We start from the raw sequence: 71,129 nt of genomic DNA, 5'->3' as shown, positions 1-71,129 counted from the left end.
CCATATTGTTACCGGCTGCTGGAGGAACGTACATGGGAGTACCACCGTTCGCGATGTGCTGGTTCTCAGTGATCCGAGCTGTTGCGCCTCCGATGTCCTGACACTGAGGTTTCTGAATGATGGAATGGCTGAACAATCACGTGCGGAGCCTGTTAGAGAGCGGTGCGCTCCTGCGCTGTCTCCTCCTGCGTACAGTGACGCGCTGTGTAAATCCATTTGCGCTGCCGTGTAGAGTGCCGCTGACTGCAGGAATGTTCCGTACTCTGTGACCTGTTAGCGCTACTCACCCCATTACCTGCGTCACCACCGCTGTTACCAATAAACCCCCCATCCCGGGTAGGGACTAACCTCCATATCCCATTCTGTGACCAAACAGGTTTTACCAATACCCTCATACATCCAGCACCTGCGTCGTTACCACTTTGCCCTGGATCGCCCCTGGTTACGTTATAGAATGGGTACTGGGTAACCTGACCGTAGGCGGTGCGGGAATCACGGCATTGGGGAAGCCTGCGCAGTACTAGTGAGGCGCGGAATGACCTATTCATTATCCGGGACAGAAACTGTTCATTTAGGGGGATTCGACCATTATTAGCTCCCTGGGAAAGCTCCAGGCGTTAGACCAGTAAGACCAGTCCAGCACTCAGAGAAGCCTATTGTCAGCTTATAGACCGAGGTCACCAGCGCAGCCCTGACTGGAGTCTCCCATGTTACTAATAACAGGGTCAGAGGAGCAGGATAAACATTAACTGGACCCCATATCCTGTCTTATATGTAATTAGGGGGCGCTGCTTCACTGAGCCAGTGGATATTGGAGACCCTGTGCATACATTGGTGAGCAGTGCCCACTGAGCCAGTGGATATTGAAGACCCTGTGCATACATTGGTGAGCAGTGCCCACTGAGCCAGTGGATATTGGAGACACTGCATACATTGGTGAGCAGTGCCCACTGAGCCAGTGGATATTGTCGACTGCATATTTTGGGGAGCAGTGCCCACTGAGCCAGTTGATATTGGAGACCCTGTACATACTTTAGGGAGCAGTGCCCATTGAGCCAGTGGATATTGGAGACACTGTGCATACATTGGTGAGCAGTGCCCACTGAGCCAGTGGATATTGGCGACTGCATACTTTGGGGAGCAGTGCCCACTGAGCCAGTTGATATTGGAGACCCTGTACATACTTTGGTGAGCAGTGCCCACTGAGCCAGTGGATATAGGTACTAAAGAATACATGAGGAAACATTTCTTCACTGATCCAGACAATATGGGCGATCCCTGGGCATTGTCTGGATAGGGAGATCTCTCGGGTACAGTCCTGGGTGCCAGGCGTGCCCCTTACACCATTACTGGGTATGTAGGGACACTCGGCGATGCCAGCGTTCTCACCTCCCCTAACTTTATTTCAACCTGATTTGAGACTCATATTAAAGTAAACACAAGTGGAATTGGGGTGCAGGGCTGGGAATGGATGTGGGTATTGGGGATACAGAAGGGCTGGGAATTGGGGTGCAGGACTGGGAATGGATGTGGGTATTGGGGATACAGAAGGGCTGGGAATTGGGGTGCAGGGCTGGGAATGGATGTGGGTATTGGGGATACAGAAGGGCTGGGAATTGGGGTGCAGGGCTGGGAATGGATGTGGGTATTGGGGATACAGAAGGGCTGTGAATTGGGGTGCAGGGCTGGGAATGGATGTGGGTATTGGGGATACAGAAGGGCTGGGAATTGGGGTGCAGGACTGGGAATGGATGTGGGTATTGGGGATACAGAAGGGCTGGGAATTGGGGTGCAGGGCTGGGAATGGATGTGGGTATTGGGGATACAGAAGGGCTGGGAATTGGGGTGCAGGGCTGGGAATGGATGTGGGTATTGGGGATACAGAAGGGCTGGGAATTGGGGTGCAGGACTGGGAATGGATGTGGGTATTGGGGATACAGAAGGGCTGGGAATTGGGGTGCAGGGCTGGGAATGGATGTGGGTATTGGGGATACAGAAGGGCTGGGAATTGGGGTGCAGGGCTGGGAATGGATGTGGGTATTGGGGATACAGAAGGGCTGGGAATTGGGGTGCAGGACTGGGAATGGATGTGGGTATTGGGATACAGAAGGGCTGAGAATTTGGGTGCAGGACTGGGAATGGATGTGGGTATTGGGGATACAGAAGGGCTGGGAATTGGGGTGCAGGGCTGGGAATGGATGTGGGTATTGGGGATACAGAAGGGCTGGGAATTGGGGTGCAGGGCTGGGAATGGATGTGGGTATTGGGGATACAGAAGGGCTGGGAACTGGGGTGGAGGACTGGGAATGGATGTGGGTATTGGGATACAGAAGGGCTGAGAATTTGGGTGCAGGACTGGGAATGGATGTGGGTATTGGGGATACAGAAGGGCTGGGAATTGGGGTGCAGGACTGGGAATGGATGTGGGTATTGGGGGTACAGAAGGGCTGGGAATTGGGGTGCAGGACTGGGAATGGATGTGGGTATTGGGGATACAGAAGGGCTGGGAATTGGGGTGCAGGGCTGGGAATGGATGTGGGTATTGGGCATACAGAAGGGCTGGGAATTGGGGTGCAGGGCTGGGAATGGATGTGGGTATTGGGGATACAGAAGGGCTGGGAATTGGGGTGCAGGACTGGGAATGGATGTGGGTATTGGGGATACAGAAGGGCTGGGAATTGGGGTGCAGGACTGGGAATGGATGTGGGTATTGGGGATACAGAAGGGCTGGGAATTGGGGTGCAGGACTGGGAATGGATGTGGGTATTGGGGATACAGAAGGGCTGGGAATTGGGGTGCAGGGCTGGGAATGGATGTGGGTATTGGGGATACAGAAGGGCTGGGAATTGGGGTGCAGGGCTGGGAATGGATGTGGGTATTGGGGATACAGAAGGGCTGAGAATTGGGGTGCAGGGCTGGGAATGGATGTGGGTATTGGGGATACAGAAGGGCTGGGAATTGGGGTGCAGGACTGGGAATGGATGTGGGTATTGGGGATACAGAAGGGCTGGGAATTGGGATGCAGGGCTGGGAATGGATGTGGGTATTGGGGATACAGAAGGGCTGGGAATTGGGGTGCAGGGCTGGGAATGGATGTGGGTATTGGGGATACAGAAGGGCTGGGAATTGGGGTGCAGGACTGGGAATGGATGTGGGTATTGGGATACAGAAGGGCTGAGAATTGGGGTGCAGGACTGGGAATGGATGTGGGTATTGGGGATACAGAAGGGCTGGGAATTGGGGTGCAGGACTGGGAATGGATGTGGGTATTGGGGATACAGAAGGGCTGGGAATTGGGGTGCAGGACTGGGAATGGATGTGGGTATTGGGGATACAGAAGGGCTGGGAATTGGGGTGCAGGACTGGGAATGGATGTGGGTATTGGGGATACAGAAGGGCTGGGTATTGGGGTGCAGGGCTGGGAATGGATGTGGGTATTGGGCATACAGAAGGGCTGGGAATTGGGGTGCAGGGCTGGGAATGGATGTGGGTATTGGGGATACAGAAGGGCTGGGAATTGGGGTGCAGGACTGGGAATGGATGTGGGTATTGGGGATACAGAAGGGCTGGGAATTGGGGTGCAGGACTGGGAATGGATGTGGTATTGGGGATACAGAAGGGCTGGGAATTGGGGTGCAGGACTGGGAATGGATGTGGGTATTGGGGATACAGAAGGGCTGGGAATTGGGGTGCAGGGCTGGGAATGGATGTGGGTATTGGGGATACAGAAGGGCTGGGAATTGGGGTGCAGGGCTGGGAATGGATGTGGGTATTGGGGATACAGAAGGGCTGGGAATTGGGGTGCAGGACTGGGAATGGATGTGGGTATTGGGGATACAGAAGCTGTAGCTGTGTCTCAGAGAGGGGCACTGTTCGCAGACGAGCCCACCATGATGTCCTGTACTGCGGCTGCCGTATAATGATCGGGGGCACATCGGCGGATATACCGGGGTGGTGTCTCTGTAGTAAAAGTCTTGTTATACCATTAGCCAATCACAGTGCAGACCCAAGCACCTGAGGCCTCTTGTATACGTACCTCCCCCATTCTGTATAGCACACCTGTGCCCCACTCTCTGTATAACACACGTACACCCCACTCCCTGTATAACACACGTACACCCCACCCTCTGTATAGCACACCTATGCCCCACCCTCTGTATAGCACACCTATGCCCCACTCTCTGTATAGCACACCTGTGCTCCACTCTCTGTATAACACACCTACGCCCCACTCTCTGTATAACACATGTACAACCTACTCTCTGTATAACACACCTACGCCTAACGCTCTGTATAACACACCTACACCCCACTCTCTATATAACACCCCACCACCCCAATCTCTGTATAACACACGTACAACCCACTCTCTATATAACACACCTATGCCCCACTCTCTGTATAACACGTACAACCCACTCTCTATATAACACATGTACACCCCACTCTGTATAACACACCTACGCCCCACTCTTTGTATAACACATGTACACCCCACTTTCTGTATAACACACCTACGCCCCACTCTCTGTATAACCAATGTACAACCCACTCTCTGTATAACACACCTATGCCCCACTCTCTGTATAACACACCTATACCCCACTCTCTGTATAAGACACCTATGCCCCACTCTTTGTATAATACTAACACTCCTCTCTGTATAATGCACATAGGGGGTCATTCAGACCCGCTCGCAAGCAGGTCGATGTTGCTCCACTGCGCATGACGGAGGGAGCTCCATCGTGCGCATGCGCGAGACCCGTATAGCGACGGGCCTCGCACCAATGGGGGCGTGCTGTCGATGTTGATTGACAGCACGCCCCCTTTGGTGGGCGTGCCGGGGCGTGGCTGCCAGACGGAGGCGTTCCCATGGGAACGCCTACCGTCTCAAGCCGGCCCCACTGACATCACTAGTGATGTCAGTGGGAGTGATTTTGGCTCCCAAAAGCACTCCAGGGCTTGCGGCAGCGAGACCCTACCGCAGGGTCTCGTCGTAAGCCCGATGGTCGCGATGGTCTTGACCATCGCGACCATCTTTTTGGCTGCTCGCATATGCTGTGGGTGGTCACCCACAGCTATGCGAGCGGCCAGGAGGCCGCACCATTTTCAGGGAGGAGGGCCCTGATTCAGAGCGAGCGCTCTGGTCAGAGCGTTCGGCTCTGAATCACTCCCATAAACCCCACTCTCTGTATAACGCACATAAACCCCACTATCTGTATAACGTACATAGGGCATGATTAAGTATGGATCGCAACTGAGATTGCTATAGCGTTTACGCACACAAGACCATCGGTAACAACGAGTACCATCACAGCCTCACGCACACTTACACAGGCTCTGACCAAGATACAGCCAAAATGGCAAATACACAAACACCTCTCTCTGTACAATACACGTACACCCCTCACTCTCTGTACAGTACACATACACCTCCTGCTCTCTGTACAATACACATACACCTCTCTCTCTACAATACATGTACACTCCCTCACTCTCTGTACAGTACACATACACCTCCTGCTCTCTGTACAATATACATACACCTCCTGCTATGTGTACAATACACATACACCTCTCTCTTTACAATACACGTACACCCCCTCACTCTCTGTACAGTACACATACACCTCCTGCTCTCTGTACAATATACATACACCTCCTGCTCTCTGTACAATACACATACACCTCTCTCTGTACAATACACGTACAACCCCTCTCTGTACAGTACACATACACCTCCTGCTCTCTGTACAATATACATACACCTCTCTCTCTACAATACATGTACACTCCCTCACTCTCTGTACAGTACACATACACCTCCTGCTCTCTGTACAATATACATACACCTCCTGCTCTCTGTACAATACACGTACACCCTGTCACTCTCTGTACAATACACATACACCTCCTGCTCTCTGTACAATACACATACCTCTCTCTGTACAATACACATACACTACCTGCTCTCTGTATAATACACGTACACCTCCCTCTGTACAATACATGTACACCTCTCTCTCTGCAATACACGTACACCTCTCTGTGCAATACACGTACACCTCCCTCAATACAATACGCATACACCTCCCTCTGTACAATACATATACACCTTCTGCTCTCTGTACAATACACGTACACCTCCCTCTGTACAGTACATGTACAGCCCCTCACTCTGTACAATACACATACACCTCCCTCTGTACAATACATGTATACCCCCTCACTCTCTGTACAATACACGTACACCTTCCTTGCTGTCTGCGCAATTCATGTAGGTTCTCAGAGTCATACTGAATAAGCTCACAGTGAGTTGCTTACAGGAAGCAGCTTATTGAAGCCGATGATTGATGTAACCATACGCTCAGGCCTTTAGGTCATCTTTCAGCATATAACGCAGCACTGCGCAGAAGTGACAGGAGGCCTCATTTCATGGAGGAAGAGCACACGCAATGACTAATCTCAGTACCATGTATGTGTGGTATCACTATGGCCATGTCCTCCGACAGAAACATGTTCACAAGAGGCCGTCTGGAGGTAAACACTGGGAGTGTGCCACGCTCTCCTCTATACACCCTACAATGCACTGCATGGGTCATGGGGGCTACTGACAGAGCGCATGAGGCGGTGATTCAGGCCGTTTCAGTAAGGACGCTGAATCATAAACGGTATCATTCCCTCTTTATATATATTCTTATATACGTTATATGATGTGGAAGCATACTATTACATACTATTTTCCTGGCTTCTACAAGAGTCAGAGAGGGAGGTGTACGTGTATTGTACAGAGAGCGGGGGTGTACGTGTATTGTACAGAGAGCAGGAGGTGTATGTATATACATTATATGATGTGGAAGCATACTATTACATACTATTTTCCTGGCTTCTACAGTAGTCAGAGAGGGAGGTGTACGTGTATTGTACAGAGAGCGGGGGTGTACGTGTATCGTACAGAGAGCAGAAGGTGTATGTATGTACATTATATGATGTGGAAGCATACTATTACATACTATTTTCCTGGCTTCTACAAGAGTCAGAGAGGGAGGTGTACGTGTATTGTACAGAAAGCGGGGGTGTACGTGTATTGTACAGAAAGCAGGAGGTGTATGTATATACATTATATGATGTGGAAGCATACTATTACATACTATTTTCCTGGCTTCTACAGTAGTCAGAGAGGGAGGTGTACGTGTATTGTACAGAGAGCGGGGGTGTACGTGTATTGTACAGAGAGCAGGAGGTGTATGTATATACATTATATGATGTGGAAGCATACTATTACATACTATTTTCCTGGCTTCTACAGTAGTCAGAGAGGGAGGTGTACGTGTATTGTACAGAGAGCGGGGGTGTACGTGTATCGTACAGAGAGCAGGAGGTGTATGTATGTACGTTATATGATGTGGAAGCATACTATTACATACTATTTTCCTGGCTTCTACAAGAGTCAGAGAGGGAGGTGTACGTGTATTGTACAGAAAGCGGGGGTGTACGTGTATTGTACAGAGAGCAGGAGGTGTATGTATATACATTATATGATGTGGAAGCATACTATTACATACTATTTTCCTGGCTTCTACAGTAGTCAGAGAGGGAGGTGTACGTGTATTGTACAGAGAGCGGGGGTGTACGTGTATTGTACAGAGAGCAGGAGGTGTATGTATATACATTATATGATGTGGAAGCATACTATTACATACTATTTTCCTGGCTTCTACAGTAGTCAGAGAGGGAGGTGTACGTGTATTGTACAGAGAGCGGGGGTGTACGTGTATCGTACAGAGAGCAGGAGGTGTATGTATGTACGTTATATGATGTGGAAGCATACTATTACATACTATTTTCCTGGCTTCTACAAGAGTCAGAGAGGGAGGTGTACGTGTATTGTACAGAGAGCGGGGGTGTACGTGTATTGTACAGAGAGCAGGAGGTGTATGTATATACATTATATGATGTGGAAGCATACTATTACATACTATTTTCCTGGCTTCTACAGTAGTCAGAGAGGGAGGTGTACGTGTATTGTACAGAGAGCAGGAGGTGTATGTATATACATTATATAATGTGGAAGCATACTATTACATACTATTTTCCTGGCTTCTACAAGAGTCAGAGAGGGAGGTGTACGTGCATTGTACAGAGAGCGGGGGTGTACGTGTATTGTACAGAGAGCAGGAGGTGTATGTATGTACGTTATATGATGTGGAAGCATACTATTACATACTATTTTCCTGGCTTCTACAAGAGTCAGAGAGGGAGGTGTACGTGTATTGTACAGAGAGCGGGGGTGTACGTGTATTGTACAGAGAGCAGGAGGTGTATGTATGTACGTTATATGATGTGGAAGCATACTATTACATACTATTTTCCTGGCTTCTACAGTAGTCAGAGAGGGAGGTGTACGTGTATTGTACAGAGAGCAGGAGGTGTATGTATGTACGTTATATGATGTGGAAGCATACTATTACATACTATTTTCCTGGCTTCTACAAGAGTCAGAGAGGGAGGTGTACGTGCATTGTACAGAGAGCGGGGGTGTACGTGTATTGTACAGAGAGCAGGAGGTGTATGTATGTACGTTATATGATGTGGAAGCATACTATTACATACTATTTTCCTGGCTTCTACAAGAGTCAGAGAGGGAGGTGTACGTGTATTGTACAGAGAGCGGGGGTGTACGTGTATTGTACAGAGAGCAGGAGGTGTATGTATGTACGTTATATGATGTGGAAGCATACTATTACATACTATTTTCCTGGCTTCTACAGTAGTCAGAGAGGGAGGTGTACGTGTATTGTACAGAGAGCAGGAGGTGTATGTATGTACGTTATATGATGTGGAAGCATACTATTACATACTATTTTCCTGGCTTCTACAGTAGTCAGAGAGGGAGGTGTACGTGTATTGTACAGAGAGCAGGAGGTGTATGTATGTACGTTATATGATGTGGAAGCATACTATTACATACTATTTTCCTGGCTTCTACAGTAGTCAGAACCAGACGAGGATTGCTGCTTTGCTCAATGTGCCTGTGACTGATGTCCTTATACATTAAGTCGTCCCCGGCCATCTAGCCTGGTGATGGCACCAAGGGCTCGTTCTCTGTGCCAGCGCTGAGGGAGTAAGCGGTAAAGCTGTGACATTATTTAATGAGGAATCTCGTTAGAGAAGAGGCTTTATATTTTCTATTAGTGACAGGTCTTGTTATACAGAGAGCGGATTTACTCAGCTTCCATGAAAGCACCAGCCCGTACTAATGAGGCTCGCTGTGAGGAGAGGATGGAATATGTGCATATTATATAGAGAGACGGAGGGTGGGGGGATGAAGTGGGTACAGAGAGAGGGTAGGGGGGCAGAGGAGATGATGTGGGTACAGAGAGAAGGTAGAGGGGTGTAGCTGGTAGTAAGGAGGTAGAGGAGATGAAGTGGGTACAGAGAGGGTAGAGGGGTGTAGCTGGTAGTAAGGGGGTACAGAGAGGAAGTGGTACAGAGAGGGTAGAGGGGTGTAGCTGGTAGTAATGGGGTACAGAGAGGAAGTGGGTACAGAGAGGGTAGAGGGATGTAGCTGGTAGTAAGGGGTAGAGGAGATGATGTGGGTACAGAGAGAGGGTAGAGGGGTGTAGCTGGTAGTAATGGGGTAGAGGAGATGATGTGGGTACAGAGAGAGGGTAGAGGGGTATAGCTGGTAGTAAGGGAGTAGAGGAGATGATGTGGGTACAGAGAGGGTAGAGGGGTGTAGCTGGTAGTAATGGGGTAGAGGAGATGTGGGTACAGAGAGAGGGTAGGGGGTAGAGGAGATTATGTGGGTACAGAGAGAAGGTAGAGGGGTGTAGCTGGTAGTAATGGGGTACAGAGAGGAAGTGGTACAGAGAGGGTAGAGGGGTGTAGCTGGTAGTAATGGGGTACAGAGAGGAAGTGGGTACAGAGAGGGTAGAGGGATGTAGCTGGTAGTAAGGGGGTAGAGGAGATGACGTCGGTACAGAGAGAGGGTAGAGGGGTGTAGCTGGTAGTAAGGGGGTAGAGGAGATGATGTGGGTACAGAGAGAGGGTAGAGGGGTGTAGCTGGTAGTAATGGGGTAGAGGAGATGATGTGGGTACAGAGAGAGGGTAGAGGGGTATAGCTGGTAGTAAGGGGGTAGAGGAGATGATGTGGGTACAGAGAGGGTAGAGGGGTGTAGCTGGTAGTAAGGGGGTAGAGGAGATGATGTGGGTACAGAGAGGGTAGAGGTGGGTAGCTGGTAGTAAGGGTGTAGAGGAGATTATGTGGGTACAGAGAGAGGGTAGAGGGGTGTAGCTGGTAGTAAGGAGGTAGAGTAGATGATGTGGGTACAGAGAGGGTAGAGGAGATGTGGGTACAGAGATGGTAGAGGAGATGATGTTTGTACAGAGAGGGTAGAGGGGTGTAGCTGGTAGTAAGGGGGTAGAGGAGATGATGTGGGTACAGAGAGGGTAGAGGGGTGTAGCTGGTAGTAAAGAGGTAGAAGAGATGATGTGGGTACAGAGAGGGTAGAGGGGTGTAGCTGGTAGTAAGGGGGTAGAGGAGATGATGTGGGTACAGAGAGAGGGTAGAGGGATGTAGCTGGTAGTAAGGGGGTAGAAGAGATGATGTGGGTACAGAGAGGGTAGATGGGTGTAGCTGGTAGTAAGGGGGTAGAGGAGATGAAGGGGGTACAGAGACAGGGTAGAGGGGTGTAGCTGGTAGTAAAGAGGTAGAAGAGATGATGTGGGTACAGAGAGGGTAGAGGGGTGTAGCTGGTAGTAAGGGGGTAGAGGAGATAATGTGGGTACAGAGAGAGGGTAGAGGAGATGATGTGGGTACAGAGAGGGTAGAGGGGTGTAGCTGGTAGTAAAGAGGTAGAAGAGATGATGTGGGTACAGAGAGGGTAGAGGGGTGTAGCTGGTAGTAAGGGGGTAGAGGAGATGATGTGGGTACAGAGAGAGGGTAGAGGGGTGTAGCTGGTAGTAAGGGGGTAGAGGAGATGATGTGGGTACAGAGAGAGGGTAGATGGGTGTAGCTGGTAGTAAAGGGGTAGAGGAGATGATGTGGGTACAGAGACAGGGTAGAGGGGTGTAGCTGGTAGTAAAGAGGTAGAAGAGATGATGTGGGTACAGAGAGGGTAGAGGGGTGTAGCTGGTAGTAAGGGGGTAGAGGAGATGATGTGGGTACAGAGAGAGGGTAGATGGGTGTAGCTGGTAGTAAGGGGGTAGAGGAGATGATGTGGGTACAGAGAGAGGGTAGATGGGTGTAGCTGGTAGTAAGGGGGTAGAGGAGATGATGTGGGTACAGAGACAGGGTAGAGGGGTGTAGCTGGTAGTAAGGGGGTAGAGGAGATGATGTGGGTACAGAGAGAGGGTAGAGGGGTTTAGCTGGTAGTAAGGGGGTAGAGAAGATGATGTGGGTACAGAGACAGGGTAGAGGGGGGTAGAGGAGATGTAGGGTGTAGCTGTGTATGTATGTGCAAATATATATATTTTGTTAGTGTGTATTGTGTATATATGTGTGTCTGTGTATAATGTGTGTGTATATATATATATATATATATATATATATATATATACACACACATGTGTGTGTCTGTGTTGTGTGTGTGTCTCTCTGTATATGTATGCATGTGTGTTTGTGTGTGACTGTGTATATGTATGTGGGTACGTGTCTCTGTGTATAATATTTATGTATGTGTGTGTCTCTGTGTATGATGTATGTATGTGTGTGTGTGTATAATATATATGTATGTGTGTGTGTGTCTGTGTATATAATATGTGTCTGTGTACAATATGTATGTGTGTGTATAATGTGTGTATGTGAGAGTTAGTAGTAGTGTGTGTCTGTATGTGTGTATTTATGTGTGTGTATAATATGTATGTATGTGAGGGAGAGAGTTAGTAGTAGTCTGTGTGTATAATATGTATGTATGTGTGTCTGTGTATAATGTGTGTGTTTAATATGTATGTGTGTGAGGGAGAGAGTTAGTAGTCTGTGTGTATAATATGTATGTATGTGTGTCTGTATGTCTGTGTGTATGAGTAAGAGAGTTAGTAGCAGTGTGTGTCTGTATGTATGTGTGTGTAAGTATGTGTGTATAATATGTATGTATGTGAGTGAGAGAGTTAGTGGTAGTCTGTGTATGTATGTGTGTAATTATGTGTATATGTGTGTAATTATGTGTATGTATGTGTGTCTGTGTGTGTATAATATGTATGTGTGTGTGAGAGTTAGTAGTAGTCTGTGTGTATAATATGTATGTCTGTGTGTGTATAATATGTATGTGTGTGTGAGAGTTAGTAGTAGTCTGTGTGTACAATATGTATGTATGTGTGTCTGTGTATGTGTGTATGTATGTATGTGTGTCTGTGTGTGAGAGTGAGAGAGCTAGTAGCAGTGTGTGTCTGTATGTATGTGTGTAAGTATGTATGTGTGTTTGTGTGTGTATAATATGTATGTGTGTGTGAGAGCTAGTAGTAGTGTGTGTCTGTATGTATGTATGTGTGTATAATATGTATGTATGTGTGTATAATATGTATGTGTGTGTGTCTGTGTGTATAATATGTGTGTGTCTGTGTGTGTATAATGTGTATGTGTGTGTGTATAATATGGATGTATGTGTGTATAATATAGATGTGTGTATAATGTGTGTGTGAGTGAGAGAGTTAGTAGTAGTGTGTGTATAATGTGTATGTGTGTGTGTATAATATAGATGTGTGTATAGTATGTATGTGTGTGTGTGAGAGAGTTAGTAGTAGTCTGTGTGTATAATATGTGTGTGTGTGTCTGTGTATGTCTGTGTGTGTGTATGAGTGAGAGAGTTAGTAGCAGTGTGTGTCTGTATGTATGTGTGTGTGTCTGTGTGTATAATATGTATGTGAGTGAGAGAGTTAGTAGTAGTGTGTGTAAGTATGTGTGTGTTTGTGTGTGTATGTGTGTGAGAGAGTTAGTAGTAGTCTGTGTGAATGTGTGTATAGTGTGTATGTGTGTGTGTATAATGTGTGTGTGTAGAATATGTGTGTGTGTGAGAGTGAGAGAGTTAGTAGTAGCCTGTGTGAATAATGTGTATGTGTGTATAATGTGTATGTGTGTGTGTGTGTGTGTGTATAATATCTGTGTGTGTGTGTATAATATTTATGTATGTGTGTGTAAGAGTGAGAGTTAGTAGTAGTCTGTGTGTATAATATGTGTATAATGTGTATGTGTGTGTATAATATGCGTGTGTGTATAATATGTGTGTGTGTGTAAGAGTGACAGAGTTAGTAGTAGTCTGTGTGAATAAAGTGTGTATAATATGTATGTGTGTGTATAATATGTGTGTGTAAGAGTGAGAGAGTTAGTAGTACTCTGTGTGTATAATATGTGTGTGTATAATATGTATGTGTGTGTGAGAGAGTTAGTAGTAGTCTGAGTGTATTATGTGTGTGTATAATGTGTGTGTGTGTAATATGTATGTGTGTGTGAGAGAGAGAGTTAGTAGTAGTATGTGTGAATGTGTGTGTGTGTGTGTGTGTATAATATGTGTGTGAGAGTGAGATAGTAGTAGTCGGTGTGAATAATATGTGTGTATAATGTTTGTGTGTGTGTGTAATATGTGTGTGTATAATATGTATGTGTGTGTGTGTAAGAGTGAGAGAGTTAGTAGTAGTCTGTGTGAATAATGTGTGTATAATATGTATGTGTGTGTGTATAATGTGTGTGTGTATAATATGTATGTGTGTGTATAATGTGTGTGTGTATAATATGTATGTGTGTGTGTATAATGTGTGTGTGTATAATATGTATGTGTGTGTGTAAGAGTGAGAGAGTTAGTAGTAGTCTGTGTGAATAATGTGTGTATAATATGTGTGTGTGTATAATATGTATGTGTGTGAGAGTGAGAGAGTTAGTAGTAGTAGTATGTGTGAATGTGTGTATAATATGTATGTATGTGTGTGAGGTGAGAGAGTTAGTAGTAGTCTGTGTGAATAATGTGTGTGTGTATAATGTGTGTGTAAGAGTGAGAGAGTTAGTAGTAGTCTGTGTGTATAGTATGTATGTCTGTATGTATGTGTGTGTGTATGTGTGTAAGAGTAAGAGAGTTAGTAGTAGTCTGTGTGTATAGTATGTATGTCTGTATGTATGTGTGTGTATGTGTGTAAGAGTGAGAGAGTTAGTAGTAGTCTGTGTGTATAGTATGTATGTCTGTATGTGTGTGTATGTGTGTAAGAGTGAGAGAGTTAGTAGTAGTCTGTGTGTATAGTATGTTTGTCTGTATGTGTGTGTATGTGTGTAAGAGTGAGAGAGTTAGTAGTAGTCTGTGTGTATAGTATGTATGTCTGTATGTGTGTGTGTATGTGTGTAAGAGTAAGAGAGTTAGTAGTAGTCTGTGTGTATAGTATGTATGTCTGTATGTGTGTGTGTGTGTAAGAGTGAGAGAGTTAGTAGTAGTCTGTGTGTATTGTATGTATGTCTGTATGTATGTGTGTAAGAGTGAGAGAGTTAGTAGTAGTCTGTGTGTATTGTATGTATGTCTGTATGTATGTGTGTAAGAGTGAGAGAGTTAGTAGTAGTCTGTGTGTATAGTATGTATGTCTGTATGTGTGTGTGTGTGTAAGAGTGAGAGAGTTAGTAGTAGTCTGTGTGTATTGTATGTATGTCTGTATGTATGTGTGTAAGAGTGAGAGAGTTAGTAGTAGTCTGTGTGTATTGTATGTATGTCTGTATGTATGTGTGTAAGAGTGAGAGAGTTAGTAGTAGTCTATGTGTATAGTATGTATGTCTGTATGTATGTGTGTAAGAGTGAGAGAGTTAGTAGTAGTCTGTGTGTATAGTATGTATGTCTGTATGTATGTGTGTAAGAGTGAGAGAGTTAGTAGTAGTCTTTGTGAATAATATGTGTGTATAATATGTGTGTGTGTGTGTGTAAGAGTGAGATAGTAGTAGTATGTGTGAATAATATGTATGTGTGTATGTATAATATGTATGTGTGTGAGAGTGAGATAGTAGTAGTCTGTGTGAATAATATGTGTGTGTGTATAATATGTGTGTGTGTGTAAGAGTGAGAGAGTTAGTAGTAGTCTGTGTGTATAGTATGTATGTCTGTATGTATGTGTGTGTGTATGTGTGTAAGACTGAGAGAGTTAGTAGTAGTCTGTGTGAATATGTGTGTATAATGTGTATGTGTGTTTATAATATGTATGTGTATAATATGTATGTGTGTAAGAGTGAGAGAGTTAGTAGTAGTCTGTGTGTATAATGTGTATGTGTGTATAATATGTGTGTGTGTGTGTATAATATGTGTGTGTATAATATGTATGTGTGTGTGTAATATGTATGTATGTGTGTGTATAATATGTGTGTGTGTATGTGTGTGTATAATATGTGTGTGTGTATAATGTGTGTGTGTGTATAATGTGTGTATATAATATGTGTATGTGTGTGTATAATATGTGTGTGTGTATAATATGTGTATGTGTGTGTATAATATGTGTATGTGTGTGTATAATATGTGTGTGTGTGTGTGTGTGTGTATAATGTGTGTGTGTATAATATGTGTATGTGTGTGTATAATATGTGTGTGTGTGTGTATAATATGTGTGTGTGTGTATAATGTGTGTGTATAATATGTGTGTGTGTGTGTGTGTATAATGTGTGTTTGTGTGTGTGTATAATATGTGTATGTGTGTGTATAATATGTGTGTGTGTGTGTATAATATGTGTGTGTGTGTATAATATGTGTATGTGTGTGTATAATATGTGTGTGTGTATAAAATGTGTATGTGTGTGTATATGTATGTGTGTGTGTATAATATGTGTATGTGTGTGTATAATATGTGTGTGTGTGTATAATATGTGTGTGTGTGTATAATATGTGTATGTGTGTGTATAATATGTGTGTGTGTGTGTGTATAATGTGTGTTTGTGTGTGTGTATAATGTGTGTTTGTGTGTGTGTATAATATGTGTATGTGTGTGTATAATATGTGTGTGTGTGTGTATAATGTGTGTTTGTGTGTGTGTATAATGTGTGTTTGTGTGTGTGTATAATATGTGTATGTGTGTGTATAAAATGTGTATGTGTGTGTATAATATGTGTATGTGTATGTGTGTGTATAATATGTGTATGTGTGTGTATAATATGTGTATGTGTGTGTGTATAATATGTGTATGTGTGTGTGTATAATATGTGTATGTGTGTGTATAATATGTGTATGTGTGTGTATAAAATGTGTATGTGTGTGTATAATATGTGTATGTGTATGTGTGTGTATAATATGTGTATGTGTGTGTATAATATGTGTATGTGTGTGTGTATAATATGTGTATGTGTGTGTATAATATGTGTATGTGTGTGTATAATATGTGTATGTGTGTGTGTATAATATGTGTATGTGTGTGTGTATAATATGTGTATGTGTGTGTGTATAATATGTGTATGTGTGTGTATAATATGTGTATGTGTGTGTGTATAATATGTGTATGTGTGTGTGTATAATATGTGTATGTGTGTGTGTATAATATGTGTATGTGTGTGTGTGTATAATATGTGTATGTGTATGTGTATAATATGTGTATGTGTATGTGTGTGTGTATAATATGTGTATGTGTGTGTATAATATGTGTATGTGTATGTATAATATGTTAATGTGTGTGTATAATGTGTGTATGTGTATGTGTGTGTATAATATGTGTATGTGTGTGTATAATATGTGTATGTGTGTGTATAATATGTGTATGTGTATGTGTGTGTATAATATGTTAATGTGTGTGTATAATGTGTGTGTATAATGTGTGTGTAAGAGTGAGAGAGTTAGTAGTAGTCTTTGTGGTGGAGCCTGTGATTGGCTAGAGCTGCGCCCCTGTGGGCGTGGCCTGTGTACCTGTGGGGGGATCGCATTGTCCGGTCTTTCAGATCCCAGCAGCAGCCGGAGCCGGAGCCGGAGCAGAGATGGGGGCTGAGGGGCTGCTCAGGAGGCTGCTGTGGGTGTGCGCGGTGCTGGAGCGGGTGTGCGGGGCCCGGCATGCCGTCTACTGGAACAGCAGCAACCCCAGGTCAGTGCTCTCTCCCCTCATCCCAGTGTCTCCCCCTCCCCTCATTCCAGTGTTCTCCCCCCCTCCCCTCATTCCAGTGTTCCCCCCCCCCTCCCCTCATTCCAGTGTTCCCCCCCCCCCCTCCCCTCGTTCTAGTGTCCCCCCTTCCCCTCGTTCTAGTGTCCCCCCTCCCCTCATTCCAGTGTTCTCCCCCCCCCTCCCCTCATTCCAGTGTTCCCCCCTCCCCTCCCCTCATTCCAGTGTTCTCCCCCCCTCCCCTCATTCCAGTGTTCTCCCCCCCCCTCCCCTCATTCCAGTGTTCCCCCCTCCCCTCCCCTCATTCCAGTGTTCTCCCCCCCTCCCCTCATTCCAGTGTTCTCCCCCCCTCCCCTCATTCCAGTGTTCCCCCCCCCTCCCCTCATTCCAGTGTTCCCCCCCCCTCCCCTCATTCCAGTGTTCCCCCCCCCTCCCCTCGTTCTAGTGTCCCCCCCCCTCCCCTCATTCCAGTGTTCTCCCCCCCCCTCCCCTCATTCCAGTGTTCCCCCCTCCCCTCCCCTCATTCCAGTGTTCCCCCCCCTCCCCTCATTCCAGTGTTCCCCCCCCCCCTCCCCTCGTTCTAGTGTCCCCCCTCCCCTCATTCCAGTGTTCCCCCCCCCCTCCCCTCATTCCAGTGTTCCCCCCCCCCCTCCCCTCATTCCAGTGTTCCCCCCCCCCTCCCCTCATTCCAGTGTTCCCCCCTCCCCTCATTCCAGTGTTCTCCCCCCCCTCCCCTCATTCCAGTGTTCCCCCCCCCTCCCCTCATTCCAGTGTTCCCCCCCCCCTCCCCTCGTTCTAGTGTCCCCCCCCTCCCCTCATCCCAGTGTCTCCCCCTCCCCTCATTCTAGTGTCCCCCCTCCCCTCCCCTCATTCCAGTGTTCCCCCCCCCCCTCCCCTCATCCCAGTGTCTCCCCCTCCCCTCATTCTAGTGTCCCCCCTCCCCTCCCCTCCCCTCATTCCAGTGTTCCCCCCCCCTCCCCTCATTCCAGTGTCCCGTCCCCTCCCCTCATTCCAGTGTTCTCCCCCCCCTCCCCTCATTCCAGTGTTCCTCCCCCCTCCCCTCATTCCAGTGTTCCCCCCCCCCCTCCCCTCATTCCAGTGTTCCCCCCCCCCTCCCCTCATTCCAGTGTTCCCCCCCCCCCCTCCCCTCGTTCTAGTGTCCCCCCTCCCCTCATTCCAGTGTTCTCCCCCCCCCCCTCCCCTCATTCCAGTGTTCCCCCCTCCCCTCCCCTCATTCCAGTGTTCTCCCCCCCTCCCCTCATTCCAGTGTTCCCCCCCCCCTCCCCTCATTCCAGTGTTCCCCCCCCCCCCTCCCCTCGTTCTAGTGTCCCCCCCCTCCCCTCATCCCAGTGTCTCCCCCTCCCCTCATTCTAGTGTCCCCCCTCCCCTCCCCTCATTCCAGTGTTCCCCCCCCCTCCCCTCATCCCAGTGTCTCCCCCTCCCCTCATTCTAGTGTCCCCCCTCCCCTCCCCTCCCCTCATTCCAGTGTTCCCCCCCCTCCCCTCATTCCAGTGTCCCCCCCCTCCCCTCATCCCAGTGTCTCCCCCTCCCCTCATTCCAGTGTTCCCCCCTCCCCTCCCCTCATTCCAGTGTTCCCCCTCCCCTCCCCTCATTCCAGTGTCCCTCCCCTCATTCCAGTGTCTCCCCCTCCCCTCATTCCAGTGTTCCCCCCTCCCCTCCCCTCATTCCAGTGTTCCCCCTCCCCTCCCCTCATTCCAGTGTCTCCCCCTCCCCTCATTCCAGTGTTGCCCCTCCCCTCCCCTCATTCCAGTGTCCCTCCCCTCATTCCAGTGTCCCCCCCCTCCCCTCCCCTCATTCCAGTGTCCCTCCCCTCCCCTCATTCCAGTGTCCCTCCCCTCATTCCAGTGTCCCTCCCCTCCCCTCATTCCAGTGTCCCCCCCCTCCCCTCATTCTAGTGTTCCCCCTCCCCTCATTCTAGTGTCCCCCCCCTCCCCTCATTCTAGTGTCCCCCCCCTCCCCTCATTCTAGTGTCCCCCCCTCCCCTCATTCTAGTGTCCCCCCTCCCCTCATTCTAGTGTCCCCCCCTCCCCTCATTCCAGTGTCCCCCCCCTCCCCCATCTTTAGCCAACTGCCCCCCAACCAACCCAGTGCCCCCATCTGCCTGCCACCCACCACCTAGACAGCCCCACATTCAGTCCAGTAACATCTCATTGTCCCCATCATTTTTCACTATCTCCCCCCCCCCCCCCTAATGTGGGAACAATGCAGCCACCACTTAATCCCCCCATCATTAGGGAAGCCCCCTCCCCTGACACCCCAGGGTCCCCCCCATTCATGCTCCCTGCTCAGCGCCCCCCTCCCTCCTGCGCCCTTTGTTAGGTCTCAGCTTCTAATGAGAACCAGAGAGAGAGCTGGATCTCCCCATGCAGGGTCCTGGGATGTCAGGGGAGGGGGCTGCACATTACCGGGGAGGGGGGAGAGTTATGCCAAACATTTCATTCAGCTGCAGCAGCTCTGGGCCCCTGCAACAGGCTGTTACCTCTCTATACCTATATATATATATATATATTACTGACCCCCACCCCTGCCCTGTACTGTGTGATTACTGAGGTGTATATACTGTGTGTACCTGTGCTGTTATCTCTCTATACCTATATATATATTACTGAGGTGTATATACTGTGTGATTACTGAGGTGTATATACTGTGTGTACCTGTGCTGTAGCTGCCGGTTATTACGCCCAGGTGACAGTTATACTGGGATTGTACACTGCGCTGTCACAGGTCTCCGTCACACAACTGCTGACATTTACCAGTAACTTCAGATTTTTTATGGACCTTCCTCTCTGTAGTAAACTTGAAGCAGGATCAGCTCCTGTGCTCTGGCTGGCCTGAAGAGCTTGCAGTCTGTATGTGTGCTGGCCTGAAGAGCTTGCAGTCTGTATGTGTGCTGGCCTGAAGAGCTTGCAGTCTGTATGTGTGCTGGCCTGAAGAGCTTGCAGTCTGTATGTGTGCTGGCCTGAAGAGCTTGCAGTCTGTATGTGTGCTGGCCTGAAGAGCTTGCAGTCTGTATGTGTGCTGGCCTGAAGAGCTTGCAGTCTGTATGTGTGCTGGCCTGAAGAGCTTGCAGTCTGTATGTGTGCTGGCCTGAGGAGCTTGCAGTCTGTATGTGTGCTGGCCTGAAGAGCTTGCAGTCTGTATGTGTGCTGGCCTGAAGAGCTTGCAGTCTGTATGTGTGCTGGCCTGAGGAGCTTGCAGTCTGTATGTGTGCTGGCCTGAAGAGCTTGCAGTCTGTATGTGTGCTGGCCTGAGGAGCTTGCAGTCTGTATGTGTGCTGGCCTGAAGAGCTTGCAGTCTGTATGTGTGCTGGCCTGAAGAGCTTGCAGTCTGTATGTGTGCTGGCCTGAGGAGCTTGCAGTCTGTATGTGTGCTGGCCTGAAGAGCTTGCAGTCTGTATGTGTGCTGGCCTGAAGAGCTTGCAGTCTGTATGTGTGCTGGCCTGAAGAGCTTGCAGTCTGTATGTGTGCTGGCCTGAAGAGCTTGCAGTCTGTATGTGTGCTGGCCTGAAGAGCTTGCAGTCTGTATGTGTGCTGGCCTGAAGAGCTTGCAGTCTGTATGTGTGCTGGCCTGAAGAGCTTGCAGTCTATATGTGTGCTGGCCTGAAGAGCTTGCAGTCTGTATGTGTGCTGGCCTGAAGAGCTTGCAGTCTGTATGTGTGCTGGCCTGAAGAGCTTGCAGTCTGTATGTGTGCTGGCCTGAAGAGCTTGCAGTCTGTATGTGTGCTGGCCTGAGGAGCTTGCAGTCTGTATGTGTGCTGGCCTGAGGAGCTTGCAGTCTGTATGTGTGCTGGCCTGAAGAGCTTGCAGTCTGTATGTGTGCTGGCCTGAAGAGCTTGCAGTCTGTATGTGTGCTGCCCTGAAGAGCTTGCAGTCTGTATGTGTGCTGCCCTGAAGAGCTTGCAGTCTGTATGTGTGCTGGCCTGAGGAGCTTGCAGTCTGTATGTGTGCTGGCCTGAAGAGCTTGCAGTCTGTATGTGTGCTGGCCTGAAGAGCTTGCAGTCTGTATGTGTGCTGGCCTGAAGAGCTTGCAGTCTGTATGTGTGCTGGCCTGAAGAGCTTGCAGTCTGTATGTGTGCTGGCCTGAAGAGCTTGCAGTCTGTATGTGTGCTGGCCTGAGGAGCTTGCAGTCTGTATGTGTGCTGCCCTGAAGAGCTTGCAGTCTGTATGTGTGCTGGCCTGAAGAGCTTGCAGTCTGTATGTGTGCTGGCCTGAAGAGCTTGCAGTCTGTATGTGTGCTGGCCTGAAGAGCTTGCAGTCTGTATGTGTGCTGCCCTGAAGAGCTTGCAGTCTGTATGTGTGCTGGCCTGAGGAGCTTGCAGTCTGTATGTGTGCTGGCCTGAAGAGCTTGCAGTCTGTATGTGTGCTGGCCTGAAGAGCTTGCAGTCTGTATGTGTGCTGGCCTGAAGAGCTTGCAGTCTGTATGTGTGCTGGCCTGAAGAGCCTCAGTCCTCCCCCTCCCTGCGATGCAGGAAAGGATTGTTATTTTGGGCACGGGCCCCAATGCTTATGTAGGACAAGGCCGTGTTTTCTCTGAGAGGCAGAATCCCATTTTCCAGGCTGGGTTTCAGGCTGAAATGAGCCGAGTGGATGGATTGGGGGCTGTTTACTTTGGCTGAGGCTGCGTCCGCTGGCACTGCTCGCTCTGCGGGCTCAGGCGCCCAATCTCCTTGTTTTATAACTTTTTTCTTGTTTTGTTAACCAACTTTGTGCTTTTCTTTCTTTGTTTTCTTTATCTGAATTCAGGATGGGGGGGGGGGGATTGGAATAATCTGTATGTGTACATACATGTCCTGACGGAGCAGCCATGATCACATAGACGGCGACCCCATGTGTGCTCCTGAAATCTGCGCCTTTCTTCTTATTAATGACAGAATATATGTATTTCTGTTATACGTGCGGGTTATGGGCTGTGGGTGTAACAGGCGATGGAGCGTTGGGGGGGGGGGGGGCTGCTGTTACTGTCACTGACCCGATGTTTGTTGGGAATTCTCCTCATAATCTGCGTCTGGCACTTGGATCACGCGGCTGGAGGTGTTCAAGACTGAGCCGCAAGTATACTCTGTATTCTATGGTTTCACCTCCTTTAAAGAATCTCTACTTTTGTTTCAGTAAATGGTGGTACTCCTATGTCTGGGAGACGCTGTATATAGGGCCTGCATTGTGATCTGACCCATCTTGCCTGTAGCCGCATCTGTCTCCCCACACTATATAAATGGTGGTACTCCCATGTCTGATATATACTGTGTCTAGGGCCTGTGCACGGTGAGCAGTGATCTGTCCCCCCACACTATATAAATGGTGGTACTCCTATATCAGCTATATGCTGTGTCTAGGGCCTGTGCACGGTGAGCAGTGATCTGTCCCCCCACACACAGTAAATGGTGGTACTCCCATGTCTGATATATGCGGTATTTAGGGCCTGTGCACGGTGAGCAGTCTGTGAGTCTTCTCGCACTTAGTAAATGGTGGTACTCCCCTGTCCGGGAGATGCTGTATTTAGAGCCTGCAGTGTGATCTGTGTGTAGCTGCATCAGAGTCTCCCCACACACAGTAAATGGTGGTACTCCTGTGTCTGGGAGATGCTGTATTTAGGTGCTGTGCTGTGCGAGCAGTGGTCTGTGTATAATCTCCTCTCTGTCTCCTCACACTCTGTAAATGGTGGTACTCCTGTGTCTGGGAGATGCTGTATTTGTGGCCTGCAGTGTGATCTGACTGATCCTGTCTGCAGTCACGTCTCCCCACACTCTGTAAATGGTGGTACTCCTATGTCCGATATATGTAGTATTTAGGGCCTACACTGTGATCTGTGTGTAGCTGCATCAGAGTCTCCCCGCACACAGTAAATGGTGGTACTCCCATGATCAGGAGACTCTGTGTATAGGTGCTGCACTGTGTGAGCAGTGATCGGTCTGTAGCCTCCTCTGTCTCCCCAAAACACAGTAAATGGTGGTACGTCCATGTCCGGGAGATGCTGTATTTATTTAAAAGTAGATTGCAAGCTCTTGTACAGTCTGTACTGTTCTGTGTCTGTATGCTGAGTGCTGTGTGTCTGTCTCCTCCTATTTTGCTGACTGTTTGACTTTGACACTTACAATAGTACCACGGGACACACTAGGGCATAATTCTGATTTATTGGCCATCTGTAGAGCCCCTGTGGTCAGTGTGTTCTGAGGGGGTTACAAGGTTAACCCCGATGAGACCCTGGTAGGAATGTGTGCTAATGTATAGGGGGGGAAGCGCAGGGTCCTGTAATGTGTCACAGCTGAGCTGACTGCTATAAACAGACACCAGTAGCAGCACCAGATTTATGGGTGACGGATCAGGAGCCACAGACATCAGCAAGGGGGAGGGGGCGCTACCTGCTGGCTCTGTATACTGCCAAGTTACCATTACAGGGCCTGGGAAGTATCAGTGAATTGCAGGTGCCCAGTAAACATGTAAAGAGACCTGTGAGGGTTATATAGCGCTGGGCACATGAAGAAGAGACCTGTGAGGGTTATATAGCGCTGGGCACATGAAGAAGAGACCTGTGAGGGTTATATAGCGCTGGGCACATGAAGAAGAGACCTGTGAGTGTTATATAGCGCTGGGCACATGAAGAAGAGACCTGTGAGTGTTATATAGTGCTGGGCACATGAAGAAGAGACCTGTGAGGGTTATATAGCGCTGGGCACATGAAGAAGAGACCTGTGAGGGTTATATAGCGCTGGGCACATGAAGAAGACACCTGTGAGGGTTATATAGCGCTGGGCACATGAAGAAGAGACCTGTGAGGGTTATATAGTGCTGGGCACATGAAGAAGAGACCTGTGAGTGTTATATAGTGCTGGGCACATGAAGAAGAGACCTGTGAGTGTTATATAGTGCTGGGCACATGAAGAAGAGACCTGTGAGGGTTATATAGTGCTGGGCACATGAAGAAGTGACCAGTGAGGGTTATATAGTGCTGGGCACATGAAGAAGAGACCTGTGAGGGTTATATAGTGCTGGGCACATGAAGAAGAGACCTGTGAGGGTTATATAGTGCTGGGCACATGAAGAAGAGACCTGTGAGGGTTATATAGTGCTGGGCACATGAAGAAGAGACCTGTGAGGGTTATATAGTGCTGGACACATGAAGAAGAGACCTGTGAGGTTTATATAGCGCTGGTCACATGAAGAAGAGACCTGTGAGGGTTATATAACGCTGGGCACATGAAGAAGAGACCTGTGAGGGTTATATAGCGCTGGGCACATGAAGAAGAGACCTGTGAGGGTTATATAGTGCTGGGCACATGAAGAAGAGACCTGTGAGGGTTATATAGTGCTGGGCATAGAAGGAAGAGACCTGTGAGGGTTATATAGTGCTGGACACATGAAGAAGAGATCTGTGAGGGTTATATAGCGCTGGGCACATGAAGAAGAGACCTGTGAGGGTTATATAGCGCTGGGCACATGAAGAAGTGACCTGTGAGGGTTATATAGCGCTGGACACATGAAGAAGATTCCTGTGAGGGTTATATAGTGCTGGACACAAGAAAAAGAGACCTGTGAGGGTTATATAGCGCTGGGCACATGAAGAAGAGACCTGTGACGGTTATATAGTGCTGGGCATAGAAGGAAGAGACCTGTGAGGGTTATATAGTGCTGGACACATGAAGAAGAGATCTGTGAGGGTTATATAGCGCTGGACACATGAAGAAGAGACCTGTGAGGGTTATATAGCGCTGGACACATGAAGAAGAGATCTGTGAGGGTTATATAGTGCTGGGCACATGAAGAAGAGACCTGTGAGGGTTATATAGTACTGGACACATGAAGAAGAGACCTGTGAGGGTTATATAGTGCTGGGCACATGAAGAAGAGACCTGTGAGGGTTATATAGTGCTGGGCACATGAAGAAGTGACCTGTGAGGGTTATATAGCGCTGGGCACATGAAGAAGAGACCTGTGAGGGTTATATAGTACTGGACACATGAAGAAGAGACCTGTGAGGGTTATATAGCGCTGGACACATGAAGAAGAGACCTGTGAGGGTTATATATAGCGCTGGGCACATGAAGAAGTGACCTGTGAGGGTTATATAGCGCTGGACACATGAAGAGACCTGTGAGGGTTATATAGTACTGGACACATGAAGAAGAGACCTGTGAGGGTTATATAGCGCTGGACACATGAAGAAGAGACCTGTGAGGGTTATATAGTGCTGGACACATGAAGAGATCTGTGAGGGTAATATAGCGCTGGACACATGAAGAAGAGACCTGTGAGGGTTATATAGCGCTGGACACATGAAGAAGAGACCTGTGAGGGTTATATAGTGCTGGACACATGAAGAGATCTGTGAGGGTAATATAGCGCTGGACACATGAAGAAGAGACCTGTGAGGGTTATATAGTGCTGGACACATGAAGAGATCTGTGAGGGTTATATAGTGATGGGCACATGAAGAAGAGACCTGTGAGGGTTATAGTGATGGGCACATGAAGAAGAGACCTGTGAGGGTTACATAGTGCTGGGCATATGAAGAAGAGACCTGTGAGGGTTATATAGTGCTGGACACAAGAAAAAGAGACCTGTGAGGGTTATATAGCGCTGGACACATGAAGAAGAGACCTGTGAGGGTTATATAGCGCTGGACACATGAAGAAGAGACCTGCGAGGGTTATATAGCGCTGGACACATGAAGAAGAGACCTGTGAGGGTTATATAGCGCTGGACACATGAAGAAGAGACCTGCGAGGGTTATATAGCGCTGGACACATGAAGAAGAGACCTGTGAGGGTTATATAGCGCTGGACACATGAAGAAGAGACCTGTGAGGGTTATATAGTGCTGGACACATGAAGAAGAGACCTGTGAGGGTTATATAGCGCTGGACACATGAAGAAGAGACCTGTGAGGGTTATATAGTGCTGGACACATGAAGAAGAGACCTGTGAGGGTTATATAGTGCTGGACACATGAAGAAGAGACCTGTGAGGGTTATATAGTGCTGGACACATGAAGAAGAGACCTGTGAGGGTTATATAGCGCTGGGCACATGAAGAAGAGACCTGTGAGGGTTATATAGCGCTGGACACATGAAGAAGAGACCTGTGAGGGTTATATAGTGCTGGACACATGAAGAAGAGACCTGTGAGGGTTATATAGCGCTGGACACATGAAGAAGAGACCTGTGAGGGTTATATAGCGCTGGACACATGAAGAAGAGACCTGTGAGGGTTATATAGCGCTGGGCACATGAAGAAGAGACCTGTGAGGGTTATATAGCGCTGGGCACATGAAGAAGAGACCTGTGAGGGTTATATAGCGCTGGGCACATGAAGAAGAGACCTGTGAGGGTTATATAGCGCTGGACACATGAAGAAGAGACCTGTGAGGGTTATATAGTGCTGGGCACATGAAGAAGAGACCTGTGAGGGTTATATAGTGCTGGGCACATGAAGAAGAGACCTGTGAGGGTTATATAGCGCTGGGCACATGAAGAAGAGACCTGTGAGGGTTATATAGCGCTGGACACATGAAGAAGAGACCTGTGAGGGTTATATAGCGCTGGGCACATGAAGAAGAGACCTGTGAGGGTTATATAGCGCTGGGCACATGAAGAAGAGACCTGTGAGGGTTATATAGCGCTGGACACATGAAGAAGAGACCTGTGAGGGTTATATAGCGCTGGGCACATGAAGAAGAGACCTGTGAGGGTTATATAGCGCTGGGCACATGATGAAGAGACCTGTGAGGGTTATATAGCGCTGGGCACATGAAGAAGAGACCTGTGAGGGTTATATAGCGCTGGACACATGAAGAAGAGACCTGTGAGGGTTATATAGCGCTGGACACATGAAGAAGAGACCTGTGAGGGTTATATAGCGCTGGGCACATGAAGAAGAGACCTGTGAGGGTTATATAGCACTGGGCACATGAAGAAGAGACCTGTGAGGGTTATATAGCGCTGGGCACATGAAGAAGAGACCTGTGAGGGTTATATAGCGCTGGACACATGAAGAAGAGACCTGTGAGGGTTATATAGTGCTGGGCACATGAAGAAGAGACCTGTGAGGGTTATATAGTGCTGGGCACATGAAGAAGAGACCTGTGAGGGTTATATAGCGCTGGGCACATGAAGAAGAGACCTGTGAGGGTTATATAGCGCTGGACACATGAAGAAGAGACCTGTGAGGGTTATATAGCGCTGGGCACATGAAGAAGAGACCTGTGAGGGTTATATAGCGCTGGGCACATGAAGAAGAGACCTGTGAGGGTTATATAGCGCTGGACACATTAAGAAGAGACCTGTGAGGGTTATATAGCGCTGGGCACATGAAGAAGAGACCTGTGAGGGTTATATAGCGCTGGGCACATGATGAAGAGACCTGTGAGGGTTATATAGCGCTGGGCACATGAAGAAGAGACCTGTGAGGGTTATATAGCGCTGGACACATGAAGAAGAGACCTGTGAGGGTTATATAGCGCTGGGCACATGAAGAAGAGACCTGTGAGGGTTATATAGCGCTGGACACATTAAGAAGAGACCTGTGAGGGTTATATAGCGCTGGGCACATGATGAAGAGACCTGTGAGGGTTATATAGCGCTGGGCACATGATGAAGAGACCTGTGAGGGTTATATAGCGCTGGGCACATGAAGAAGAGACCTGTGAGGGTTATATAGCGCTGGGCACATGAAGAAGAGACCTGTGAGGGTTATATAGCGCTGGGCACATGATGAAGAGACCTGTGAGGGTTATATAGCGCTGGGCACATGAAGAAGAGACCTGTGAGGGTTATATAGTGCTGGGCACATGAAGAAGAGACCTGTGTGGGTTATATAGCGCTGGACACATGAAGAAGAGACCTGTGAGGGTTATATAGTGCTGGACACATGAAGAAGAGACCTGTGAGGGTTATATAGTGCTGGGTACATGAAGAAGAGACCTGTGAGGGTTATATAGTGCTGGACACATGAAGAAGAGACCTGTGAGGGTTATATAGTGCTGGACACATGAAGAAGAGACCTGTGAGGGTTATATAGCGCTGGACACATGAAGAAGAGACCTGTGAGGGTTATATAGTGCTGGACACATGAAGAAGAGACCTGTGAGGGTTATATAGCGCTGGACACATGAAGAAGAGACCTGTGAGGGTTATATAGTGCTGGACACATGAAGAAGAGACCTGTGAGGGTTATATAGCGCTGGACACATGAAGAAGAGACCTGTGAGGGTTATATAGCGCTGGACACATGAAGAAGAGACCTGTGAGGGTTATATAGTGCTGGACACATGAAGAAGAGACCTGTGAGGGTTATATAGCGCTGGACACATGAAGAAGAGACCTGTGAGGGTTATATAGTGCTGGACACATGAAGAAGAGACCTGTGAGGGTTATATAGCGCTGGACACATGAAGAAGAGACCTGTGAGGGTTATATAGTGCTGGACACATGAAGAAGAGACCTGTGAGGGTTATATAGCGCTGGACACATGAAGAAGAGACCTGTGAGGGTTATATAGTGCTGGACACATGAAGAAGAGACCTGTGAGGGTTATATAGCGCTGGGCACATGAAGAAGAGACCTGTGAGGGTTATATAGTGCTGGACACATGAAGAAGAGACCTGTGAGGGTTATATAGTGCTGGGCACATGAAGAAGAGACCTGTGAGGGTTATATAGTGCTGGACACATGAAGAAGAGACCTGTGAGGGTTATATAGTGCTGGACACATGAAGAAGAGACCTGTGAGGGTTATATAGTGCTGGGCACATGAAGAAGAGACCTGTGATGGTTATATAGTGCTGGACACATGAAGAAGAGACCTGTGAGGGTTATATAGTGCTGGACACATGAAGAAGAGACCTGTGAGGGTTAAGGTACATGACTTTTATTAACATATTTTACATTTTCTTGTAATGTTTCACTCCTAAATTCCTGAGCTTCTGCTGTTTTTCTGTCAGATATTCTAGATTATATCTTTGAAATGAGTCCAAGGTGCCCCTCCCCCCGCCCCACGCTCCCCCCCCCCCCCCCCCCCCCCCTCCCGCTCTGGCTAGATCTCCTTATAATGACCTGTAACTCTCCTGCACAGGGAAACCCCACGTCTTCCTAGTTGTGCTGCAGTTTCCGGGTGTGGGTGAAGCCGGCTGCAGGTAGACTAATGGTCTCTCCCGTAGGCCTGACCTATGTGTGAGGTGGGGACTGACCAGTCCTGTGTGTTGCACGGTCATTGCTCAGAGCGTTCTTGTCTGTTATATCCTGGGCATCAGACTGGCCGAGCAGAGTTGTTCTCCCGTCTTGTACAGCGGATTTCTAGCTGTCCTGTGAGCCCCACGCCCTGTGCTGGCAGCTCTCCTCAGAGTCGCTGATGTTCCAGGAACTTCAAAGAAACCATTATTCCAACCCTGACATGTTGGATCTGCCAGAAATCCCTGACACCTAGTGGCACCCCTCACTATACCCGCCCTGCAGCCTTCTGTACATCCGGTGCCTCTAACCTCCTCTACTGGGGGGCCGTCCCGGGAATCCAGTGCTCGCCTCTGCTTTACCTTCTGCAACGTGTCCGGCGAGGTCTGCGTCCGCAGTCTCGTCTGCGTTATCCCCCCCCCCCCCCCGCAGGGCGGAAGTAATGAGCAGGAAGCAGTGGTGATGTTCCTGTACAAAGACCATGGGGTCAATCACATTAGGTGCGAGTAGCAAGTTTGTTTCCTGAAACGCGTACACTTCGCAGGAAAGCGCGCTGCCGAGAAATCTGCAATCAAAAATGACTACTAGGGGCGGCGCGCGAATTGACTGCCAATAGAGAATTGCGAGAAATGAATAAAAACGTGGGGAGACCATTCTGAACCCCCAAAATGGATCATTTCCTTAGCAGGACGGTATAGACGGCTGTTTGTGGCCATTAGGAAGGACTGTAGGTTGTAATGGTGTCAAATGGCTGATTTGTGGGTTATTAAATGCAAGAAAATGCTAAAAAGAGAAACTTTTTTCATTTAAGCTCAAACGAATTAAACGAAAAATGCAAAAAAAAAGTAGGAAAAAGGGTGATATCGGGGTGCTCTGAGGACACCTTCAAAAATTGAAAATAAAAAATGATAAAAACAATAATTTTTCTACTAAAAAATAATTGTAATTTGGGGCCTAAACGAAACGTAATTGTTGATTTTGGGGTAATTTGAGGACTTTTTTTTTTTTTACCCCCAAAAATGACACAATTATTGACTAATTAAGCTAATTGGAAACTTCCAATTGCCTAATTAGTCATTAGGGGGGTGTCCCCACATTTTAATCTTAAAATAAAGCCCCTCCGGGAGGTGCGAGTGGACAGCTGTGAATTCGGTCTGACTGATCAGTGCAAGTCGCTAATTGGATGCACAATGAATTCGCTGTGCTAATTAGAAGTGCAAATGGCAACTCGTAATTCGCACCTAATAATAGGATTGACCCCTATGGGTCAATCAAATAACCGCGAGTAGGACGAATTGCTGTTGCTATGGCATGGAAACGTTAGCAACGGCACCTCCTGTCGCAGCCCGATCTCACCCCGGACTTGCTGATTTTTGTACGCAGCCATGTGGGGATGTGAAGCGGCGACTCTGGAGCTACCGTTACTGCGGCATATCGCCGCTCTAACTGGCCCCTGCACTGGTGATCCAGCTGTGTGTGGGGGCCCTCCTGACACTGTATTAGTAATAGTGTTACTCCTCGTGTAGTATTAGTAATAGTGTTACTCCTCCTGTAGTATTAGTAATAGCGTTATTCCTCCTGTAGTATTAGTAATAGTGTTACTCCTCCTGTAGTATTAGTAATAGTGTTACTCCTCCTGTAGTAGGGATTCTGTAGTAGGGATGTTACTCCTGGAGTATTAGTAATAGTGTTACTCCTCCAGTAGTATTGGTTATAGCATTACTCCTCCTGTAGTATTACTAAGAGTATTACTCCTCCTGTAGTATTAGTAATAGCGTTATTCCTCCTGTAGTATTAGTAATAGCGTTACTCCTTCTGTAGTAGGGATTCTGTAGTAGGGATGTTACTCCTGGAGTATTAGTAACAACATTTATTCCTCCTGTAGTAGGGATCCTGTAGTGGGGATGTTACTCCTCCAGTAGTATTAGTAATAGCGTTACTCCTCCTGTAGTATTAGTAATAGCGTTACTCCTCCTGTAGTATTAGTAATAGCGTTATTCCTCCTGTAGTATTAGTAATAGCATTATTCCTCCTGTAGCATTAGTAAGTGTTACTCCTCATGTAGTATTAGTAATAGCGTTATTCCTCCTGTAGTATTAGTAATAGCGTTATTCCTCCTGTAGTATTAGTAATAGCGTTACTCCTTCTGTAGTAGGGATTCTGTAGTAGGGATGTTACTCCTGGAGTATTAGTTAGAACATTTATTCCTCCTGTAGTAGGGATCCTGTAGTGGGGATGTTACTCCTCCTGTAGTATTAGTAATAGTGTTACTCCTCCTGTAGTAGGGATTCTGTAGTGGGGATGTTACTCCTCCTGTAGTATTTGTAATAGCGTTATTCCTCCTCTAGTATTAGTAATAGTGTTACTCCTCCTGTAGTATTAGTAATAGCGTTATTCCTCCTGTAGTATTAGTAATAGTGTTACTCCTCCTGTAGTATTAGTAATAGTGTTACTCCTGTAGTAGGGATTCTGTAGTAGGGATGTTACTCCTGGAGTATTAGTAAGAACATTTATTCCTCCTGTAGTAGGGATCCTGTAGTGGGGATGTTACTCCTCCTGTAGTATTAGTAATAGTGTTACTCCTCCTGTAGTAGGGATTCTGTAGTGGGGATGTTACTCCTCCTGTAGTATTAGTAACAGTGTTACTCCTCCTGTAGTATTAGTAATAGCGTTATTCCTCCTGTAGTATTAGTAATAGTGTTACTCCTCCTGTAGTATTAGTAATAGTGTTACTCCTCCTGTAGTAGGGATTCTGTAGTAGGGATGTTACTCCTGGAGTATTAGTAAGAACATTTATTCCTCCTGTAGTAGGGATCCTGTAGTGGGGATGTTACTCCTCCTGTAGTATTAGTAATAGTGTTACTCCTCCTGTAGTAGGGATTCTGTAGTGGGGATGTTACTCCTCCTGTAGTATTAGTAACAGTGTTACTCCTCCTGTAGTATTAGTAATAGCGTTATTCCTCCTGTAGTATTAGTAATAGTGTTACTCCTCCTGTAGTATTAGTAATAGTGTTACTCCTCCTGTAGTAGGGATTCTGTAGTAGGGATGTTAATCCTGGAGTATTAGTAAGAACATTTATTCCTCCTGTAGTAGGGATCCTGTTGTGGGGATGTTACTCCTCCTGTAGTATTGGTTATAGCGTTACTCCTCCTGTAGTATTAGTAATAGTGTTACTCCTCCTGTAGTATTGATTATAGCATTACTCCTCCTGTAGTATTACTAAGAGTGTTACTCCTCCTGTAGTAATAGTATGCTGTAGAATTTCAAAAGGATGTTACTCCTGCTGTAGTATTAGTAATAGTGTTACTAATACTGTAGTATTTAGCAGGGATGTTACTCCTCCTGTAGTATTAGTAGGGAAGTTACTCCTCCTGTAGTATTAGTAGGGATGTTACTCCTTGAGTAATGACTGAACTCTGGCACATTGCTCTTTTGCACGGTGGTTCACAGCACAAATATTTGCTTTCTGGCTTTACGCCCGTGTGAACATAGTGTGTGAGGGCGTGGTGAGTACCTGGCAATCACTGTGAACGCTCCCTTCAGCACGCTCCAGTACTCCCATCCTGACACTGCATGTAACATGATCTCTGTTGTGTGATTCTTTGTATGTAGTGTGAATCAATATGAGTTTATTATTTTCATCCGTGCAGCCCGTGTCTATGGGAATGGCAGCGAATTCCGTGGTCCTTCTTTATATATGGGAATGATTTAGGCCGCAGTCCGGGCTGGGTGTGGGAATGAGTTAGGCCGCAGTCCTGGCTCTGTGTGGTTATGATTTAGGCCGCAGTTCGGGCTCTGTGTGGGAATGATTTAGGCCGCAGTCGGGGCTCTGTGTGGGAATGAGTTGGGCCGCAGTCGGGGCTCTGTGTGGGAATGAGTTAGGCCGCAGTCGGGGCTCTGTGTGGGAATGAGTTAGGCCGCAGTCGGGGCTCTGTGTGGGAATGAGTTAGGCCGCAGTCGGGGCTCTGTGTGGGAATGAGTTAGGCCGCAGTCGGGGCTCTGTGTGGGAATGAGTTAGGCCGCAGTCGGGGCTCTGTGTGGGAATGATTTAGGCCGCAGTCCGGGCTGGGTGTGGGAATGAGTTAGGCCGCAGTCCTGGCTCTGTGTGGTTATGATTTAGGCCGCAGTTCGGGCTCTGTGTGGGAATGATTTAGGCCGCAGTCGGGGCTCTGTGTGGGAATGAGTTGGGCCGCAGTCGGGGCTCTGTGTGGGAATGAGTTGGGCCGCAGTCGGGGCTCTGTGTGGGAATGAGTTGGGCCGCAGTCGGGGCTCTGTGTGGGAATGAGTTAGGCCGCAGTCGGGGCTCTGTGTGGGAATGAGCTAGGCCGCAGTCGGGGCTCTGTGTGGGAATGAGTTAGGCCGCAGTCGGGGCTCTGTGTGGGAATGAGTTAGGCCGCAGTCGGGGCTCTGTGTGGGAATGAGTTAGGCCGCAGTCGGGGCTCTGTGTGGGAATGAGTTAGGCCGCAGTCGGGGCTCTGTGTGGGAATGAGTTAGGCCGCAGTCGGGGCTCTGTGTGGGAATGAGTTAGGCCGCAGTCGGGGCTCTGTGTGGGAATGAGTTAGGCCGCAGTCGGGGCTCTGTGTGGGAATGAGTTAGGCCGCAGTCGGGGCTCTGTGTGGGAATGAGTTAGGCCGCAGTCGGGGCTCTGTGTGGGAATGAGTTAGGCCGCAGTCCGGGCTCTGTGTGGGAATGAGTTAGGCCGCAGTCCGGGCTCTGTGGGGGAATGAGTTAGGCCGCAGTCCGGGCTCTGTGGGGGAATGAGTTAGGCCGCAGTCCGGGCTCTGTGTGGGAATGAGTTAGGCCGCAGTCTGGGCTCTGTGTGGGAATGAGTTAGGCCGCAGTCTGGGCTCTGTGTGGGAATGAGTTAGGCCGCAGTCGGGGCTCTGTGTGGGAATGAGTTAGGCCGCAGTCGGGGCTCTGTGTGGGAATGAGTTAGGCCGCAGTCGGGGCTCTGTGTGGGAATGAGTTAGGCCGCAGTCGGGGCTCTGTGTGGGAATGAGTTAGGCCCCAGTCGGGGCTCTGTGTGGGAATGAGTTAGGCCCCAGTCGGGGCTCTGTGTGGGAATGAGTTAGGCCCCAGTCCGGGCTGTGTGTGGGAATGAGTTAGGCCCCAGTCCGGGCTGTGTGTGGGAATGAGTTAGGCCCCAGTCCGGGCTCTGTGTGGGAATGAGTTAGGCCCCAGTCCGGGCTCTGTGTGGGAATGAGTTAGGCCCCAGTCCGGGCTCTGTGTGGGAATGAGTTAGGCCCCAGTCCGGGCTCTGTGTGGGAATGAGTTAGGCCCCAGTCCGGGCTCTGTGTGGGAATGAGTTAGGCCCCAGTCCGGGCTCTGTGTGGGAATGAGTTAGGCCCCAGTCCGGGCTCTGTGTGGGAATGAGTTAGGCCCCAGTCCGGGCTCTGTGTGGGAATGAGTTAGGCCCCAGTCCGGGCTCTGTGTGGGAATGAGTTAGGCCGCAGTCCGGGCTCTGTGTGGGAATGAGTTAGGCCGCAGTCCGGGCTCTGTGTGGGAATGAGTTAGGCCGCAGTCCGGGCTCTGTGTGGGAATGAGTTAGGCCGCAGTCCGGGCTCTGTGTGGGAATGAGTTAGGCCGCAGTCCGGGCTCTGTGTGGGAATGAGTTAGGCCGCAGTCCGGGCTGGGTGTGGGAATGAGTTAGGCTGCAGTCCGGGCTGGGTGTGGGAATGAGTTAGGCCGCAGTCCGGGCTGGGTGTGGGAATGAGCTAAGCCGCAGTCCGGGCTCTGTGTGGGAATGAGTTAGGCCGCAGTCGGGGCTCTGTGTGGTTATGAGTTAGGCCGCAGTCCGGGCTGGGTGTGGGAGTGAGTTAGGCCGCAGTCCGGGCTCTGTGTGGGAGTGAGTTAGGCCTCAGTCCGGGCTCTGTGTGGGAATGAGTTAGGCCGCAGTCCGGGCTCTGTGTGGGAGTGAGTTAGGCCTCAGTCCGGGCTCTGTGTGGGAGTGAGTTAGGCCTCAGTCCGGGCTCTGTGTGGGAGTGAGTTAGGCCTCAGTCCGGGCTCTGTGTGGGAGTGAGTTAGGCCTCGTGAGGATCTGTCTCCTGTCCATCGTCTCTAACGCTCTTCTCTTCCGGCAGGTTCCTGAAGGAGGATTACACCGTACGTGTGGACATTAACGATTACCTGGATATATATTGCCCGCACTACGACAGCCGCGTGCCTGTAGAACACATGGAAAACTTTGTCCTGTACATGGTGGACCGGGAGGGGTACGAGGGATGCTACGACACCCACGGAGCCTTCAAGCGTTGGGAGTGCAACCGACCCCACGCCCCCTTCGGACCCATCAAATTCTCTGAGAAGATCCAGCGATTTACCCCGTTCTCCTTGGGGTTTGAGTTCCTTGTAGGGAAGGACTATTACTATATCTGTAAGTAGCTTTGGGATAATTGCCGCAATTAGTCTGGATCATGTGTGATTGGTGTTTTAATGCTTAATGTACAGATTATAGCCACGAGTCTTCCCAAACACCATAAAGCTTGGTACACAGCATCCGATGGTGCGACGCGATGTAATGATACATTGCGTGCGCGCTGTACGCACTGCATAGTCCAGCGTGCGATGGCGCAGTGTATCATTACATGCTGCATGTGACAGTACCGCGTCATACATTGCATCGCCTCACCGGTCATGCGGGACAGCATATGGGACATGCGATGAGCTACTGATTGGGCGTACACACTATGCGTTATATCGTTCCGATCAGCGGCTGAATGTCGTGTCGTACAATACATCGTATAGCGTGTACCCAGCTTCAGCCTCTGTCTGTAATCCAGTAGTGCAGTCCGAGGTTTGAGTCTGGTCTCCAGGTTCTGTCTGTCCTGCCTGATGGAAGCAGATTTATTTTATATGTTCCGATAATGACCTTTGGGTTGTGATTGGTTGTCTTTGTTTGGTGACGTCATCCTGAATATTCTGTTATTGGTAAATCTGATCCGCATTAGACAGACAGAGAGGTGGCCAGCCCCAGGGCTATAATCATGTGTCTATACCCCATGGGGGGTTTCTGCCCAGTAAGTTCTCTGTGTGTATGGGACCTGCAGATGGTCAGTCTCTCAGCACCCGATCCCCCCTCCTCTGCTGCACTGACAGAGGGGGGGGTCCCCTGGAGGTCTCATTCCCCATCTTCAGACCTGTAATCATGGGTCACCTTATCACTTGCACTTAAGCCGCCCTGCCCCCACCTGTGCCCCTCGGGGCATCTGTGTTGAAGCAGCAGAGTACGGATGAGATGACCGCGGACGTCCTCAGATAAGTCTGTGCCATACGCTGAGAAGTGACAGTGGCAGGAGACTCCGTCCTGTCTGCCCCCCTCCCCAGTAATGACCCTAATTGTCAGACTGCGATAAATTCTGCCAGAACATGAAACGCGCCGGATTACCGGCAGAGAATGGGAGACTTAATCCCCTCTAATACCTAATTCCCTGGGAAAGTGAGAACCTTGTAACCGTTTCCATGCTGCCCCTGTAAATAAAGTTGTGTGTCGGGTGGATGATGGGGGTCGTAGTGACGGACGGGTCCCTGTAAGGGGGGGACGGTGCTTTTTAGGCGCCAGGATGCTGAAGAGATTGTTGTGTTTATCTTTGTGATGAGCGATGAATACGTGCGCTAACGATATACCGCCATGCTGAACGGATCCCAGGAATCAGACTGCAAGCTCTGAGGGTTAGCTTATTCAATAGAATATTCATACAATCACACAAGCAGCAAGGCTGTGCCGCAGAGCTTGCAATCAACCATTAGAATTTAGTGTCTTATTGCTGGGATATAACACTTCTGGGTAGATTGTAAGATCTGCGGCACGGCCTTGCTGCTTGCGAGATTATATTGTTTATCTATATCTGTTTTTAGGGACTGACAAATTGGGTGCACAAACTAGCCCTCAGAGCTTGCAGTCCAATTCCTGGGACATCAGGCTGCCCCTGTACTTAGCCGGTGTGGGGGGCTCGCTGTTCCCAGTAATTAGCTGGTGTGGGGGGCTCGCTGTTCCCAGTAATTAGCCGGTGTGGGGGGCTCGCTGTTCCCAGTAATTAGCCGGTGTGGGGGGCTCGCTGTTCCCAGTAATTAGCCGGTGTGGGGGGCTCGCTGTTCCCAGTAATTAGCCGGTGTGGGGGGCTCGCTGTTCCCTGTAATTAGCCGGTGTGGGGGGCTCGCTGTTCCCAGTAATTAGCCGGTGTGGGGGGCTCGCTGTTCCCAGTAATTAGCCGGTGTGGGGGGCTCGCTGTTCCCAGTAATTAGCCGGTGTGGGGGGCTCGCTGTTCCCAGTAATTAGCCGGTGTGGGGGGCTCGCTGTTCCCAGTAATTAGCCGGTGTGGGGGGCTCGCTGTTCCCTGTAATTAGCCGGTGTGGGGGGCTTGCTGTTCCCTGTAATTAGCCGGTGTGGGGGGCTTGCTGTTCCCTGTAATTAGCCGGTGTGGGGGGCTTGCTGCTCCCTGTAATTAGCCGGTGTGGGGGGCTCGCTGTTCCCTGTAATTAGCCGGTGTGGGGGGCTTGCTGTTCCCTGTAATTAGCCGGTGTGGGGGGCTCGCTGTTCCCTGTATGTTATGGCAGCCAGTGATCTGATGCTGATGATAATGGTTCAATAGAAGCCGAAGTGTCTGACACAGAACGTAAAGCCGGTGTTATCTCTCATTCCAATCTGTCAGTGGCCGGGGAGGGGCGAGGGGCCTCGTTATTCCTCCCACCGCCCCCATTCCTGTTGTGTCTGTCCGCCTGCTGCTAATTAACAATTTTCAGCATGAAACAGGTGGAGAAAAAACAAACAGCCATTAATCAGCGCTTTGCAGGCGGCCATGTCGGCCCACGTCTACATCTGCCGGCCCTGCGAGAGGGCGAACGCCTGCTCTGGCCTCATTGGTCCCCGTCTACTACTGTGCGGAGGGGCCGCTGGCCTGTCACTCACCCCCCTCATGTCCTTCTGTGTATTCCACGTCCCCCGTCTCTGCTGTACCCACCACACAGGGTCAGCTCCTGTCTATGCTGTGTATGCCCGGCTCCCCTGCCCTGATCTCCCTGTATAGTGCCCCTAGGGCTGAATACTGAAGTGATGTCACAACTGTCCATTTATAGCACTATAATGTCTGGGGAGTTCTCCTTGGCAGAAGTTTGCTGGAAGCTCCCCACGTCTGGTATGTACAGCCCCCCCCCCCCCCCCCCCCCCCAAACACACCAATCCCTGTCCTCCCTCTACCCCAAACACACGCGTCCCTGTCCTTCCACCCCCCCCCCCCCCCCCAAAAAAAATACACCCATCCCTCTCCTCCCCTGGCTGTGATGATAATCTTCATTAACCCACGGTGTGCTGCGCTGCAGACTGTCCTCGCATCCTCTCCAGGTGTTTCCGGTTAATCCCCATCTGCCGGCGCTGATGACTCTACCACGTTGCCCTAATCCCGGGATGGCCGAGCGGAGGAAGGAGCTGCTGTGCCTTGTGCAGACAGCGGATAAATCACGGCTAACGGCCATTACTTGGGAAACTCTGTTCTTCTGGTTGGAGGGTACTTTGTCAGTCAGGGGTAAAATATCACCGTGGTGGGCAAATCTCGCTCCGCGCCCCCGTCTGTAGCGCACTCTATAATTTATTTTCCTCCTTGCCATGCTGTAAATGAACAAGCGCCTGGTGTTTGGTGCCCACCGAGATTCTGCCGCGCCCCCTCCTGTATTCCAGGCGCTATCTGACCCCCCCTCCTGTATTCCAGGCGCTATCTGACCCCCCTCCTGTATTCCAGGCTTTATCTGACCCCCCTCCTGTATACCAGGCGCTAGCTGACCCCCCTCCTGTATTCCAGGCGCTAGCTGACCCCCCTCCTGTATTCCAGGCGCTATCTGACCCCCCTCCTGTATTCCAGGCGCTATCTGACGCCCCTCCTGTATTCCAGGCGCTATCTGACGCCCCTCCTGTATTCCAGGCGCTGTCTGACCCCCCTCCTGTATTCCTGGCGCTATCTGACCCCCTCCTGTATTCCAGGCGCTATCTGACCCCCCTCCTGTATTCCAGGCGCTATCTGACCCCCCCTCCTGTATACCAGGCGCTATCTGACCCCCCTCCTGTATTCCAGGCGCTATCTGACCCCCCTCCTGTATTCCAGGCGCTATCTGACCCCCCTCCTGTATTCCAGGCGCTATCTGACCCCCCTCCTGTATTCCAGGCGCTATCTGACCCCCTCCTGTATTCCAGGCGCTATCTGACCCCCCTCCTGTATTCCAGGCGCTATCTGACCCCCTCCTGTATTCCAGGCGCTATCTGACCCCCCCTCCTGTATACCAGGCGCTATCTGACCCCCCTCCTGTATTCCAGGCGCCAGCTGACCCCCTTCTGTGTGATTAGACCTAATGCTGGCTCAGCAGCTCACCAAACGCACACCGCGCAGTCATATTAGATGGCGTCTCCTGAGGTAGCTTCCCGACTTTTGGCACCGCGGGTCTCGCCTGCCAGGCTGGAGCGCTTGTTTGTCACATTTGGGCAGATGTACTAAGGGCCTGATTCAGTAACGCTGGTGCGAATGTAACGGTGATTACGCACCCAGTCTCACTGCGATAGTACGCTTATCCATGGCGATCGCTATGCCGTCACAGCACAACATAAGGACGCCCCCCTTACATTACACACATCCGTAATCCTTAGCAAGACTGCGAGACCATCGGTAACATCGGTACCATCGCAGCCTCACAGACACTGGTACAACCTCTGACCTTACTCAGGAATGGCTAACCTCAGCGCACGCTATGAGGCATCAGGCTGCGTATGGCATCACAGTGCCTAATTTATGCACGCCCCTGCAATGGCGTTCAAACGCACTGGCCCGCCTGCGTTTCCCCGACCCCCACCTGTTACCACCCACAAACGGCGCTTCCTGTCAGTCACTCTGCCATGGGTCTGCGTAGCCGCTTTCCGGTTCGCAATGGCTAGTTTGCGCACTGCAATGGATGAGCCGTACGCAACAATCGCCCCACTGCGTGCGTATTAGCACCTACGTTCCTTGCTCAGTCCGGCCCTAAGCTCCTAGCTGTCATTTTTCAAACACAGCCTGTAGCGTGACAGTTAGGAGCTGAGTGGCTGGTAGTTTATCCCTTTCCCGAGCTTAGGACATATATCCCCCCCCCCCCCCCCGCCCCGTGTGAGACAATACTCTATGCTGAGATGGTATTTTCTCCTCACATAAAGGAACACACAGTCGGCCCCACCAAGCTGGCTGTGGACATAAGCCACCATCCGTGGTCTCCTCCCATTATGGAGAGGGAGTATTCGGATGGTAATGAGCAGGGCTCCGATTACCCCATTCCTGGCATTCCTCTTGTATTTGGAGTGACGGACGAGCTCCTGTGTCGTCAGACCGGTTTGTAATTGACACTTCCCTGGTGGTCTGCGCCAGCATCGGCCGTGCTACCTATGGGGCTGGGCCATGGTGGGATTAGCGTGGAAAGGTCACAGCGTCTAGAGACGGCTGACGTGTCCTCAGGGAACCCTGCGCTCTATACCTAGTCAGACTGGCTCCATACTGCCGGTGATACCTGGGCCCAGGTGTGGTGATCAGCAATTGTCAGCGATCCCTAAAATCTGGGCGTGTGAGAGACGGTCTGTCCAGTTATGTCATCCGTGTTCCTCCACCCCCCTCCCCCCGCACCCTCAGAGAGTGAGCACGGTGGCACAGCGGTTAGTATTGATGCCTTAACATGCTGGAGCTCCATTCTGACCAGAATCGTATCAGTGTGGAGTTTGTATGTTCTCCCCATGTTTGCCTGTGTTTCCCCCAGGTGCTCCATGCTGATGGGTTGATTGGCTGCTGATTGGCATGAGGTGCATGTCGGGGTCTGCAGCCTGTAAGCCCTCTGTACAGCGCTGCGCTATATGGCGGGGACCAGTAACTACACAGCAGTAATTGTGCGTTTCCCTTGCAGCCGTTCCGGACGCAGGCAGTGTAGATGTTTGCCTGAAGCTCCGGGTGTCAGTCTGCTGCCAAACTACCAGTAAGTATCTCCTGTGCCAGCTGCCGCAGCCGCCATTTTATTTGTATTTGGAGGGGGCTTGTGAGACTCATCACAGCAGCAATATAATTGGTAGGGGGCTCATTCACTGCACATTGCTGTAATTCCACCCCTGCTCCTACAATGCAGCTGCGCTCCAGGTATTATACCGGTGCAGCATGTGACCAGCGCTGGATTTCTAAAAGAACAGGTTGAACAGGCGCAGTGTGGCTTCTCCCGGCGCGGGGTGCGGCGCAGTGTGGCTTCTCCCGGCGCGTGGTGCGGCTTCTCCCGGCGCGGGGTGTGGCTTCTCCCGGCGCGGGGTGCGGCGCAGTGTGGCTTCTCCCGGCGCGGGGTGCGGCGCAGTGTGGCTTCTCCCGGCGCGGGGTGCGGCTTCTCCCGGCGCGGGGTGCGGCTTCTCCCGGCGCGGGGTGCGGCGCAGTGTGGCTTCTCCCGGCGCGGGGTGCGGCGCAGTGTGGCTTCTCCCGGCGCGGCGCAGTGTGGCTTCTCCCGGCGCGAGGTGCGGCGCAGTGTGGCTTCTCCCGGCGCGGCGCAGTGTGGCTTCTCCCGGCGCGGGCTCCCAGTAAGAGAATGCAGATTATAGGGGAGACTCCCAGTAATGAGGGTGATGCAGATTATAGGGGAGACTCCCAGTAATGTGGGTGATGCAGATTATAGGAGAGACTCCCAGTAATGAGGGTGATGCAGATTATAGGGGAGACTCCCAGTAATGAGGGTGTAATGATTTCATCCTTTGTGTTACTTATTCCCAGCAGTGCAGCCGGTCACTGAGGTCCCGAAATCTCAGCCTCGCGGAGGAAAGTCGCCGGGTTCGGGAGGTGAGTTGGATATCTGGAATGTATTCGGAGTGTTGGGCTTAGGCAGCGGGATTGTATATGACGGGAGTACTCTATAGTGTCATTGTGCTGTGCCCAAGGGCCATGTAACGTCCAAGGGGACCTATCAGGCCTCCAGTGCCCGGAGTCGTCGTCCTGGTCTCCTCCTAACGTCTCCATAACTTGTCATTCACAGATCCCTGGAGGAGAGACCGTAATGCTTCCTTCCAGCTCCATGTATCTCCGCTCCTGGTCACTCTCTGCCTCTTCCTCCTCCTTCTCTGGTTCTGATGTATGAGGACTGTGTATGGGCTTGTCCAGCTGGGGAGATGCCCCCCCCTTTCTTGTTCTGGAGCAGATGGGACATTTCTGGACTCCTCGGGGCCCCTCCCTCTCTCTCCGGGAACTAATGCGCCATATTTGCGTGCGGACCTTGCGCAGAACGTGTCTGGTGGAACGCTCCGGCCTCGGAAGGGAGCTGCCTCTTGCGTAGACTATTTCCACTGACATTTTCCCCCACTAAGGACCTCAGGTTCTCCCTACGTGTTTGTTTTTTATTTTATTTTTATAAAGGAATTATAGCTATCAGAAATTCAGCACTTTATCTAGAGATGGTTATTGAGGAATCCTGGAGCAATCGGACAGTGTGGCTTTACCAGTTACCCCAGTGCCCGGGCCTGGGGCAGAACCCCTGCGGTGGTGGAAACCGGTCTCTCTGGCTGTGAGGTTTGGGCGTTCTCTGATTCTCGCCTCCATTTACACTACAGGTAGGTACACACCCGGCACCATTTGTTAGCGATGGTTGGGAGATTATTTTGCAGGCAGGCGGTGCAGTCAGAACACTTTGCCAAAGAGCTTACACTTTAGTGATTTTATGTGGCGACCCGACCCTATGCTCTCAGTCTGATATAATGGGAGTCCTGTTCTGCATAATGGGAGTTACTGTCCCCTGGAAGTTAGCAGTGGAATCATGGGAAATTCTGTTCCCAGAAGCTTATACTCTAGTAGCAGTAGGAGAGAGTTGTACAGGGCCGTGATTTTCTGCTGAGTCATGTCTGGTATTTCCTTGCAGTTCACGTCACAGCTGAGCAGGCGCGGCTCTGCGCCGAATCCCGCCAAGGTAGCAAGTCTCTGGCCCATATCTGGATGAGGAGGAGAGGCTCGGGACTGTATCTGGATGAGGAGCAGATGATCGGGGCTGTATCTGGGCAAGGAGGAGAGGCTCAGGGCTGCATATGGCCAAGGTAGCAAGTATCTGGCCCATATCTGGCCGAGGAGGAGAGGCTCGGGGCTGTATCTGGCCGAGGAGGAGAGGCTCGGGGCTGTATCTGGCTGAGGAGGAGAGGCTCGGGGCTGTATCTGGCCGAGGAGGAGAGGCTCAGGACTGTATCTGGCCGAGGAGGAGAGGCTCGGGGCTGTATCTGGCCGAGGAGGAGAGGCTCAGGACTGTATCTGGCCGAGGAGGAGAGGCTCGGGGCTGTATCTGGCCGAGGAGGAGAGGCTCGGGGCTGTATCTGGCCGAGGAGGAGAGGCTCAGGGCTGTATCTGGCTGAGGAGGAGATGATTGGGGCTGTATCTGGATGAGGAGGAGATGATCGGGGCTATATCTGGGCGAGGAGAGGCTCAGGGCTGCATATGGCCGAGGTAGCAAGTCTCTGGCCATATCTGGATGAGGAGGAGAGGCTCGGGGCTGTGTCCGGTGGATTTCCGCTGCCTATTACAACAGACTTTGATTTACGTGACCAAAGACCCAACCCTGTGCTCTATGCCCTATACCCTGTGCTCTATGCCCTATACCCTGTGCTCTATGCCCTATACCCTGTGCTCTATGCCCTATACCCTGTGCTCTATGCCCTATACCCTGTGCCCTATACCCTGTGCCCTATACCCTGTGCCCTGTGCTCTATGCCCTGTGCTCTATGCCCTGTGCTCTATGCCCTGTGCTCTATGCCCTGTGCTCTATGCCCTGTGCTCTATGCCCTGTGCTCTATGCCCTGTGCTCTATGCCCTGTGCTCTATGCCCTGTGCCCTATACCCTGTGCCCTATACCCTGTGCTCTATACCCTGTGCTCTATGCCCTATACCCTGTGCTCTATGCCCTATACCCTGTGCTCTATGCCCTATACCCTGTGCTCTATGCCCTATACCCTGTGCTCTATGCCCTATACCCTGTGCTCTATGCCCTATACCCTGTGCTCTATGCCCTGTGCTCTATGCTCTGTGCTCTGTGCCCTATACTCTGTGCCCTGTGCTCTGTGCCCTATACCCTGTGCCCTGTGCTCTGTGCCCTATACCCTGTGCTCTGTGCCCTATACCCTGTGCTCTGTGCCCTATACCCTGTGCTCTGTGCCCTATACCCTGTGCTCTGTGCCCTATACCCTGTGCTCTGTGCCCTATACCCTGTGCTCTGTGCCCTATACCCTGTGCTCTGTGCCCTGTGCTCTATGCTCTGTTTTCTGAGCGGTCTTTTCTCAGTGGAGAATGGAACTGAGCAGATGGATGTAAGTTATTACAAGGATCCGCTTTTCCTCCTGGTGTTGGAAGTGGGATCTCTGTGCCATGTCCCGGCCTTTTGGGGTTTTCTCTGGTACTGGAGGTGAAATATTGGGCAAGCCGAGGATCGGGGGGATTTATAACGCACCTGCACGTTGGATAATCACTGCCGTTGCTGCCTTATGTGTTTTCTAGACTGTAATTCCGGCTACACAGTGGCCCCTATGCACCATTCCTTTCCCCCTCCCCCTCTATCGCACAATGGATGATGGTCGTTACCACCAGGCGGTCCCTCTGTGCGCTGAGGAACATTTAGGCCTGGAGACTCCGGCAGGGGCTCATTTGCTCCTCAGATCAGTAATTTGTTCTCTGGAGAACGGGATGTGTCTTCTGTGAAGATGTCATGTTGCAGTATTTGACCTATTTCCAGACCATTTTGAAATGATTGTCAAGATCTTAATATTCTTTTGTTTAAAAACTGAGCCAAAAATAAAATATTGGGAGCAAGTGTTCCCAGTGACTGCTGTGTAATATCTGCTATACAGGGAAGGTAGTGGGGAGTGGAGCTGCAGCTGGGCAGAGATGGTATAGAGGGAAGTGCAGGAGCTGCTGTGTAATATCTGCTATACAGGGAAGGTAGTGGGGAGTGGAGCTGCAGCTGGGCAGAGATGGTATAGAGGGAAGTGCAGGAGCTGCTGTGTAATATCTGCTATACAGGGAAGGTAGTGGGGAGTGGAGCTGCAGCTGGGCAGAGATGGTATAGAGGGAAGTGCAGGAGCTGCTGTGTAATATCTGCTATACAGGGAAGGTAGTGGGGAGTGGAGCTGCAGCTGGGCAGAGATGGTATAGAGGGAAGTGCAGGAGCTGCTGTGTAATATCTGCTATACAGGGAAGGTAGTGGGGAGTGGAGCTGCTGTGTAATATCTGCTATACAGGGAAGGTAGTGGGGAGTGGAGCTGCAGCTCGGCAGAGATGGTATAGGGAATGCAGAAGCTGCTGTGTAATATCTGCTATACAGGGAAGGTAGTGAGGAGTGGAGCTGCTGCTGTGTAATATGTGCGATACAGGGAAGGTAGTGGGGAGTGGAGCTGCTGTGTTATATCTGCTATACAGGGAAGGTAGTGGAGAGTGGAGCTGCTGTGTAATATCTGCTATACAGGGAAGGTAGTGGGGAGTGGAGCTGCAGCTCGGCAGAGATGGTATAGAGGGGAAGTGCAGGAGCTGCTGTGTAATATCTGCTATACAGGGAAGGTAGTGAGGAGTGGAGCTGCAGCTGGGCAGAGATGGTATAGAGGGAAGTGCAGGAGCTGCTGTGTAATATCTGCTATACAGGGAAGGTAGTGAGGAGTGGAGCTGCAGCTGGGCAGAGATGGTATAGAGGGAAGTGCAGGAGCTGCTGTGTAATATCTGCTATACAGGGAAGGTAGTGGGGAGTGGAGCTGCAGCTGGGCAGAGATTGTATAGAGGGAATGCAGGAGCTGCTGTGTAATATCTGCTGTACAGGGAAGGTAGTGGGGAGTGGAGCTGCTGCTGTGTAATATGTGCGATACAGGGAAGGTAGTGGGGAGTGGAGCTGCTGTGTTATATCTGCTATACAGGGAAGGTAGTGGAGAATGGAGCTGCTGTGTAATATCTGCTATACAGGGAAGGTAGTGAGGAGTGGAGCTGCTGCTGGGCAGAGATGGTATAGAGGGAAGTGCAGGAGCTGCTGTGTAATATCTGCTATACAGGGAAGGTAGTGGGGAGTGGAGCTGCAGCTCGGCAGAGATGGTATAGAGGGGAAGTGCAGGAGCTGCTGTGTAATATCTGCTATACAGGGAAGGTAGTGAGGAGTGGAGCTGCAGCTGGGCAGAGATGGTATAGAGGGAAGTGCAGGAGCTGCTGTGTAATATCTGCTATACAGGGAAGGTAGTGAGGAGTGGAGCTGCTGCTGGGCAGAGATGGTATAGAGGGAAGTGCAGGAGCTGCTGTGTAATATCTGCTATACAGGGAAGGTAGTGAGGAGTGGAGCTGCTGCTGGGCAGAGATGGTATAGAGGGAAGTGCAGGAGCTGCTGTGTAATATCTGCTATACAGGGAAGGTAGTGAGGAGTGGAGCTGCAGCTCGGCAGAGATGGTATAGAGGGAATGCAGGAGCTGCTGTGTAATATCTGCTGTACAGGGAAGGTAGTGGGGAGTGGAGCTGCAGCTCGGCAGAGATGGTATAGGGAATGCAGGAGCTGCTGTGTAATATCTGCTATACAGGGAAGGTAGTGAGGAGTGGAGCTGCTGCTGTGTAATATGTGCGATACAGGGAAGGTAGTGGGGAGTGGAGCTGCTGTGTTATATCTGCTATACAGGGAAGGTAGTGGAGAATGGAGCTGCTGTGTAATATCTGCTATACAGGGAAGGTAGTGAGGAGTGGAGCTGCTGCTGGGCAGAGATGGTATAGAGGGAAGTGCAGGAGCTGCTGTGTAATATCTGCTATACAGGGAAGGTAGTGGGGAGTGGAGCTGCAGCTGGGCAGAGATGGTATAGAGGGAATGCAGGAGCTGCTGTGTAATATCTGCTATACAGGGAAGGTAGTGAGGAGTGGAGCTGCAGCTGGGCAGAGATGGTATAGAGGGAAGTGCAGGAGCTGCTGTGTAATATCTGCTATACAGGGAAGGTAGTGAGGAGTGGAGCTGCAGCTGGGCAGAGATGGTATAGAGGGAATGCAGGAGCTGCTGTGTAATATCTGCTATACAGGGAAGATAGTGAGGAGTGGAGCTGCTGTGTAATTGCTTTTCCTGTGTACTGAGAAATCCTGTAATCCTGACGTGGCTTATATAGGGCAGTTATTGTATGTCATAGAGTGGGTAGAAGTTGTGCTCCTCCCTGGGGGTAATTATGCCCCTAATTTGCTGACAGCGATGTACCGTGTGATTGGAGGCTGATGGACTGCCTCCCGGCCACTAATACACGCACAGCCGGCTAATTGCTGGAGCGAGGTCTCTGAGATTGTGTGACAGGTGACGTGAGCGGACGCGGGGTGATGTCCCACTACAGAGACCAGCATGCAATAGTGACACCATGCAGGGGGCAATGTCCTCGCATTACATTGTACCCCCCAGGGCGGATGGCCGCATTTATTACCCTCTATATCGCTCCATGTTACACAGTGTAATCCCTGTAACCAGGGGGAGAGTTACCGAGCGATGGTCCTCACAGGGGGAGAGTTACTGAGCGATGGTTCTCACAGGGGGAGAGTTACCGAGCGATGGTCCTCACAGGGGAGAGTTACCGAGCGATGGTTCTCACAGGGGGAGAGTTACCGAACGATGGTTCTCACAGGGGGAGAGTTACCGAGCGATGGTCCTCACAGGGGGAGAGTTACCGAGCGATGGTCCTCACAGGGGGAGAGTTACCGAGCGATGGTCCTCACAGGGGGAGAGTTACCGAGCGATGGTCCTCACAGGGGGAGAGTTACCGAGCGATGGTCCTCACAGGGGGAGAGTTACCGAGCGATGGTCCTCACAGGGGGAGAGTTACCGAGCGATGGTCCTCACAGGGGGAGAGTTACCGAGCAATGGTGGTGTCCGCTCCTAGTTGTCACGTTACAGGATGTACTAGAAAAGTGATGGTACGACTCTGGTTGCTATAGACAACGGCTGCACCTTACACAATTTGGTAAATCTCCCCCTGTGTCTGTATCCTGGGTACAGGAGGATACTGTCTGCTCCTTAACATGAGAATAGGGACATAAAATGGGGATATAACATGACTATGGGGTACAAAGCAGGGTCACCCCCCTCCTGTGGGAACACAACACTGTACCTCCGGGTTTTCCATTCATTTAGAGTGTAAGCTCTAAGGCACAAGGCCTCTGTCCTAGAACATCGCGCAGTGAGAGATGAGACCTCGGGGCCTTGCTGCTTCGGGTGCACACACACACAACGATTTTTTGAACGATTATCGTTAACGATATCATTTATCGTTCAATCATTGAAAAAATCGTTCATTTTCTGAGTTAAAACGAACGATTATCGTTCATGCGCGTTCACGTTTGTAGGTCAGTCAGACTGACCAACTCAACGATTTTCATTACGGGAATATGCAAATATCGTTTGTACTTTAAAAAAATCGTTCATTACACTTTAAAAAATCTGACATAAAATCGTTGGTAACGAAATCGTTGTGTGTGCGCGCAGCTTTCGAGCTTACTATCTAAATGAGTGGAAGACCAGGAGGTGGAGCTGCTTGTTGTACAGCGGCGCGGTTGTGCATTTCCGCAGGAAGTGGCTATTGGAGGAGACGGGAGAGAAATGGATCGTAGGCTAAGCTGGGTACACACCTAGACAGTCATCGGCCCAATCTTTTGATTTGGAAACTTGTGTCCGATATCGGAAGTGAGTGTACGCCCCTCCGATCATGTTGTGTCTGAGGAGAGCTGGTCTAATGGAAGAGTCGCCTCTTTTGTGCTGTTTAATATTAATCCGATTCGGCCGCGGCCATGTCACCCCAAAAGTGCTATGAAACGAGCGCACGTATTATAACACCTCAGTACTAGTTCAGGGAACGATGAGGCTATTCCTGAGGTGTATTTAGGTCCCGTACTAACGCCCCCCCCCCCCTGCACATTATGCTAATTCCAGGTAGACCCGCTGCGCGCACAGCCTATAATCGGATGGGGAAAGTGTATACGCTGGTGCGATCAATTTCCTTCCATATTTCGGCAGCCTGGGATGGAAGGTCGTCCGTATGATTGTATAGGTGTGTACACGCGTATCGGCACTGTGGTTGTGATTTCCGATCGGGAGTATAGCAGATAGAACCATCACCTCCAATGTGTGACTGTATAGGTGTGTACACGCGTATCGGCACTGTGGTTGTGATTTCCGATCGGGAGTATAGCAGATAGAACCATCACCTCCAATGTGTGACTGTATAGGTGTGTACACGCGTATCGGCACTGTGGTTGTGATTTCCGATCGGGAGTATAGCAGATAGAGCCGTCGCCTCCAATGTGTGACTGTATAGGTGTGTATACGCGTATCGGCACTGTGGTTGTGATTTCCGATCGGGAGTATAGCAGATAGAGCCGTCGCCTCCAATGTGTGACTGTATAGGTGTGTACACGCGTATCGGCACTGTGGTTGTGATTTCCGATCGGGAGTATAGCAGATAGAGCCATCGCCTCCAATGTGTGACTGTATAGGTGTGTACACGCGTATCGGCACTGTGGTCGCGACTTCCGATCGGGAGTATAGCAGATAGAGCCGTCGCCTCCAATGTGTGACTGTATAGGTGTGTATACGCGTATCGGCACTGTGGTCGCGACTTCCGATCGGGAGTATAGCAGATAGAGCCGTTGCCTCCAATGTGTGACTGTATAGGTGTGTACACGCGTATCGGCACTGTGGTCGCGACTTCCGATCGGGAGTATAGCAGATAGAGCCGTCGCCTCCAATGTGTGACTGTATAGGTGTGTACACGCGTATCGGCACTGTGGTCGCGACTTCCGATCGGGAGTATAGCAGATAGAGCCGTCGCCTCCAATGTGTGACTGTATAGGTGTGTACACACGTATCGGCACTGTGGTTGTGATTTCCTATCGGGAGTATAGCAGATAGAGCCATCGCCTCCAATGTGTGACTGTATAGGTGTGTACACGCGTATCGGCACTGTGGTTGTGATTTCCGATCGGGAGTATAGCAGATAGAGCCGTCGCCTCCAATGTGTGACTGTATAGGTGTGTACACGCGTATCGGCACTGTGGTTGTGATTTCCGATCGGGAGTATAGCAGATAGAGCCATCGCCTCCAATGTGTGACAGTATAGGTGTGTACACGCGTATCAGCACTGTGGTCGCGACTTCTGATCGGGAGTATAGCAGATAGAGCCATCGCCTCCAATGTGTGACAGTATAGGTGTGTACACGCGTATCAGCACTGTGGTCGCGACTTCCGATCGGGAGTATAGCAGATAGAGCCATCGCCTCCAATGTGTGACTGTATAGGTGTGTACACGCGTATCAGCACTGTGGTCGCGACTTCCGATCGGGAGTATAGCAGATAGAGCCGTCGCCTCCAATGTGTGACAGTATAGGTGTGTACACGCGTATCAGCACTGTGGTCGCGACTTCCGATCGGGAGTATAGCAGATAGAGCCGTCGCCTCCAATGTGTGACAGTATAGGTGTGTACACGCGTATCAGCACTGTGGTCGCGACTTCCGATCGGGAGTATAGCAGATAGAGCCATCGCCTCCAATGTGTGACAGTATAGGTGTACCCGGCTTTACCAGCTAAGCTATAGGCAGGCGCACACAGGTCTCCAGGCTAAAAGGGAATAACGATCCCTATTTTTTGGCAGCGTTGCTAGATGATATGATCAGTACTAAGCAGTTTTCTGTATGAACGTAGGGACAATGCTAAACAAAGGAAATAGTATTATCGTCCCTTTCTGCTGGGAGACTGGTGCATGTACCCACTGCTCCCTCCGGCAAAGATTCCTTCCTCTCTTATCCAGCTCCTCTTTGTGATCCCCTGTTCCTGTGTTATACCAGGAGGTCTCCCTCCCTTCCTACACTATGTTACTGGCTGGTACTCTGACAGCTAGGAGTAACCACCGCCAGGGCAGAATGTCCCTGAGTGCAGGTAAGGAGGGGTAAGTGTCATGTTCTGCCCTCCCACAGCTGGTAGTCATAGGGTGCTCGGGGTGCCTGCTGCCCCAGTAATGTCAGGTTGTACAAGTGCCCCCATGTTTGCTGTGTTCTTATTTAGCTGGTGTGCTGTGCTGCAGTATGGCCAATAGGGGGAGCTGTGAGCAAGGTAATAAGGCTCCCCCTGTACAAGCTGATGTACGGCGCACACAGGCAAAGCGGGGTCCCCCAACTGCTCCTTCCATTGCTGGGGATTATTTTCAGCAATGATTGCACGAAGCTATTCAATGTTCCTTATTAAGTTACTAATGACAGAGGCTCACTGTACTGTACTTTGTATACAATACTGTTTAGTGCAATCACAGAAGCGATATCCATCAGTATTGTCTACTTGTAAGATACTGCCAAACTCGCGTGATTGCGGGTAGAGAGGACCAGCTAGTGACAGTGATATGAGGGTGTGAGGTGATGGAGGGTAGAGAGGACCAGCTAGTGACAGTGATATGAGGTGTGAGGTGATGGCGGGTAGAGAGGACCAGATAGTGACAGTGATATGAGGGTGTGAGGTGATGGAGGGTAGAGAGGAAGCTAGTGACAGTGATATGAGGGTGTGAGGTGATGCAGGGTAGAGAGGACCAGATAGTGACAGTGATATGAGGGTGTGAGGTGATGGAGGGTAGAGAGGAAGCTAGTGACAGTGATATGAGGGTGTGAGGTGATGCAGGGTAGAGAGGACCAGCTAGTGACAGTGATATGAGGGTGTGAGGTGATGGAGGGTAGAGAGGACCAGCTAGTGACAGTGATATGAGGGTGTGGGGTGATGGAGGGTAGAGAGGACCAGCTAGTGACAGTGATATGAGGGTGTGAGGTGATGGAGGGTAGAGAGGACCAGCTAGTGACAGTGATATGAGGGTGTGAGGCGATGAAGGGTAGCGAGGACCAGCTAGTGACAGTGATATGAGGGTGTGAGGTGATGGAGGGTAGAGAGGACCAGCTAGTGACAGTGATATGAGGGTGTGAGGTGATGTAGGATAAAGAGGACCAGCTAGTGACAGTGATATGAGGGTGTGAGGTGATGGAGGGTAGAGAGGAAGCTAGTGACAGTGATATGAGGGTGTGGGATGATGGAGGGTAGAGAGGACCAGCTAGTGACAGTGATATGAGGGTGTGGGGTGATGGAGGGTAGACAGGACCAGCTAGTGACAGTGTCATGAGGGTGTGAGGTGATGAAGGGTAGCGAGGACCAGCTAGTGACAGTGATATGAGGGTGTGAGGTGATGGAGGGTAGAGAGGACCAGCTAGTGACAGTGATATGAGGGTGTGAGGTGATGGTGGGTAGAGAGGACCAGCTAGTGACAGTGATATGAGGGTGTGAGGTGATGGTGGGTAGAGAGGACCAGCTAGTGACAGTGATATGAGGGTGTGGGGTGATGGAGGGTACAGAGGACCAGCTAGTGACAGTGATATGAGGGTGTGAGGTGATGGAGGGTAGAGAGGACCAGCTAGTGACAGTGATATGAGGGTGTGAGGTGATGGAAGGTAGAGAGGACCAGCTAGTGACAGTGATATGAGGGTGTGAGGTGATGGAGGGTAGAGAGGACCAGCTAGTGACAGTGACATGAGGGTGTGAGGTGATGGAAGGTACAGAGGACCAGCTAGTGACAGTGATATGAGGGTGTGAGGTGATGGAGGGTAGAGAGGACCAGCTAGTGACAGTGATATGAGGGTGTGAGGTGATGGAGGGTAGAGAGGAAGCTAGTGACAGTGATATGAGGGTGTGGGGTGATGGAGGGTAGAGAGGACCAGCTAGTGACAGTGATATGAGGGTGTGAGGTGATGGAGGGTAGAGAGGACCAGCTAGTGACAGTGATATGAGGGTGTGAGGTGATGGAGGGTACAGAGGACCAGCTAGTGACAGTGATATGAGGGTGTGAGGTGATGGAGGGTAGAAAGGAAGCTAGTGACAGTGATATGAGGGTGTGGGGTGATGGAGGGTAGAGAGGACCAGCTAGTGACAGTGATATGAGGGTGTGAGGTGATGGAGGGTAGAGAGGACCAGCTAGTGACAGTGATATGAGGGTGTGAGGTGATGGAGGGTACAGAGGACCAGCTAGTGACAGTGATATGAGGGTGTGAGGTGATGGAGGGTAGAAAGGAAGCTAGTGACAGTGATATGAGGGTGTGAGGTGATGGAGGGTAGAGAGGACCAGCTAGTGACAGTGATATGAGGTTGTGGGGTGATGGTATTGGCTGGCCACACGCAGGATTACACCAGCACCTGGGGAATTGTGACCATGCCGCCTGCTGGCCGGTATTTAGTTTGCAGGCCCCTTTTATACCAAAATCCTGGATGTGCCCATGATTTGGAACGCAGCATGGTCAGACCCGTGACAGACCCCTTTCGGACCCTCCTTGCAACCCGGGCTATTGGCCAGTGTATTATGGGGGTATTACTGTGTCTTAGGGCAGAGAGGATGCTGGGTACACCATGGATGATGGGGGTATAAAGTGGGGAGCGGAGGTTACGCCGGATGTGGGGAACGTGCTGAGAGCCGGAGACGTCATGCTACAGTTCACGTAGGGAATGTGGAATAATCAGTAACCAGAAGCTGCTGCCGGTGTCTTGCAGGTCCTGTGACCTCTGTGTGTATGGGGCAACTATTCCCGTCACAGACCGGGACATATAAGTACCGGGGTGGGGGAGGGAGGGCACATTACACTACATAGGATGCCACCTTACACATTATCTTCATACTGCCCTAGAATAGTTTCTGTGGGGCGGCGAGTGCCTGTGCCTGGCGTGGGGTGGCGAGTGTCTGTGCCTGGCATGGGGCGGCAAGTACCTGGCGTGGGGTGGTGAGTGACTCTGCCTGGCGTGTGACGATACATGTGCATCTCCCTAATTGTAGCAGATATTTGTGAGACCTGTAGCCACTGACTACTGCCCCATCCCCCGTCTACACTCAGCCCTAATCCCTCTTACATGGATGAGCAGATAGAGGCTTAGCCTGCTGTATCCTACTATAAACACAGCCTCCATGATCTGGACTGTTATGTCCTGCACTCCCCCTGTCCACAGCCACCATCACCCCACGTACTCCCATCATTCACAGCCACCATCACCCCACATACTCCCATCATTCACAGCCACCATCACCCCACGTACTCCCATCATTCACAGCCTTTATCACCCCACGTACTCCCATCATTCACAGCCACCATCACCCCACGTACTCCCATCATTCACAGCCACCATCACCCCACATACTCCCATTATTCACAGCCTTTATAACCCCACGTGCTCCCATCATTCACAGCCACCATCACCCCACGTACTCCCATCATTCACAGCCACCATCACCCCACATACTCCCATTATTCACAGCGTTTATAACCCCACGTGCTCCCATCATTCACAGCCTTTATAACCCCACGTGCTCCCATCATTCACAGCCTTTATCACCCCACGTACTCCCATCATTCACAGCCTTTATCACCCCACGTACTCCCATCATTCACAGCCTTTATCACCCCACGTACTCCCATCATTCACAGCCTTTATCACCCCACGTACTCCCATCACTCACAGCCTTTATCACCCCATGTGCTCCCATCATTCACAGCCAGCATCACCCCACGTACTCCCATCATTCACAGCCTTTATCACCCCACGTACTCCCATCATTCACAGCCATCACCCCACGTACTCCCATCATTCACAGCCACCATCACCCCACGTACTCCCATCATTCCCAGCTTCCATCACCCCACGTACTCCCATCATTCCCAGCTTCCATCACCCCACGTACTCCCATCATTCACAGCCACCATCACCCCACGTACTCCCATCATTCACAGCCACCATCACCCCACGTACTTCCATCATTCACAGCCACCATCACCCCACGTACTTCCATCATTCACAGCCACCATCACCCCACATACTCCCATCATTCACAGTCTCTATCACCCCACATGCTCCCATCATTCACAGCCTTTATCACCCCACGTGCTCCCATCATTCACAGCCTTTATCACCCCACGTGCTCCCATCATTCACAGCCACCATCACCCCACGTACTCCCATCATTCACAGCCTCCATCGCTGTACTCTCTCCCATCAGTCACAGCCTCCATAGCCTCACATTGCCATCCTCCTCAGCCTCCCATGTACTCCCATCATCAACGTACTCCATTACCCCATATATTGCCATTTGCCAAAGCCTCCATCACCGTGCTCTCTCTCATCGTCAGCCACCCCCAGTACCCTCCATGTGCCTTCAGCAAGTGCTGGACCTGCTGCTGCTGCCAATGTTCTGTCCCCGTCAGATGGCTGATGGAGCACAGGAAGCGCAGGGACACAGGGAGGGGGGTTCCTCACCTTTGGCTAAGCAGATGTGCCTGAAGAGGACCCTGCCTCACTGCCCCATTAAGCATTCAGCTCTTGCACAAGCCGCAGAACGTGGGGGGCCCCTATCTGTGCTGCTAAGGAGCCCCCACAGAAAGTAGGAGGATAATTTGGCAGCTCAAACGGTGGCTCCTAAATCTGTCACTGTGGCTGGAAAAGCCTCTTTATTCCAGAATGCCCCTGACGGACCCTCACAATGGGAGGTGGTGGGCAGAGAGGGGTCATTGTGAGGATGCTGCAGTTATGTACTATAATTATTGTAACCCTTTATTTAGTGCTGACATATTCCAACGTGCTGCACAGTCAGCGAATGTAAAACAGGCTGATCAGTTTCTACCCAGCAGAGCTTACAATCTGACACACACTAGGAGGGGTACCTGGTGGCATGGGATTCATTCCTGCAGCTGTAGAAACCTCAGACCTCACATTCTTCAGGGCTTCGCTTAGAAAATTATCACTGCTCTAAACTATAGGCTGTTGTGTTATTTATAACGGAGGTACTCCCACTACTGGGATTGTTTCAGTTCTCATTAAGAGTGCAGTACCACCACTTTGCCTGTAGATGGAGACAGGCGCTAGAGATACCATTTCATGTCTGTTGCTGACTTAACTGTGTTAGCATGGGGCCATCCAGAGGTTATGAGGAGGTACTGCATGTCATGCAGCCATATGAGAGACCTGCATTACAAGGCTTGCTGGAGATAGTAGTGCATCCTGTTAGTCAGCGCTGGGAGGATGGCAGCTCGGTAGTGAGTGGCTAGACATTCCCTTCCTCCATATTATAGGAATTAGGAGATGTTGATAATTGAGCAGTCACCCTGATCTCCGCAGAACCCTCAGAGAGACGATCCCCACATTATCTTATCTTCTGCATGAAGGCCCCCAGTATGGAGCATTGCGCCACTATTACATCTTTATTGACTTGCATTCTAATTAGTCAGAGAGTATCAAGCTGGGTGCCGGTATAGTCATCTCCATAAAGCCGGGATGGGGAGCCGGGGGGGGCTGAGGGAGACCCCCAGGGGCAGGAACAAGATGGCTTCTATTGTCTGTCCTTGCTGCAGAAAGAAATCAGCATCTACCAAGCAATGCGTGAGGGAGACAGACAGATTGCAGGGGAGACGGGTGCACGGAGAGAGACAGGAGACTGTCAGGTGCAGGGGGGAGACAGGAGACTGTCAGGTGCAGGGGGGAGACAGGTGCACGGAGAGAGACAGGAGACTCAGGTGCAGGGAAGAGACAGGTGCAGGGGAGAGACAGGAGACTGTCAGGTGCACGGAGAGAGACAGGAGACTGTCAGGTGCACGGAGAGAGACAGGAGACTGTCAGAGACAGGAGACTGTCAGGTGCAGGGGGAAGACGGGTGCACGGAGAGAGACAGGAGACTGTCAGGTGCAGGGGACAGACAGGAGACTGTCAGGTGCAGGGGAGACGGGTGCACGGAGAGAGACAGGAGACTGTCAGGTGCAGGGAAGAGACAGGTGCAGGGGAGAGACAGGAGACTGTCAGGTGCAGGGGGGAGACGGGTGCACGGAGAGAGACAGGAGACTCAGGTGCAGGGAAGAGACAGGTGCAGGGGAGAGACAGGAGACTGTCAGGTGCAGGGGGGAGACGGGTGCACGGAGAGAGACAGGAGACTTGTCAGGTGCAGGGGAGAGACAGGTGTAGGGGAGAGACAGGAGACTGTCAGGTGCAGGGGGGAGACGGGTGCACGGAGAGAGACAGGAGACTGTCAGGTGCAGGGGAGAGACAGGAGACTGTCAGGTGCAGGGGAGACGGGTGCACGGAGAGAGACAGGAGACTGTCAGGTGCAGGGAAGAGACAGGTGCAGGGGAGAGACAGGAGACTGTCAGGTGCAGGGGAGACGGGTGCACGGAGAGAGACAGGAGACTGTCAGGTGCAGGGGAGAGACAGGAGACTGTCAGGTGCAGGGGAGACGGGTGCACGGAGAGAGACAGGAGACTGTTGGGTATAGTGATCAGTGAGAGAGACAGGAGACTGTCGGGTATAGTGAGCAGTGAGACAGGAGACTCCGGTATAGTGAGCAGTGAGGGACAGAGGAGACTGTCGGGTATAGTGAGCAGTGAGAGAGGTAGGAGACTGTCAGGTATAGTGAGCAGTGAGAGAGACAGGAGACTGTCGGGTACAGTGAGCAGTGAGAGAGACAGGAGACTGTCGGGTATAGTGAGCAGTGAGAGAGACAGGAGACTGTCGGGTATAGTGAGCAGTGAGACAGGAGACTGTCGGGTATAGTGAGCAGTGAGAGAGACAGGAGACTGTCGGGTACAGTGAGCAGTGAGAGAGACAGGAGACTGTCGGGTATAGTGAGCAGTGAGAGAGACAGGAGACTGTCGGGTATAGTGAGCAGTGAGACAGGAGACTGTCGGGTATAGTGAGCAGTGAGAGAGACAGGAGACTGTCGGGTATAGTGAGCAGTGAGAGAGACAGGAGACTGTCGGGTATAGTGAGCAGTGAGAGGCAGGAGACTGTCGGGTATAGTGAGCAGTGAGAGAGGTAGGAGACTGTCAGGTATAGTGAGCAGTGAGAGAGGTAGGAGACTGTCGGGTGCAGGGGAGAGACAGGTGTAGGGGAGAGACAGGAGACTGTCAGGTGCAGGGGGGAGACGGGTGCACGGAGAGAGACAGGAGACTGTCAGGTGCAGGGGAGAGACAGGAGACTGTCAGGTGCAGGGGAGACGGGTGCACGGAGAGAGACAGGAGACTGTTGGGTATAGTGATCAGTGAGAGAGACAGGAGACTGTCGGGTATAGTGAGCAGTGAGACAGGAGACTCCGGTATAGTGAGCAGTGAGGGACAGAGGAGACTGTCGGGTATAGTGAGCAGTGAGAGAGGTAGGAGACTGTCAGGTATAGTGAGCAGTGAGAGAGACAGGAGACTGTCGGGTACAGTGAGCAGTGAGAGAGACAGGAGACTGTCGGGTATAGTGAGCAGTGAGAGAGACAGGAGACTGTCGGGTATAGTGAGCAGTGAGACAGGAGACTGTCGGGTATAGTGAGCAGTGAGAGAGACAGGAGACTGTCGGGTACAGTGAGCAGTGAGAGAGACAGGAGACTGTCGGGTATAGTGAGCAGTGAGAGAGACAGGAGACTGTCGGGTATAGTGAGCAGTGAGACAGGAGACTGTCGGGTATAGTGAGCAGTGAGAGAGACAGGAGACTGTCGGGTATAGTGAGCAGTGAGAGAGACAGGAGACTGTCGGGTATAGTGAGCAGTGAGAGGCAGGAGACTGTCGGGTATAGTGAGCAGTGAGAGAGGTAGGAGACTGTCAGGTATAGTGAGCAGTGAGAGAGGTAGGAGACTGTCGGGTATAGTGAGCAGTGAGAGAGACAGGAGACTGTCGGGTATAGTGAGCAGGGAGAGACAGGAGACTGTCGGGTATAGTGAGCAGTGAGAGAGACAGGAGACTGTCGGGTACAGTGAGCAGTGAGACAGGAGACTGTCGGGTATAGTGAGCAGTGAGAGAGACAGGAGACTGTCGGGTATAGTGAGCAGTGAGACAGGAGACTGTCGGGTATAGTGAGCAGTGAGAGAGACAGGAGACTGTCGGGTATAGTGAGCAGTGAGAGAGACAGGAGACTGTCGGGTATAGTGAGCAGTGAGACAGGAGACTGTCGGGTATAGTGAGCAGTGAGAGAGACAGGAGACTGTCGGGTATAGTGAGCAGTGAGACAGGAGACTGTCGGGTATAGTGAGCAGTGAGAGAGACAGGAGACTGTCGGGTATAGTGAGCAGTGAGAGAGACAGGAGACTGTCGGGTATAGTGAGCAGTGAGAGAGACAGGAGACTGTCGGGTATAGTGAGCAGTGAGAGAGACAGGAGACTGTCGGGTATAGTGAGCAGTGAGAGAGGTAGGAGACTGTCGGGTATAGTGAGCAGTGAGAGAGACAGGAGACTGTCGGGTATAGTGAGCAGTGAGAGAGACAGGAGACTGTCGGGTATAGTGAGCAGTGAGAGAGACAGGAGACTGTCGGGTATAGTGAGCAGTGAGAGAGACAGGAGACTGTCGGGTATAGTGAGCAGTGAGAGAGACAGAGGAGACTGTCAGGTATAGTGAGCAGTGAGAGAGACAGGAGACTGTCGGGTATAGTGAGCAGTGAGAGAGACAGGAGACTGTCGGGTATAGTGAGCAGTAAGAGAGACAGGAGACTGTCAGGTATAGTGAGCAGTGAGAGAGACAGGAGACTGTCAGGTATAGTGAGCAGTGAGAGAGACAGGAGACTGTCGGGTATAGTGAGCAGTGAGACAGGAGACTGTCAGGTATAGTGAGCAGTGAGACAGGAGACTGTCGGGTATAGTGAGTAGTGAGACAGGAGACTGTCGGGTATTGTGAGTAGTGAGAGAGGTAGGAGACTGTCAGGTATAGTGAGCAGTGAGAGAGACAGGAGACTGTCGGGTACAGTGAGCAGTGAGAGGCAGGAGACTGTCTGGTATAGTGAGCAGTGAGAGAGGTAGGAGACTGTCAGGTATAGTGAGCAGTGAGAGAGACAGGAGACTGTCGGGTATAGTGAGCAGGGAGAGACAGGAGACTGTCGGGTATAGTGAGCAGTGAGAGAGACAGGAAACTGTCGGGTATAGTGAGCAGTGAGAGACAGAGGAGACTGTCGGGTATAGTGAGCAGGGAGAGAGACAGGAGACTGTCGGGTATAGTGAGCAGTGAGAGAGACAGGAGACTGTCGGGTATAGTGAGCAGTGAGAGAGACAGAGGAGACTGTCGGGTATAGTGAGCAGTGAGAGAGGTAGGAGACTGTCGGGTATAGTGAGCAGGGAGAGACAGGAGACTGTCAGGTATAGTGAGCAGTGAGAGAGACAGGAGACTGTCGGGTATAGTGAGCAGTGAGAGAGACAGGAGACTGTCAGGTATAGGGACCAGTGAGAGAGACAGGAGACTGTCAGGTATAGTGAGCAGTGAGAGAGACAGGAGACTGTCGGGTATAGTGAGCAGTGAGACAGGAGACTGTCGGGTATAGTGAGCAGTGAGACAGAAGACTGTCGGGTATAGTGAGCAGTGAGAGACAGGAGACTGTCGGGTATAGTGAGCAGTGAGAGACAGGAGACTGTCGGGTATAGTGAGCAGTGAGAGAGACAGGAGACTGTCGGGTATAGTGAGCAGTGAGAGAGACAGGAGACTGTCGGGTATAGTGAGCAGTGAGAGAGACAGGAGACTGTCGGGTAATGTGAGAAGTGAGAGACAGAGGAGACTGTCGGGTATAGTGAGCAGTGAGGGAGACAGGAGACTGTCGGGTATAGTGAGCAGTGAGAGACAGAGGAGACTGTCAGGTATAGTGAGCAGTGAGAGAGACAGGAGACTGTCGGGTATAGTGAGCACTGAGACAGGAGACTGTCGGGTATAGTGAGTAGTGAGACTAGACTGTCGGGTATAGCGAGCAGTGAGAGAGACAGGAGACTGTCGGGTATAGCGAGCAGTGAGAGAGACAGGAGACTGTCGGGTATAGCGAGCAGTGAGAGGCAGGAGACTGTCGGGTATAGTGAGCAGTGAGGGAGACAGGAGACTGTCGGGTATAGTGAGCAGTGAGAGACAGAGGAGACTGTCAGGTATAGTGAGCAGTGAGAGAGACAGGAGACTGTCAGGTATAGTGAGCAGTGAGAGAGACAGGAGACTGTCGGGTATAGTGAGTAGTGAGACAGGAGACTGTCGGGTATAGTGAGCAGTGAGACAGACTGTCAGGTATAGTGAGCAGTGAGAGAGACAGGAGACTGTCGGGTATAGTGAGCAGTGAGAGAGACAGGAGACTGTCGGGTATAGTGAGCAGTGAGAGAGACAGGAGACTGTCAGGTATAGTGAGCAGTGAGAGAGACAGGAGACTGTCAGGGTCAGGTATAGTGAGCAGGGAGAGAGACAGGAGACTGTCGGGTATAGTGAGCAGTGAGAGAGACAGGAGACTGTCGGGTATAGTGAGCAGTGAGAGAGACAGGAGACTGTCGGGTATAGTGAGCAGGGAGAGAGACAGGAGACTGTCGGGTATAGTGAGCAGTGAGAGAGACAGGAGACTGTCGGGTATAGTGAGCAGTGAGAGAGACAGAGGAGACTGTCGGGTATAGTGAGCAGTGAGAGAGGTAGCAGACTGTCAGGTATAGTGAGCAGGGACAGACAGGAGACTGTCAGGTATAGTGAGCAGTGAGAGAGACAGGAGACTGTCGGGTATAGTGAGCAGTGAGAGAGACAGGAGACTGTCAGGTATAGGGACCAGTGAGAGAGACAGGAGACTGTCAGGTATAGTGAGCAGTGAGAGAGACAGGAGACTGTCGGGTATAGTGAGCAGTGAGACAGGAGACTGTCGGGTATAGTGAGCAGTGAGACAGGAGACTGTCAGGTATAGTGAGCAGTGAGAGACAGGAGACTGTCGGGTATAGTGAGCAGTGAGAGAGACAGGAGACTGTCGGGTATAGTGAGCAGTGAGAGAGACAGGAGACTGTCGGGTATAGTGAGCAGTGAGAGAGACAGGAGACTTGTCAGGTATAGTGAGCAGTGAGAGAGGTGGGAGACTGTCGGGTATAGTGAGCAGGGAGAGACAGGAGACTGTCAGGTATAGTGAGCAGTGAGAGACAGGAGACTGTCGGGTATAGTGAGCAGTGAGACAGGAGACTGTCGGGTATAGTGAGTAGTGAGACAGGAGACTGTCGGGTATAGTGAGCAGTGAGACAGGAGACTGCCGGGTATAGTGAGCAGTGAGAGAGACAGGAGACTGTCGGGTACAGTGAGCAGTGAGAGGCAGGAGACTGTCAGGTATAGTGAGCAGTGAGAGACAGAGGAGACTGTTGGGTATAGTGAGCAGTGAGGGAGACAGGAGACTGTCAGGTATAGTGAGCAGTGAGAGAGACAGGAGACTGTCAGGTATAGTGAGCAGTGAGAGAGACAGGAGACTGTCGGGTATAGTGAGCAGTGAGATAGGAGACTGTCGGGTATAGTGAGCAGTGAGACAGGAGACTGTCGGGTATAGTGAGTAGTGAGACAGGAGACTGTCGGGTATAGTGAGCAGTGAGAGAGACAGGAGACTGTCGGGTATAGTGAGCAGGGAGAGAGGCAGGAGACTGTCGGGTATAGAGAGCAGTGAGAGAGACAGGAGACTGTCGGGTATAGTGAGCAGTGAGAGAGACAGGAGACTGTCAGGGTCAGGTATAGTGAGCAGGGAGAGAGACAGGAGACTGTCAGGTATAGTGAGCAGGGAGAGAGACAGGAGACTGTCGGGTATAGTGAGCAGTGAGAGAGACAGGAGACTGTCGGGTATAGTGAGCAGTGAGAGAGACAGGAGACTGTCGGGTATAGTGAGCAGTGAGAGAGGCAGGAGACTGTCGGGTATAGTGAGCAGTGAGAGAGGCAGGAGACTGTCGGGTATAGTGAGCAGTGAGAGAGGCAGGAGACTGTCGGGTATAGTGAGCAGTGAGAGAGACAGGAGACTGTCGGGTATAGTGAGCAGTGAGAGAGACAGGAGACTGTCGGGTATAGTGAGCAGTGAGAGAGACAGGAGACTGTCAGGTATAGGGACCAGTGAGAGAGACAGGAGACTGTCAGGTATAGTGAGCAGTGAGAGAGACAGGAGACTGTCGGGTATAGTGAGCAGTGAGACAGGAGACTGTCGGGTATAGTGAGCAGTGAGACAGGAGACTGTCAGGTATAGTGAGCAGTGAGAGACAGGAGACTGTCAGGTATAGTGAGCAGTGAGAGACAGGAGACTGTCGGGTATAGTGAGCAGTGAGAGAGACAGGAGACTGTCGGGTATAGTGAGCAGTGAGAGAGACAGGAGACTGTCGGGTATAGTGAGCAGTGAGAGAGACAGGAGACTGTCGGGTATAGTGAGCAGTGAGAGAGACAGGAGACTGTCGGGTATAGTGAGCAGTGAGAGAGACAGGAGACTGTCGGGTATAGTGAGCAGTGAGAGAGACGGGAGACTTGTCAGGTATAGTGAGCAGTGAGAGAGGTGGGAGACTGTCGGGTATAGTGAGCAGGGAGAGACAGGAGACTGTCGGGTATAGTGAGCAGTGAGACAGGAGACTGTCGGGTATAGTGAGCAGTGAGACAGGAGACTGCCGGGTATAGTGAGCAGTGAGAGAGACGGGAAACTGTCAGGTATAGTGAGCAGTGAGAGACAGAGGAGACTGTCGGGTATAGTGAGCAGTGAGGGAGACAGGAGACTGTCGGGTATAGTGAGCAGTGAGAGACAGAGGAGACTGTCAGGTATAGTGAGCAGTGAGAGAGACAGGAGACTGTCAGGTATAGTGAGCAGTGAGAGAGACAGGAGACTGTCGGGTATAGTGAACAGTGAGACAGGAGACTGTCGGGTATAGTGAGCAGTGAGACAGGAGACTGTCGGGTATAGTGAGTAGTGAGACAGGAGACTGTCGGGTATAGTGAGCAGTGAGAGAGACAGGAGACTGTCGGGTATAGTGAGCAGGGAGAGAGGCAGGAGACTGTCAGGGTCAGGTATAGTGAGCAGGGAGAGAGACAGGAGACTGTCAGGTATAGTGAGCAGGGAGAGAGACAGGAGACTGTCGGGTATAGTGAGCAGTGAGAGAGACAGGAGACTGTCGGGTATAGTGAGCAGTGAGAGAGACAGGAGACTGTCGGGTATAGTGAGCAGTGAGAGAGGCAGGAGACTGTCGGGTATAGTGAGCAGTGAGAGAGGCAGGAGACTGTCGGGTATAGTGAGCAGTGAGAGAGGCAGGAGACTGTCGGGTATAGTGAGCAGTGAGAGAGACAGGAGACTGTCGGGTATAGTGAGCAGTGAGAGAGACAGGAGACTGTCGGGTATAGAGAGCAGTGAGACAGACTGTCAGGTATAGTGAGCAGTGAGAGAGACAGGAGACTGTCAGGTATAGTGAGCAGTGAGAGAGACAGGAGACTGTCGGGTATAGTGAGCAGTGAGAGAGACAGGAGACTGTCAGGGTCAGGTAAAGTGAGCAGTGAGAGAGACAGGAGACTGTCAGGGTCAGGTATAGTGAGCAGGGAGAGAGACAGGAGACTGTCGGGTATAGTGAGCAGTGAGAGACAGGAGACTGTCGGGTATAGTGAGCAGTGAGAGAGACAGGAGACTGTCGGGTATAGTGAGCAGGGAGAGAGACGAGACTGTCGGGTATAGTGAGCAGTGAGAGAGACAGGAGACTGTCGGGTATAGTGAGCAGTGAGAGAGACAGGAGACTGTCGGGTATAGTGAGCAGTGAGAGAGACAGGAGACTGTCGGGTATAGTGAGCTGTGAGAGAGACAGGAGACTGTCGGGTATAGTGAGCAGTGAGAGAGACAGGAGACTGTCGGGTATAGTGAGCAGTGAGAGAGACAGGAGACTGTAGGGTATAGTGAGCAGTGAGAGAGACAGGAGACTGTCGGGTATAGTGAGCAGTGAGAGAGACAGGAGACTGTCGGGTATAGTGAGCAGTGAGAGAGACAGGAGACTGTCGGGTATAGTGAGCAGTGAGAGAGACAGGAGACTGTCGGGTATAGTGAGCAGTGAGAGAGACAGGAGACTGTCGGGTATAGTGAGCAGGGAGAGAGACAGGAGACTGTCGGGTATAGTGAGCAGTGAGAGAGACAGGAGACTGTCGGGTATAGTGAGCAGTGAGAGAGACAGGAGACTGTCGGGTATAGTGAGCAGTGAGAGAGACAGGAGACTGTCGGGTATAGTGAGCAGTGAGAGAGACAGGAGACTGTCGGTATAGTGAGCAGTGAGAGAGACAGGAGACTTGTCAGGTATAGTGAGCAGTGAGAGAGACAGGAGACTGTCAGGTATAGTGAGCAGTGAGAGAGACAGGAGACTGTCGGGTATAGTGAGCATTGAAGGAGACAGGAGACTGTCGGATATAGTGAGCAGTGAGAGACAGAGGAGACTGTCAGGTATAGTGAGCAGTGAGAGAGACAGGAGACTGTCGGGTATAGTGAGCAGTGAGACAGGAGACTGTCGGGTATAGTGAGTAGTGAGACAGTAGACTGTCGGGTATAGCGAGCAGTGAGAGAGACAGGGGACTGTCGGGTATAGCGAGCAGTGAGAGAGACAGGAGACTGTCGGGTATAGCGAGCAGTGAGAGAGACAGGAGACTGTCGGGTATAGCGAGCAGTGAGAGAGACAGGAGACTGTCGGGTATAGTGAGCAGTGAGAGAGACAGGAGACTGTCAGGTATAGTGAGCAGTGAGAGGCAGGAGACTGTCGGGTATAGTGAGCAGTGAGACAGACTGTCAGGTATAGTGAGCAGTGAGAGAGACAGGAGACTGTCAGGTATAGTGAGCAGTGAGAGAGACAGGAGACTGTCGGGTATAGTGAGCAGTGAGAGAGACAGGAGACTGTCGGGTATTGTGAGCAGTGAGAGAGACATGAGACTGTCGGGTATAGAGAGCAGTGAGAGAGATAGGAGACTGTCGGGTATAGTGAGCAGTGAGAGAGACAGGAGACTGTCGGGTTTAGTGAGCAGTGAGAGAGACAGGAGACTGTCGGGTATAGTGAGCAGTGAGACAGGAGACTGTCGGGTATATTGAGCAGTGAGACAGGAGACTGTCGGGTATAGTGAGCAGTGAGAGAGACAGGAGACTGTCAGGTATAGTGAGCAGTGAGAGAGACAGGAGACTGTCGGGTATAGTGAGCAGTGAGAGAGACAGGAGACTGTCGGGTATAGTGAGTAGTGAGACAGGAGACTGTCGGGTATAGTGAGCAGGGAGAGAGACCGGAGACTGTCGGGTACAGTGAGCAGTGAGAGAGACAGGAGACTGTCAGGTATAGGGACCAGTGAGAGAGACAGGAGACTGTCAGGGTCAGGTATAGTGAGCAGGGAGAGAGACAGGAGACTGTCAGGTATAGTGAGCAGTGAGAGAGACAGGAGACTGTCAGGTATAGTGAGCAGTGAGAGAGACAGGAGACTGTCGGGTATAGTGAGCAGTGAGGGAGACAGGAGACTGTCGGGTATAGTGAGCAGTGAGAGACAGAGGAGACTGTCAGGTATAGTGAGCAGTGAGAGAGACAGGAGACTGTCGGGTATAGTGAGCAGTGAGACAGGAGACTGTCGGGTATAGTGAGTAGTGAGACAGGAGACTGTCGGGTATAGTGAGCAGTGAGACAGGAGACTGCCGGGTATAGTGAGCAGTGAGAGAGACGGGAAACTGTCAGGTATAGTGAGCAGTGAGAGACAGAGGAGACTGTCGGGTATAGTGAGCAGTGAGGGAGACAGGAGACTGTCGGGTATAGTGAGCAGTGAGAGACAGAGGAGACTGTAGGGTATAGTGAGCAGGGAGAGAGACAGGAGACTGTCGGGTATAGTGAGCAGTGAGAGAGACAGGAGACTGTCGGGTATAGTGAGCAGTGAGAGAGACAGAGGAGACTGTCGGGTATAGTGAGCAGTGAGAGAGGTAGGAGACTGTCGGGTATAGTGAGCAGGGAGAGACAGGAGACTGTCAGGTATAGTGAGCAGTGAGAGAGACAGGAGACTGTCGGGTATAGTGAGCAGTGAGAGAGACAGGAGACTGTCAGGTATAGGGACCAGTGAGAGAGACAGGAGACTGTCAGGTATAGTGAGCAGTGAGAGAGACAGGAGACTGTCGGGTATAGTGAGCAGTGAGACAGGAGACTGTCGGGTATAGTGAGCAGTGAGACAGGAGACTGTCGGGTATAGTGAGCAGTGAGAGACAGGAGACTGTCGGGTATAGTGAGCAGTGAGAGACAGGAGACTGTCGGGTATAGTGAGCAGTGAGAGAGACAGGAGACTGTCGGGTATAGAGAGCAGTGAGACAGACTGTCAGGTATAGTGAGCAGTGAGAGAGACAGGAGACTGTCGGGTATAGTGAGCAGTGAGAGAGACAGGAGACTGTCAGGGTCAGGTAAAGTGAGCAGTGAGAGAGACAGGAGACTGTCAGGGTCAGGTATAGTGAGCAGGGAGAGAGACAGGAGACTTTCAGGTATAGTGAGCAGGGAGAGAGACAGGAGACTGTCGGGTATAGTGAGCAGTGAGAGAGACAGGAGACTGTCGGGTATAGTGAGCAGTGAGAGAGGTAGGAGACTGTCAGGTATAGTGAGCAGAGACAGACAGGAGACTGTCAGGTATAGTGAGCAGTGAGAGAGACAGGAGACTGTCGGGTATAGTGAGCAGTGAGAGAGACAGGAGACTGTCAGGTATAGGGACCAGTGAGAGAGACAGGAGACTGTCGGGTATAGTGAGCAGTGAGAGAGACAGGAGACTGTCGGGTATAGTGAGCAGTGAGAGAGACAGGAGACTGTCGGGTATAGTGAGCAGTGAGACAGGAGACTGTCGGGTATAGTGAGCAGTGAGACAGGAGACTGTCAGATATAGTGAGCAGTGAGAGACAGGAGACTGTCAGGTATAGTGAGCAGTGAGAGACAGGAGACTGTCAGGTATAGTGAGCAGTGAGAGACAGGAGACTGTCGGGTATAGTGAGCAGTGAGAGAGACAGGAGACTGTCGGGTATAGTGAGCAGTGAGAGAGACAGGAGACTGTCGGGTATAGTGAGCAGTGAGAGAGACAGGAGACTGTCGGGTATAGTGAGCAGTGAGAGAGACAGGAGACTGTCGGGTATAGTGAGCAGTGAGAGAGACAGGAGACTGTCGGGTATAGTGAGCAGTGAGAGAGACAGGAGACTTGTCAGGTATAGTGAGCAGTGAGAGAGGTGGGAGACTGTCGGGTATAGTGAGCAGGGAGAGACAGGAGACTGTCAGGTATAGTGAGCAGTGAGAGACAGGAGACTGTCGGGTATAGTGAGCAGTGAGACAGGAGACTGTCGGGTATAGTGAGCAGTGAGACAGGAGACTGCCGGGTATAGTGAGCAGTGAGAGAGACGGGAAACTGTCAGGTATAGTGAGCAGTGAGAGACAGAGGAGACTGTCGGGTATAGTGAGCAGTGAGGGAGACAGGAGACTGTCGGGTATAGTGAGCAGTGAGAGACAGAGGAGACTGTCAGGTATAGTGAGCAGTGAGAGAGACAGGAGACTGTCAGGTATAGTGAGCAGTGAGAGAGACAGGAGACTGTCGGGTATAGTGAGCAGTGAGACAGGAGACTGTCGGGTATAGTGAGCAGTGAGACAGGAGACTGTCGGGTATAGTGAGTAGTGAGACAGGAGACTGTCGGGTATAGTGAGCAGTGAGAGAGACAGGAGACTGTCGGGTATAGTGAGCAGGGAGAGAGGCAGGAGACTGTCTGGTATAGAGAGCAGTGAGAGAGACAGGAGACTGTCGGGTATAGTGAGCAGTGAGAGAGACAGGAGACTGTCAGGGTCAGGTATAGTGAGCAGGGAGAGAGACAGGAGACTGTCAGGTATAGTGAGCAGGGAGAGAGACAGGAGACTGTCGGGTATAGTGAGCAGTGAGAGAGACAGGAGACTGTCGGGTATAGTGAGCAGTGAGAGAGACAGGAGACTGTCGGGTATAGTGAGCAGTGAGAGAGGCAGGAGACTGTCGGGTATAGTGAGCAGTGAGAGAGGCAGGAGACTGTCGGGTATAGTGAGCAGTGAGAGAGGCAGGAGACTGTCGGGTATAGTGAGCAGTGAGAGAGACAGGAGACTGTCGGGTATAGTGAGCAGTGAGAGAGACAGGAGACTGTCGGGTATAGAGAGCAGTGAGACAGACTGTCAGGTATAGTGAGCAGTGAGAGAGACAGGAGACTGTCAGGTATAGTGAGCAGTGAGAGAGACAGGAGACTGTCGGGTATAGTGAGCAGTGAGAGAGACAGGAGACTGTCAGGGTCAGGTAAAGTGAGCAGTGAGAGAGACAGGAGACTGTCAGGGTCAGGTATAGTGAGCAGGGAGAGAGACAGGAGACTGTCGGGTATAGTGAGCAGTGAGAGACAGGAGACTGTCGGGTATAGTGAGCAGTGAGAGAGACAGGAGACTGTCGGGTATAGTGAGCAGGGAGAGAGACGAGACTGTCGGGTATAGTGAGCAGTGAGAGAGACAGGAGACTGTCGGGTATAGTGAGCAGTGAGAGAGACAGGAGACTGTCGGGTATAGTGAGCAGTGAGAGAGACAGGAGACTGTCGGGTATAGTGAGCTGTGAGAGAGACAGGAGACTGTCGGGTATAGTGAGCAGTGAGAGAGACAGGAGACTGTCGGGTATAGTGAGCAGTGAGAGAGACATGAGACTGTAGGGTATAGTGAGCAGTGAGAGAGACAGGAGACTGTCGGGTATAGTGAGCAGTGAGAGAGACAGGAGACTGTCGGGTATAGTGAGCAGTGAGAGAGACAGGAGACTGTCGGGTATAGTGAGCAGTGAGAGAGACAGGAGACTGTCGGGTATAGTGAGCAGTGAGAGAGACAGGAGACTGTCGGGTATAGTGAGCAGTGAGAGAGACAGGAGACTGTCGGGTATAGTGAGCAGGGAGAGAGACAGGAGACTGTCGGGTATAGTGAGCAGTGAGAGAGACAGGAGACTGTCGGGTATAGTGAGCAGTGAGAGAGACAGGAGACTGTCGGGTATAGTGAGCAGTGAGAGAGACAGGAGACTGTCGGGTATAGTGAGCAGTGAGAGAGACAGGAGACTGTCGGGTATAGTGAGCAGTGAGAGAGACAGGAGACTGTCGGTATAGTGAGCAGTGAGAGAGACAGGAGACTTGTCAGGTATAGTGAGCAGTGAGAGAGACAGGAGACTGTCGGGTATAGTGAGCAGGGAGAGACAGGAGACTGTCAGGTATAGTGAGCAGTGAGAGAGACAGGAGACTGTCGGGTATAGTGAGCATTGAAGGAGACAGGAGACTGTCGGATATAGTGAGCAGTGAGAGACAGAGGAGACTGTCAGGTATAGTGAGCAGTGAGAGAGACAGGAGACTGTCGGGTATAGTGAGCAGTGAGACAGGAGACTGTCGGGTATAGTGAGTAGTGAGACAGTAGACTGTCGGGTATAGCGAGCAGTGAGAGAGACAGGGGACTGTCGGGTATAGCGAGCAGTGAGAGAGACAGGAGACTGTCGGGTATAGCGAGCAGTGAGAGAGACAGGAGACTGTCGGGTATAGCGAGCAGTGAGAGAGACAGGAGACTGTCGGGTATAGTGAGCAGTGAGAGAGACAGGAGACTGTCAGGTATAGTGAGCAGTGAGAGGCAGGAGACTGTCGGGTATAGTGAGCAGTGAGACAGACTGTCAGGTATAGTGAGCAGTGAGAGAGACAGGAGACTGTCAGGTATAGTGAGCAGTGAGAGAGACAGGAGACTGTCGGGTATAGTGAGCAGTGAGAGAGACAGGAGACTGTCGGGTATTGTGAGCAGTGAGAGAGACATGAGACTGTCGGGTATAGAGAGCAGTGAGAGAGATAGGAGACTGTCGGGTATAGTGAGCAGTGAGAGAGACAGGAGACTGTCGGGTTTAGTGAGCAGTGAGAGAGACAGGAGACTGTCGGGTATAGTGAGCAGTGAGACAGGAGACTGTCGGGTATAGTGAGCAGTGAGACAGGAGACTGTCGGGTATAGTGAGCAGTGAGAGAGACAGGAGACTGTCAGGTATAGTGAGCAGTGAGAGAGACAGGAGACTGTCGGGTATAGTGAGCAGTGAGAGAGACAGGAGACTGTCGGGTATAGTGAGTAGTGAGACAGGAGACTGTCGGGTATAGTGAGCAGGGAGAGACAGGAGACTGTCGGGTA

General features: G+C 50.8%; 1 protein-coding gene across 2 annotated transcripts; it reads left to right on the top strand.

The window, feature by feature from the left end:
* Positions 1-16,796: 16,796 nt before the first annotated feature.
* On the top strand, positions 16,797-45,022 carry LOC148453333 (ephrin-A2-like). 2 transcript variants are annotated; one of them, XM_088462271.1, is made up of 6 exons: positions 16,797-17,019; positions 35,295-35,587; positions 41,116-41,184; positions 41,958-42,020; positions 42,214-42,784; positions 43,090-45,022. In XM_088462271.1, the coding sequence occupies exons 1-5, from the start codon at positions 16,916-16,918 to the stop codon at positions 42,306-42,308; spliced, it is 624 nt and encodes a 207-aa protein (XP_088318397.1). In that variant the 5' UTR covers positions 16,797-16,915; the 3' UTR covers positions 42,309-42,784; positions 43,090-45,022. The 2 variants fall into 2 exon arrangements, with proteins under 2 accessions (XP_088318397.1, XP_088318396.1); XM_088462270.1 differs by having other exon boundaries at positions 16,799-17,019; positions 41,955-42,020.
* The last annotated feature ends 26,107 nt before the right edge of the window (positions 45,023-71,129 follow it).

This window comes from Taudactylus pleione, unplaced genomic scaffold, assembly GCF_031769625.1.
Source record: "Taudactylus pleione unplaced genomic scaffold, aTauple2 ptg001178l, whole genome shotgun sequence".
NCBI classification, from domain to species: Eukaryota; Metazoa; Chordata; class Amphibia; order Anura; family Myobatrachidae; genus Taudactylus; species Taudactylus pleione.
The sequence above is the reverse complement of the archived record's forward strand: the minus strand, read 5'-3'. Positions and strand labels throughout refer to the sequence as shown.

Bases quoted from the DNA above. Each gene is read 5' to 3' on its own strand.
- LOC148453333 (XM_088462270.1), top strand. From the start codon at position 16,916: ATGGGGGCTGAGGGGCTGCTCAGGAGGCTGCTGTGGGTGTGCGCGGTG. The intron at 17,020-35,294 runs GTCAGTGCTCTC...CTCTTCCGGCAG, and splicing joins TGGAACAGCAGCAACCCCAG to GTTCCTGAAGGAGGATTACA. The intron at 42,021-42,213 runs GTGAGTTGGATA...TGTCATTCACAG, and splicing joins AAAGTCGCCGGGTTCGGGAG to ATCCCTGGAGGAGAGACCGT.